Below are 68788 nucleotides of genomic sequence, written 5' to 3' on the forward strand. Positions count from 1 at the left end.
CGACGGATCCCCAACCGCACCGACAAGCGGATGATCTCGGGGAGGGCGTGGAGCTGGTCCACCCACATGGGCGCCTGCGGCTCCACCACACGGAAGACGGTGAGTGCGCCGTCCTCCAGTGCCTCGCGCTGGTCCTCCACCTCGCCGAGGCGGCGTTGCAGGTCTGTCACCTCGCGGCAGACGGTCTCTAACTCCTCCTCCAGCACTGCGGGCAAAAATTGAGAAATGCAGGAAAAACAGGGGATGGAAGGCGCGATCAAGAATAGAACTCACCAAAGGCACGGGCCTGGGCGTCCGCCGCAGCGTCCCTTGCCGCATGCACCCCCTCCTCGGCAGCGCCCCGGGCCACCTCGACCGCCCGCATGCTGTCCCGCAGGTGCTCGATTACGACCGAGGCGGCCGAGAAGCGACCACGCGCCAGGTCGCACTCCCGTTGCAGAGCAGGAATGTCCGCTTGGACCTCCACAGAGCCAGACTCCGAGGACGTGGCGGACGCCACAGTCGAACCCGGCGCGGGCAGGCCCGGCCAGACGACGGCAGCAACTAACGGTGCCACAACGACCGGCACCGGAGGCGCGACGGAGGACGACGCCGAACCACACGCAGCAGCAACAGATGTTCCAGCGCCGCCCTGTGCCGGACATCCGCCGGACAAAGAGGAACCGGAGGCAACAGGGCCGCCCGACGGCCCAACGCCGCCCTGCCCCACTATCCACGCTCCTGGACCCGACGACGGCACCCTACCACCGCGCAGGTATCATCACAAACACAGCAAAGTAGAATGCAGGGACAGATGAACGAGGACGGCGTCAAAAAATACCTTCCCCGAAAGAGCTCGCGGCATACCCACAGCAGAACACGCGGCGCGGCACTAGACTCCTCATCACGAGGGCGCTTGCCGTCGGCCATCGGGCGAAGATCGACAACGATGATGAAGGAGGTTAGCACTCTTCTCCCTCCTTTCCCCTGTGCCTTCACCTTTTCCTCTCTGTTTTTTCTTCTGAGAACTGGCAGGTAGCAATGTCGACGGAGACAAGGCGACGGGAGGCGGAGGGTTAAATAGGAGATTATCGTCATCACTCCGCAGCGGTTCCCGAGCGAAGCAACATCTCGAGGCGCGAACCGTCACAGATGCCCCCCCAGCAACCGGCACGACGCATCGGCTCCACGGGTGCGTACTTTACAGTTCCAATTAGATCCCCGCCGCCAATTCGTTTCCAATTGCAGGAAGACGACGAACCGTTTCCATGTCCCAAACGAATCGCAACCGCACGATTTGATTTCAAGGTTTGAAGGCCAGTCCACTGAGGGCTCCGCGCCGCCTTGACTCAAAGAGCCAGGGAAGAAAAACCGAGACGAGCACCAAGCAGCCCAAGCCCGACCTGCCCCGGCAGACCTCGGGTCATCTCAAATTTTATTGTCTGATCCGGCCTCTAGCGTTCCACGGAATCCCCTCTAGGGGGGAGGCCAACTAGGCCCCTCGAGCTGGCTGATGGCTCGGGTATCTGACTGGGATGCGGGCTGTAGAGCAGTGGAGTGCTCCCAATGGGGCTCCATCGACCTTGTCGTCCGCGGCAGGGTCGAACTTCACTCGAATTGTCCTTAAATGGACGTACCCGTTATCGAACTCACCGAACCCGCCATTCTGGGCCATCTAGGTCAAGTGGTAGGGTTCACCTCCTCCGATCACCACCGATCGCAGTGGAGTCATTCATCGTTGAGACATGAAAATGAAAAAACTGTGCGGAAAACTAACAAATAAAACGCCCCAGGGCTAACTTTATTTCATCAAATATCTCCTTAATCGGCTGAAAGCCATTACATCAAACAAGAACCAGCTGTCCTCGACACAGGGAAACAACAGATGCAATGGATCAAATCCATTTACTCCTGCTAGGGGAGCAACAAAAGGGGGCTAAGGCAACGGCTGCTACCTGGCAAGCTGGAGGACATGGCCAAAAAATGTCGCAAGACTTCTTGTAGCACCTCGCAAGCCTTCTCCTAGCATCAGCCGCGCCGAAAAACCCCTGGCGGAGGTGGAGGCAGACGATGCCGACGACGGGGAGTTTAATGGAGCTGAGGTTAGCCCAAAAACCCCCGCTGGCACCTGCATCCAGGTATCTTCCTCAGGCACTGGAAGACGGGCCATGATCTCCTTTCGTTGGCCACAGCGCCTTCCAGTCGCACGACTCTAACCGCCCGCCTCCGGAGGGAGGCGCGGAGACCCATCCTGACTGCAAGATCACCCTGCCTGATGAGCGAGGAGCCCATGACCGTCCCCCGCTACCATAAAGCACAGCATTGAGCTGTGTAGCCTTCCAACCGTAGCTGGAAGATGAGGCAGCGGATCCGCGGCTCCGTGTCGACGACGCGTGAGATGCTCCCCCGAGATCTCGGGGGAGTGGCAGCCGCAAGAAGGACACAGAAGGGCGACCCCCATGGCAGGGAAGGTCCACACCACCACCAAGTCTCCGAGCCGGTGCCGAGAGGAGTCCAAGGAGGCCACCAGAAGCTGGGAGCCCCCCTCGCCGACTGGCAAGGGAACAGGCAGACCAGTGGCCTGGCTTGCCTAGCTCTAGCAGCGAGCCCTCGAACAACTCGGCATCGGCAGCGGTTGGCGGGATGAACTCGTAGGCGAGTTCATGCATGAGGAAGATCCCCCGCCGTTCGCAAGCATTCTTCCAGCACCTGAGACATGAGCCATGTCCACTCCCATCTGGAGGACGGGTGTGGGGTGTGAGGAAGAGAACTATCAAAGGGATTTCCATAATCCCTCTACTTGTGTGGAACCATGTGTCCACAATGCCCCTATTTATAGGCAAACGTCGGCACGAGCGGCCCCAGTGTCCAGCGGGCCGGACGAAACGGGGCACACCAAAGGCCCTCACCTAACCGAACCACCTCTTGAATACCGACGGGACGACGCCAGTTCACTCAAAAACCGCCGCGCCACTCGGGGCACGATCGCCGCACGACCCGCCAATGGGAGGCAACCCCGAATAGGTGCAAAGAGGCGTCCGCAGTACAGTGATAAGACACGACGACCGGCCTCGAGATTCCACGGCCCTTCAGCCGGCCATCAAGACGGGCCAGAAGCCGTCACGCCATTACTAGCGCACGCCGAAAGCTGAAGGCGCGGGCAGTTGGATGGGACGCCCCGGTCAGGGGTCATCGAGACCAAATCCAGTGGCTCCACGATTATTAAAATCGCAGAGCCGCTCGGGGGCCTCTGACGGGGGAGTAAACCCGGGATCCCTGACAGGCCCGACTCGTGTGAAGGGAGGCATGGTAAACCTACTGGGACAAGAACGGGACGGCCCGCTAACCGTCGCGGGGAGCAGCCTTTGCTGCTAAGCCAACGAGTCCGAGAGACCGACCTCCCGGGCACGTGCCCCCCCCCCCCCCCCGACCTAGTGCCCCGGGTCAGGGCCATGCCGATGACCCGGGACGTGCGCTCCAAGAACGCCGCGCCTTCTGACAGACATGCCGGCCAAGATAGGCCTCGTGAAGGCTCCGGGACACCAGCCCCCCTTATCTTGCGGCAAGGGCTTAGGCAGCTGGACTCCTTGACAAGGGGACAGCGCTGCTCGCGCGGGCCCCGCGACACAATGGGAGGGGGCGTCCACAGACGCTGCCTCCCCCTCGCTGTAATGATGGTTGCCTCCGCGCACCGTCTCATTACGCCAGCGAGCGTGATCGGACGCCCCCGGCCAGACCTCGGTAAGACACCCCTCACCGGGTGCGCCGTCCGGTGACAGGAGCTATGTAAGTCGGCCCCTCGGGCTAGGGACGTAGGCTCCGGCGGACAAGACCGGAGGCGACCTCCGAACGACAACCCGAGTGATCGCGCCGCCCCGACTGGGCCAGGATGTGACAACACCGGGGGGACGCGTTGCCCAAGAAGATCGCCAAGATCATCTCTTGCCCAGAATATCGCCAAGATCAAGCCTGCCCACTCCCGACCGACTGAGTGGGCCCCGACGACTGACAAGGACGAATCGCACCCCGACGGTGCCAAAACATAGTGGTAGATATCTGTAATGGGGGCCCCACCTTGAACTATAAAAGGGAAAGCCCCCCCCCCAACGTAGGAAAGGGTTGGACTCCTAGAGATCCAGCACCGCTTGACCAGCTTGTAAGCTCCCCTCTAAACTTTGAGCACCCGGGCTCGAGACCAATAGAGTAAGAACACCACCCCCCATACAGGACGTTGGGCATTTCAGGCCCGAACCAGTGTAAATCCTCGAGTCTTTGCGTGCTAGACCATATCCGATCAAGCGCACAACAAACGAGCATTCGAGTAGTTTTGTAGTCGGCCATTTCCCGCAGCGACATATCCAGACTGACCAAAATAGACCAGCTGAAAATGCTCAGGTACAGAAAATGAATTTCACAAGGTGCTGCATCTGTATTATGCCCTGAACACAGAAAATGAAGTGTTTTCATTCTGTTGACCTTCCACTACACTGCATCTGTATTATGCACTGGACATTAGCTGCTGGCTGTGTGCGCCAGGTGCCATGATTCAGGCTGCTGCATATCATTGGCTGCATCTCTGTTTCTGAAAGTCCATTAGTTCAGTAGACATAAGAAAGTTCATTTTCTGCAGGCCTTTTCTATCTGCATGTGCAGATGCAGTGCTGCAACAGCTCTCGCTCAAAAGGTATTGGCTTCTATATTCCTGTTGAGTGTGCAAACTGTTAGTGGTTCACACAACTGAAAAGTTCAATTTGTTCAGTTTACTGTGGCCATTTAAATTACTATGTAGTCAGCATTAGTTAGTATTCTCTATCTTACCTGTATATGATAACAGAATCCTGGTATATAATAAGCTAAATTGTGATATTTATATCTAGTGATCTGTTTCCTATTTATAAGTTAATCATATATGTTCTCTGCTGTAAGTGTAAGTGTTAGTCATAATAAACTAAATGTTCTGTAAATTATTGGCAGGTTCACTATTTTCGGCATGTTACTTCTGATACTTACAATGCTTTACATCACTAACAGAACAATGTGGGCACCAACACTGTAACAATTCAGCAGATCAGCCAGCCATGCTCAGTTCAGTTAACAATCTGAACTAGCACTGTTTCTTGCCCAAGTGTTGCCATTCTGTTAATTGATTTAGTACAACAAACAATTCAGAATAATGACCATTATGTTAATTGATAGAAGATTAGAAGTACAACAACCAACCCTCTGAATGACCAACATCAGCATGCTACACAAGGAATATTGCTCTGAACAATGCAGAGGTTAAATTTACACAAAAGAAACATCACAGTAGAATTGTGCACAAATGCATTCCAGAAAAGCACACAACTGAATATTGCTTGAACCCATTTGAACATTCAATAGTGAATAACATTCAGTTCAGACTTCATAATAATACACTAGAGAATTTTTAAACAAAATTTAGTCTCAGATGTGCCTTGCTCCCAGTTCTCGTGCTGCGCCTTGCGCAGCTGAACCCTGAGCTTGTCGTTGCTCTGCGTGAGGAAGCCCTTCATGTCCTGCTTCTTCTTGCACTGGTCCAGCTCCGGCACGGCCTTGAAGCGGGCGGCGATGCGCTCCGCCTCGCCGGGGGCGTCCGGCCACACCTCCGGCCGCGCCTCGCCCTCGCCGTCGTAGACCACGACGAGGACGTCGACGTCGCACAACGTGGCCAGCTCGCTCGCCTTCTTCATCAGGCCCTTGTGGCGCCTCTTCAAGGTCGCGCGGCGGGTCGAGTCGTTGGCGATCCACTGCAGGGCCACCTTCTTGCGAGCCGGTCCTCACGGGGCACGAGAATCGTGCTCCGCGTGCGGAGCGGGGGCGGCCCCCGGGCGGCGGAGTTGGACGCGCCGGGCTGTCGGCCTGGGAGCGGGCGGCAACCTCGGAGCGCCGCTCGGAGCGGCCGACGAGACGGGCGCCCGCGCATCGCGTGGGTTTCCGGCCGCCGTGCGCGGGCTACCCCCGGCCCCATGTCCTGGCGCGCGCCGAGTGTCGTGCCCCTGCTGGGAGGCGAGGTGGAGGCGTGCTGGGCCGAGGGCGGCGGGGTGGCAGCCGGCGGGGCGGAGAGGCATCGGGCGAGAGGCAGGCATGCCAGGCCGATGGGAGGGCGGATCGGGCCCTCCTGATTGAGAGCCCATCTAAGATGAAAGTCAATTTAAAAATCCTGTTGGAATTAAAATTTCTTCAAAACTCCTAAAAAATAGAATAAGAGTTTAAATAAAAAGTGGGCTGGAAATGCTCTTACGTGCAGAGATGCTAGCTGCCCCGCCGCCGGCCGTGCGTGTTGGACGTGACCATCGAACCTGTCATCCCCTCACAGGCGCCCTGCACGCGCAGGACCTAATCGAGGCGAATCCAGATAGCTAGCTCGATGTAGCTAGCTGCCTCCGCTCCGCTCAAGCTGGTGGTGGTCTGAAATCCAAACTAAATCTGCTATAAACTATTTTTGTTAAACACGCTGATATAAACCATCCCATAGCAAGTGAAACCCAAATGATACCATCCTATTGAAAGTAGAGAGAAAGGTAGAAACCTGTAAATAGTGCAGGAGCATACTAGTGGTAGTACTTTTAATTGCTAGTACTATTGATGGCTAAGATGATGAGCATGACAAGTGGAGGACGTGCACAACAGCCGCTCAGCTTTATTAGTGCCCCCAAATCAAATCAATTCGTCTCAGTTGTGAAACCAAATCAAACCGTATTGATTGCTAGATCGTCAACTATTTTCAACCAAATTAAAGTAGAACCCGTGCAAAATCCAAATCATTGCAATCGATTTTCATCCAAACTATTAGCAGTTTGAACCTCCACCGCTCACCGGCGCCGGCGGCTACCACCAACATCGTTTAGGTCTGGCCGGAGCTTGGTCGGCGGTGGCGTGCGCCCTGACCTTGACCTAGCCACCGCCCACCGTGCAACAGCTGATCAATGGAGGTTATCATGGTCAAACTCCTTATTCCCAACGGAAGCGAGCGAACGGGCGGCGGCATGGGCGGATCACGCGCGTTCGTGCATGGTCTTAATTTGGCGCCGAGTACGTGCTCCCTCCTTTGGTGCACACGCGATCGGGCCTCCCCAGGGCTGCCATATGCATGCGCGAATTGGTCACGCTGAAGCGCGGGAGCTATACATCGCCTGAGCTACAAAATCTTGATCCATCGCCTGAAGAGCTCGTGCTTTTTTTATTTTTACATTTTTCAATTTTGTTTTTTACAAAAATATATTTTTGTTTTCGAAATTTACATATATATACCCCGGCCTCCCCGCTGCCGGCGGTCGGCACCTGGTCGCCCGGCTGCAGGGCGGCAGGGGGTTTTCTACAATTTTCAACGGTGAAAATTTACGCGCCGGCCCCTGGAGGACCGGGCGCCCGGCAGCGGGGCGGCCGGCCCCCCAGGCCGCCCGGCTGCCGGACGGTCGGCTCCCCCTCCCCTATTTGGCGACACTTTCTTCACCGGTAATGACAACCACGCAGTGTTGTGTGGTTCCTAGTTCCAAGACAGCTTTTATCAAGTCCCATTCTTCTGTACACCGCAGACCGTCGATAACAACTATACATCGATGATTACGTAGATATTCATGGCACCCTGAATCGGTTCTTGCATCACTGACATGCCGTCTTGGAGAGAACCACCATTCAAATCCAAAAGCAAGCTCCATGAGAGGTCCATTAAATCGAATGGACGGGATACATTCACCCAACCGTACTTGAATGGACGGGATACATTCACCCAACCGTACTTGATCCAATCTGGTGTCTCGAGTGCAGTCACCATGTTATAAGTGCTTGACAAGAAATGATTTGCCAACACCAGATATCCCCCACACGGACAACACACCATGACAACGAGCATGACAACGAGCACGTTCAAACGAAAATAGAGTAATAAATCCAACTCACGGCCAACAAGTGGATGTTGGTCTAGCCATTCCCATGCAATTTTGAGTTTGTCAACGGTTGTTTTGGGTGCATCCTGAAAAAGGAAAAGAGCAGCGTTGATTGCGGTTGATTTATTACTTTGTCCAAAAGCTATCTTGGAACTAAGAACCACACAACACTGCGTGATTGTCATTACCGGTGAAGAAAATGTCGCCAAATAGGGGAGGGGGAGCCGGCCGGCTGCCCCGCTGCCGGGCGACCGGTCCTCCAGGGGCCGGCGCGTAAATTTTCACCGTTGAAAATTGTAGAAAACCCCCTGCCGCCCTGCAGCCGGGCGACTAGGTGCCGGCCGCCCGGCAGCGGGGAGTCCGGGGTATATATATATATGTAAATTTCGAAAACGAAAATATATTTTTATAAAAAACGAAATTGAAAAATGTAAAAATTAAAAAATCGCTGAAGAGCTCACGTTGGTAATTTCGGCCCATTAAACAAAATCAGCCTATTAAACGTTGTCCCCTCTTCCTCGAGCGCACCCACCACGATGCCTCGTGCAAACTGCCGCTTGCTGGCTTTTTTTTTTTTTTTTTGATTACACCACACCTGCAGTACTAAACATCAGGTGCGTAGGAATTACAAACTCCTGCTGGGGGTGAGAGGAGCCACACCCGCCTTCCCGGAGGATCATAGATAGCACTTCTAGCTACAGAGTGTGCATCGCCATTAGAGGCACGACCTTCATGAACGACTTCAGCTGCTTGCAGTTCAGACATCGTCGCCTTGATCTCCCTAATTATGTGGCCAGCACGGCCCATACCAACATCTCCAATAGCTCTGACCACATTCAAACAGTCGCTTGCAATCCTGATCTTGCCCAAACAGAGATCCGCTGCAAGAGATAAGCCTTCTCGACATGCCATTGCCTCCAGAATCTCCGGGTCCTCAAAACCCTCCCATACCACAGCAGATGCACCCAGGAAATTTCCATTGTCATCTCTTGCTACTGCCGCTGTGGCTGCTATGTTCGAGCTCTTAGAGACAGCAGCATCAACATTAGTCTTCGCCACACCCACAGGCGGTGCAATCCATTGCGGCCTCCCCTCCTTTATCACTGTTGGTCGTGGTGATCTGTTCTGAGAGCCTTCAAGATCCCCTAGGAACCTATTTATGAAGCAGCTTGTGTGGAGAAAGGGCTCTGGAAACTGTTCTCATGAATTGCTTGTCTTCTCGCATACCAGATTGCCCAAAGGGTTACTGCCACCCTTGTCATTAGTCCTTCAGAGAGTTTTTGGATGACCTCTGACAGCCAACCCCGTGCATCATGCTCAGGTATTATAGAAAGAAGCTCTGCGATTTCCTCATCTTCAAGTGCCCAAACGCTCTTTGCCATGTGACAGTCCAGGAGGGAATGCTTCCATGAATCCTGGCCTCCGCACAATGCACACAGACTGTTTGGCGCCATGTTTCTATGGCAGCGAACATCGCCAGTCGATAGCGAATGCCGCGCCAATCTCCACAAGAAAACACGAATTTTGGGGGGAACTTTTACCTTCCAGAGAGTATTCCACTCCTTTTCCCTTGCACTCGTGTCAGACTTGCTGGTGGAGTTTGTGAAGTAAGTCGTTGCATTCTCTTTGTTCCTGACCAGCATGTTGTATGCCGAACGTACTGAGTAAACTCCTCTCCGTTCGTAATGCCAAGCCCAGAAGTCGTCCTGTCGTCGTGTGCTGATCGGAATATTGCTTATTACGCTTCTATCCAGCGGCACGAAATAATCCTCAAGCATCTGCTTGTTCCATGTAGCTGATAATGGACAGATCAGCTCACTCACCAATTGTGGCGGTTCCGCATTCATGCCGGGAAGAGGCCGAAACATGCCATCTCTCGGCAGCCAATTTGTAGTCCAAATGTTGGTTGAAGCACCCGTGCCAATTCTTTTTATCAGTCCTTTTTCTAGAACTTCCTTCCCTTCCATTATTGATCTCCACACCCGGGAAGGTGATGAACCCACCTCCGCATCCAGAAAATCTTGGTGTGGGAAGTACACAGATTTAAGCACCCGAGCACTTAAAGAAGCTGGCTCTTGTAGAATTCGCCAGGCTTGCTTTCAAGGAGGGCCAGATTGAACAATTCTATGTCCCTGAAGCCCAGGCCGCCCATGCACTTTGGTTTTGTCATATCTTCCCACGCAACCCAGCACGTTCTCCTTTTTCCCCTGCTTGCTGCCCCACCAGAAGTTCCGAAGATGGCTATCAATATGTTGACATAGGCCCCTCGGCAACTTAAAACAGGACATTGAGTATGTCGGGATTGCTTGGGCCACTGCTTTGATGAGAATCTCTTTCCCACCCACAGACAGGCTCTGTTCCATCCAGCCTTGAATCCTCTTCCAGACCCGGTCTTTCAAATATTTGAATGCTCTTGATGACGCAATTCCAACGTCAGATGGCATTCCTAAGTATTTCTCATTGATCGATTCATTGCGAACTTGCAGTATATCCTTGATCTGTTCTCGGGTACTATTCGAGCATCCCTTCGCAAATAAGATCGATGATTTATCCACATTCACCTGTTGCCCAGACACGTTACAATAAGCCTTTATGGCATCCTTCACCTCCTCCGCATTCTCCTCATTTGCTTTGAAAAACAGCAGGCTGTCATCCGCAAACAAAAGATGGTTCACCGTCGGAGCCGACGGCGCCACCTTAATGCCCTTAAGATTCGATGACTGATTTCTTGAATTTAAAAGGCACGAAAGACCCTCTGCTGCCAACAAAAACAAGTAAGGGGAGATTGGGTCTCCTTGACGGATGCCTCTGGACGGTTTGAAGCTCTGCAACCGTTCACCGTTAAACAGGACAGAGAAAGATACTGTCGTCACTAGCCTCATCACCATATCTGTCCACAAACTGTGAAAACCCAGCCGCAACATGATCGCCCTCAGGTACGCCCATTCTACGCAATCATAAGCTTTTTTTCATGTCCAACTTCAAAGCACAGCATCTGCTGTCTCGCGGGCGCTTCTTTTTCATGAAGTGCAAACATTCGTATGCTGTGATGATGTTGTCTGTGATGAGACGGCCTGGAACAAAGGCCGACTGCTCCTCTGATATGATGTACGGTAACACGCCCTTCAGTCTGTTTGCTGCCACCTTCGAAGTGATTTTATATATAATGTTGCACAGACTTATCGGACAGAATTGGCCCAGCTCCTCCGGGCTCGCCACTTTTGGGATCAAAACAATGCATGTCTCATTAATGCTGGCCGGATCATCCTCTCCCTGCAACACTCGCAACACTACTGTTGTAACCTCCGCTCCGCAGATATCCTAGTGTCGCTGAAAGAAGTGAGCAGGGTATCCATCCGGTCCCGGTGCCTTCGTTGGGAACATTTGGAACAGTGCCTTCTTGACTTCCTCCCCATGAAAAGGTGCCAAGAGTTTCTGGTTCATCTCTGCTGTAACCTTTACAGGTACCGTGTTCAAGACCACCTCCATGTCCTGAGTACCCTCCGATCTATAGAGGTCAATATAGAAAACCGTGGATAGCTTGCCCATCTCCTCATAATTTTCTGTTATCTGGCCATCAGGATTCTTTAACTTTATTATCATGTTCTTCTTGCGGCGTTGACTTGCTCGAAGATGGAAAAATTTCGTGTTCCTATCACCTGCAGCAAGCCACATTATTCGTGACCGTTGTCGCCACATAATCTCCTCCCTGTGATTCAGTTCCATAATACGTTCCCTGATCTTCACTTCTTCATATATTGGCCCCGTGCGCAGCGGGTCGGACTGCATGTGATCCAGCTCCTTGTGGAGCTGCTTTAACTCTCGCCCTATGTGGCCAAAGGACGTGGAACCCCAGCCATCAATTCCACTAGCCACCGCTGCCAACTTCCGTTTCAGATCAGTGAGTGTTGTTGCCTCTCCTGCATCCTGCCAATTATGCAGTAAAGTTTGCATAAAATCGGGATGAGTTTCCCACATGAGCTCGTACCTGAAACGTCTCCCTTTCCTCATTCGTCGTTGGCTCGGCTCCCACTGTAGAAGGATCGGTTTATGATCAGAAGCTGCCACCGTGAGATGACGCACTCTTGACAGTGGGAAGCGAAAACACCATGACGACGTTGCGAGAGCACGGTCCAGGCGCACTCGACAGAAATCGCCTCCCGCGATTCGCTTCTCAAACGTCCAACTGGGTCCCACGAAGCCCAGATCGGATAATCCACATCTCTCGGAAGCTCGCAATTTGTGCGTGACTCCTCTCTTGGAAACCATCATGTTCAGATTGATGTAAAACTTCATTGAAGTCACCAATACACATCCACGGGTGTGGACTTGATGATTTTATAAACTTGAGTACATCCCAAGTCTTGTAGCGCTCGTTCGTCCGAGCTTCCCCGTACACACATGTCAGTCTCCACTGATCACACAATCCATCATAAATAATAGTATCAATATGGTACCGTGAGTACGGTAAAATCTCCACATTTAAATTATTATTCTAGAAAATCCCTAGGCCGCCACTACGACCTGAACTACTAACCGCAAAAGCTTTGTCATACCCTAAAGTATGTCGAAGGCCTTCAACCTGTGCTTTATTAACTTGAGTCTCGAGCACACATAGCACGGTAGGGGCAAACTTCTTCGCAAGTTCACGAAGCTCCCTCACTATCACGCCGTTGCTTAGGCCGCGACAGTTCCAACTGAGACAACTCATTGCTGCTAGCGGAACTCTGTGTTGGAGCCCGCCTTTTGTTGCATCGAACTTCCCTCATCCTGCTTCTGCGTCGTCCTCTTCAGCCGCTTCCTTTCTCCTGGTGATTGGTACTGTGGTGGGGGAGGTGGGATAGGTTGGTCAGCTGCCTCATCACCCAAGTGAAGATGCTTCTGTGCGCTAGCCTGCCCAAGGCGCGGCTCCTGTGGGGGTGGAGGCGGCTTAAGAGGACTAGTCGCTGTATCATTCTCCTCATCCGCCTAAGCCGATAGCCCCGCATCAGTAGAAGACCTCTTCTTTGTGCCCGAGCTATCCTCTGACCGCGTCTCTTTTTCCTTCCACACGCCCCGTGCTCCACTCCTCGCACCATAACCTGCTGTGCGTCCGCCCCGGTAGGGAAACCGGCCTCCCCTGCCTTCTCCCATGGCGCGACCGCCTCGGGCCTCCCGAGTCGCCGGTGGTGCACGGACGCGGGGTGTTCCAGGGCGCCATGTCTCGAAATCAGCTACCATCCAGTCTCCATACTCCAACGTCTCCTCCTCATGCTCCCCCGAGCCACATTCGAGATGAACATGGCCCATCCTGCCACAGTGGGAGCAGAAACGTGGCAGCTTCTCATACTTTATCTGCATCACAATGCTGCGTCCCCCATCCGGCTTCTTGCATCTCTTGTTTTAATTTGGGCCTGCTGCGTCTGGATCGGTTGCTGCTTATATAAGGTGTAGGCATCTCATGTAGATTCTTTATAATTTACTTTCTTTATATACTAACTTGTTTAACGCGTGTACATATAGCGAGATAGATGCATTTGTTTTTCATATCAATCCTATAACTAATCTGTTCGTGATGCTAAATTATTTATTCGCTTCGTAAATTAAATTGTTCACCAATGTTGAATTATTTGTTCGCAATTTGTATTTTTATTATTCATTCTATACAATTAAATGTTCATGATGTTCAATATTTTGCTCGTTGTATATTATTATTTGTTCGATATGTTTAATTTTTTGTTTGTAAAAAAGTTATTTGTTTGTGTTGTTAATATATTTGTTTCCCGTATTCAGAATTAAATTAATTAGTATTTAAGAAATATTTTTAAAAATATCATGCAAATATAGGCAAATGTGATCTTGTTTTGAAGATCTTGTCATAAGAAAAATAACGGTGCAACTCAAATTTAATCTAGATGCTCGGTTTATTATTTATAATTTATTAGTTTGGAACCTGCATGCATGTGGGTGACGATATCTCACAGAGTGAACGACATTCATACAATTCCACCCTTCCTGCGCGGGTGCCAGACATCGCCAAAATGAGTAAGTCTAAGTCGCCGAAGAGAGTATTTTTGGTCTCTCTCGCAAGCTCTGATAGTGAGACAACAAAGGAAAGAATCTTCAGGCTATTCGCTTCCCTCTTTCAGTGTAGCCGGGTAGCAGTATCGGCAATCCCACGAGCAGACGAATCAGGCCTATTCTTTGTCTATGTTCTTTTTTTCTCTACCCAGGGCTTCTATGGTCAAACGTGGAAGCCTTTTTACGTGCAAAAGTCCAGAAAGAATTTTGACTCGTCCCTCTCTTGAGACTAGGGATGCAAGCGGGGCGGGTTTTGCCGCAAGCCCGCTGGCTGGACCCGCGCCGCATACCCGCATAGCGCCACAAATCAGCCCGCATAGCTGAAGCGGCTCCATGCGGGCCAACCAACGGGGCCCAGCGGCGCCGCAGAGCCCGCAAAGAATGGGATCGGGGAGAGGGGTTCCGCGGGTGAGAGGGGCGGCGGCGGCGGCCGTGCGCTGCTGTCCGTTGTTCGCTCCGAGAGCTGCCGTCCGTGAGCTGTTATCCGCTTGTGCGATGCAACGCCACTCGCCCGCAGATCCACTGTTGTCTCCCATCGACCACGCTCCTTTCGTCGCCTTCGATCTCATCGATGCTCCATCAGTTGCTCCCTCTCGCCGGCGGCCTCGCCGACGTTTGTCGGCACGCGCGATGTCGATCCGCTCATGGTTGCGGGCTCCTCTATTGCCGCTAGGCGTACTCGTTCCTACCTTCGTTGCTGCAACCACGCCCTCCCAGGTAATTTCTCCACTCTAGCCCAAGATTAGTTGACTAGTTTGTTGTTGTTTTCTTGATTGGTACAAACAGCATCGCAAAATCAACTTTGCCTTCTTTCCTTGGACAGTTGGACGGTTGGACCTACGGAACCTTTGTTGCGGCATCCATCCCCTCCTAGGTAATTTGTTCCACTCGGATCTGAGGGTGGATTGCAATCTTTTGACTTGAGGAATCCATCTTAAAATGTTTTAAAAATGAAGGCAGTGGATGGGGAGAGTGCCGCTCATGATTTTCGAGTATTGCAGATACGGTCCTCGGATTCTGATGCTCCCGCTAGCAAGGTTGCTCTTGCTTCTGTTGGTCAATCGTGCAACTGGTGGAAGGAGGACCACGATTCTCCATGCTGTGGTGTAGATTAGGCGGCAGGTACTAGGTTGTCTTCTACTTCCACTTTCGGTGCTCACTTTTCTGAAGTTGGTTCAAAATGCTTCAGTAGGATACTTTGACTTTTGTGGTGTTTCTTGTGCTTAATTAGACCCATATATACTGAACAGAAAACTGAAATTCAAATGAAACACCCCTCAATTTTGTACACTAACCCAATTAGATGTTTCATTAGACTGTTGATTATGTCAACTTTCCTTATGGATTATGATTTCAATTTGTTTTAGAACAATACTACAACATGTATCAGAGGATAACCAGTTTTGCTAACCACCACAAGAATTTCATAAGCTTACAATGCCAAAAAAAAGTCTTCAGACTTGTGAATCAGTCCAACCAATGCATTGGTGTTATATAAGTACAAAGCGGTTTATTTTACTTGAATCACTGGATGAGTGGTGTGGCACTCGTTAAGCTCTGCACACATTGACAGTTATACATGCAGGCTTGTGGACAACAAAAATAGATAATAGCAACAGTTACAACAGTTGATGCAGCTTATGATTACAAAGCTACTTCCTGAATTATTTTTGATTTCTCTGGAGACTGCAGCTAGGTGCTTGATGTCACTGAAGAGAAAGAAGTAGAGGAGCTTATGTTCGCTTTAATTTGGTGGTCAGTTGCTTATAATTTATTTGATACGGCGGCTTAGGATTATAGTCTTATGTAACCGTGAAAATTGTCTTTGGCAAGTTTACGAAGTAGTTCAGAGGACTCACTTTGTATTGTATTGTATTTTAATAATTTATTGTTGTTGTAATCAATTAATATAAATTTGCAATGATATACATTTTGGCTGATTGGATGTGACATGTCTGATAGTGGATCGCCGCTTCAACAGTCGAGCTGATTGGCCTGGTACCTGGTGCCTAGCGGAAGCCGCCCAGCTGACACCGTGCGGCGGACAGAGGCATATAGCTAATCGCGGCGTAAAGCGGGCTGCCGCAAAGCCCGCAAAAATGATGCGGCGGCAGGCGGGCAGCCGCATTGACCCGCGACGAACCATGTGGTCAGTGCGGCTGCGGGGCGGGCAGCCGCAACCCGCCCCGCTTGCATGCATACTTGAGACGAGCGAGGACTTAAGTTCATTTTATCTTCTTCTCAATCTCCGTTCTTCTTTAATTAACTATGATCTTGATAAAACCATGCGCTGTCCGGCGATGCGAAAGATGAGAAAGAAATTGGCTGATATCATGACGATAGTAGGTAGTATAGATATCATTATGGGGGAAGTTGATCGTTGAAATGATAATAGATAGGGTAAAGGTAGAAACTATCAATTCTTTTTCGAGCTCAGCCTCTGTAGTCCACTCTTTCAATATAGGAAGTAGAGAAAAGGATGCAAGCCCAAAGTCTAGGAAAAGCATCTCATTTCCTGGCAAAAAAGCAATCCACTGTGTCGAGGAAGGGAAGAAAGGCTCTGCTTTTGGTATTTATTTATCAAAGAAAGACACATTTAAGCGAGCGTGGCAAGGGACTAAGGTTTTGTTGTCGCGTGATAGTAAAAAGCATTGGCGCACACTGATTGATACGGGGGCGAGTCGATCCTTTGTCTCCCTTGTCGAGAGGCTGGTTGAGAGAGCATCTTGAGGGTGTCCACATCTTAGGGCATGCAGTCGTGAGGTTCGAGCATTTGTCGAGATAAGAAGGTGAGGGTGTCATTTTCTGTTTTATTCGGTACTCCCTAAACAAGAAGCTGCTTATTCTTTCTACTATGGCGGATAAAGCAAACCAAAATGTGCAACGGCTTTCGCGCTAGTTGCTCCATCCGTTGCTTGTTTGGTTTCGATGCATAAATCAACCTCTCGTTCAGGCGGTAATCCTGGTAGAGTCTCAATTGTATTTTTGTATGAATACACAATCTCTCTTCTACTCCCTCCGTCCCTAAATAACTGTCGTTTTTGCTTCCTGAAAAATAACTTTGATTAATTTTATAAAAAAATATTAATATTTATGATACATAATTAATATAATTAGATAGATCTTTTAATCTAATTTTTTAACAAATTTATTTGGAGATACAAATATTGCATGTTTTTTCTACAAATCGAGTCAAAATTGTGGCACGTACACCGACGACGACACTTAAAAAGGGGACAGAAGGAGTAGTTAGTTGTCAACATGCGAAACAAAACAGCCCCAAACTGGCCTAAACAGTGGCGGATCCAGGATTCATGGATAGGGGGGCTGACATCTTTCTTCCTCCTCCAGCCCCCCTCTCCTTCTTTCTTCTCTTCTTCTTCCCCTCATTCCTCCCCTATTTTTCTTTGATGTGCAAGCACTGGCGCACCCCCAGCCCCCACCCTAGATCTGTCCCGGGGCCCAAAATAATATCTCGTCCGCTTCACTGCTTCATGTTATGGGTTTGGTAGCCATCAACTTAACTGTTATATAACCGCGCCCCACGCTGAAGGGGTTGAAGAGGCGATTAATGTTTCGGGGTGTATTTGCGAGCCAGGGACCGACTGCTGTCACATGAAAATATGATGGGGATGAAAATATGCTGCTCTGGGACAAGCGCCTCATCGGAGCACTCGAGCGTTAGAGACCGGGGCAAATTGTTGCATTTTGGACATTTGCACCGCTTCCTACATGATGCGCCTTCGGCCCACCAGTGCTCCGCCTTCTTAGTTCAGCCGCAAAAATACGACAATTTGTGTTGGTCCCGGGCATTCTGGCTTTTGGCTCCAAACTAAAATGACTCGAATTCAAATTGAAAACTCACATGATGTTTAAAAGGAAAGTTCATACATGAAGAGAAAAATACACATGGAAAGGGAACTTGTTTCTACGCTTAGCTTGCCTAATAATAATTATTCCATCAGAATGAAATGTTTGTTCAAATTGAATAAAAAATATTGTGCACAAGACGTAACAGAAAAAAGATTATAGATTGGCCCCATTGACAATAATTATCCAGCTTAAATTTTTCTGCTATGGAACATAGAGTTTATCTGGCTAGAGGCAAATATTTGTACACATAGAAGAACAAAATTTTATATAATGAAAAGAAAATTATATGAGTTTGCTACAAGATTATATACACGAAGCAAAAATATTATGCATATGAGTTTGTATTGATCCCTTAATTGGAGGGCCACATGTACTGAACTCGTGGCATGCTGATGGACAACTTTCAATTGTAATAAACAGCAGTAAAGAAAGAGAGGGTATGTAAGCGGAGGGCGGATATATGCAATACTTCAGAGTGCAGTTGGATCACGACACGTGGTCTCGATCCCACACGTCAGCGACCACGCACTACTGCAGAGGAGTTTCGTCCAAAGCGGAAAGAGGCATGTGGTGCAGGCTGGATGGGCTAGAAATTTTTCATTGTTGGTCCATAGTTTCCACGAAGCTAAACTTGGTCATAGTATTCCAAATAATTCTTCATGACTCATGTGGCCATGTCTCCATACAAAATCTTTTGAAGGGTCTCCCAAATATCATGAAAGAGAAAGGGTTAATTGGAATGGTACTATTACAATTTCTCAAGGTTGGAGATATACCACTATAATTCTTCATATTAGATATATGCTACTAGAATACATTTTTTTCTATTTTGAACCCACACACAGCGTATACGAGTTTGGTATTTTTCACGTATAGACCTATTTGCCCCTCTCTCTCTTTCTCTCCTGTATGTCGCCCTGCTCCATTACGTCGCGGCGCGCCGCTCAGAACCCTATCCGTCGCCAGAGTTGATCTCGGAGTACCCACTGCCGCAGCGGAGATCGGAGCAGAGGAGGCGCTGCCTGCCACCGCGGGCGCAGGCGTGCTGTTTTATCTGTTTTCTTTTTCTTGGGAAGCTGTTAAGCTCTATATCTTCTACTCCGTACATCAATTGTCCAATCGACTTTCAGTTGCACGTTCTGTTCAAGATCTTCAAATCTATATCATATTTTCAATGAAACATTTTTATTTGTTTGAGAACATTTATTCCAAAAAAAATTTTCCAAAATATTTTATTTTGTTCTCAGAATAATGGCGACCGCATGGCCTAACTCTTGCAGTCTTGTTCGTCGAAAAAAAAACTCTTGCAGCCTTGCATGCGGGAGGCGCTGGGGCGGAGGCAGGGGCCCGCGCTGGCGGCAGGCAGGTTGGCAGCGCCTCCTCTGCTCCGATCCCCGGTGCGGCAGTGGGTACTTCGAGATCAACTCCGGCGGCGGCTAGGGTTCTGAGTGGCGCGCCGTGACGTACTGGAGCAGAGCTACATACGGGAGAGAAAGAGAGGCAAATAGGTCCATACATGAAAATATCAACCTCGTATACGCTGTGGTGTGGGTTCAGAATGGAGAAAGATGTATTCCAGTAGTATATTTCCAATACAAAGAATTGTAGTGGTATATCTCCAATTTTAATAAATTGTAATGGTACCATTCTAAATAATCCAAAAAAAACTACAAATGTCACTTAGTTTTAATTCTACCAATAAGTCATTTTGTGGCAAACGATAATCCTGCTACTTGGATCTACTGCAAAAACGGCCCATATACGTGTCCTTAACCAATTGTGGGCCCCTAGGCGTAAAAATGCCCGGGTTCCTGTTGTGCCTTATTGTACTTGTCCCATGATCAGTCCACAAGTACACATAACAGCACCGGTATCACAACTGCACTCAAAAACATGTTAGTAATATTATAATTTAATCAGAGCTAATAATCTGCAGCAGAAGCAACAGAAATATAGGACTTCCATCCTACAATAGTATGCCTCACCATTCTCACAGTCTACTGACTGGGAGTTAGTCCTAGAAAGAACCAACGTCGAAAACCCGCGTCCTTCGGCAAGGAACTGAACAGAGACGGCTCATCTTCGAACTCTGAATTTTAAAATTTTAGCAACAAGGGTGAGTACAATTTTGTACTCGCAAGACTTTGGGTGTATATCAAAAATTCCTATAATACATGCATGGTTAATCAAGGAAGGCTGATAGGTTCACTAGCACTAGGCTGCATTTTATTTGGGTATGTCTTTATACGCATAATTTTGAAAATATTTTATTTTATTTTATAAAATAGACCAACATCACCAACCATAACTCCCCATTTCCCATTTCGCAGTCCTTTGATCCTCTTAATCGGTCCATCATCCTTTTAAATCGGTGCAAGTGTGGTCAAACAATTCTCATACCAAGTTTTTCAAACCAAAACTTCTAAAACCGGCAACTAGTTCAAGCGCTCTTGACCGTGAGCACGGCTATTAAAATAGTTTTACACTCTGCAGAGGTTGTACATTTTACCCATACGTCATGTTTCGCTTTAATGCCAGCGCGTAGCTAGCGCGTATATACACAATTCCTTAGATGTGTCGACAAGCTAACATGACAGAACCGTTACATCAACCGGAACCAAAATATGCTACACGACAGTCTGCCGGAGTATCGCGGCTCCGTACATCTGACCGGGTTAGCTACCCCATCCCGACGAACACCTCATGCACTCGGGCGGTAGCATCATCTCGGGGCCAACTGACTTAATAAGCTAAGGCCAGTGCCCATTTAGCCGTATGGTTGCACTGTAATACTTGGCTAGAATAGTGCCAATTACCAGTCCTTAATTTGACACGGGTGATAAATCCCTAAAATACACCGGAAATGCATACAGAACCAAGCCATATCCATCATCCATTTTTCCATCCATTTTATCATCCATATTCTTTTCCTTCATCCTCGTACCAACATAAACACTAGACCATATATTCACCCACGTCTACCATAGAGTTTTTATCCTTTAAAAGTAACCATATATATCTCTTTTCAAATTATCACCCCAAGTGATACTATGTAAGTGATTGTGCATATATATATATATATATATATATATATATATATATATATATATATATATATATATATATATATATATATATATATATATATATATATATATATATATGTGTGTGACTCTGAACTATGCGAATAATCCATAACCTTAGGGTAACAAGGTATAAAAGGAGTACAAAATAACAAGGAAGGTAAATACATTAAAGTAGGACGTGTCTACCCGACATAAAATGACATTTGGACTCATAAAACCATCATCTCATGCATATATTTGTAGGCTTAGGAATTCATATAGGAGCAAGAATGATCAAGGAGGTGCTTGCCTTGTTGCTGATCGGTCTCACTCTCGTGCGCTGGTTCTACTTCTGGTTCGGACTCCGGCACAGTTACGGCGGACTCGTCGACTACTCGAATTGGACGACGATAAGCACATGCAAAAGAACCAAATAAACAGCAATGAACAACCAAAATAAACACAATGACATGATAGATCATGATTTTATAAGATTTTAGGAAAAAGAATCACTCAATTTTGAGTTAAAGTGAGGAAGTTATGCATGTTTGAAAATTAAACTCAGGATTAAAAGGTGAAAAGCTACTATGCTGATGAACCCTAGGTTTTTCCTGATTTTCTCCAATTATTTTCTTACTGGAAAATTGTTTGGGAAAAGTATCTGTTTCATTGACAAATGGGGTCCACAAGGCAGGGTATATTCTATGTATAAAACACGTATTTCTGGATTTGTTTTTTCTAAAAAAGGCAACGCTGACGTCATCACGACGTTAGCATGACGTCACCATACCCAATTCAAGCAGAGCCGCCGCGCGCGCCGGTCGATCCGCGCACTGGAGGCGCGCTCGCGCCGAACTAGCGCCGCGTGCGTGTGCACTAGCGCGCGCTGCAAGCTGAGCCGCGGCTCGGGACCCGAGGGTTACCGGAGCCTCGCCGGCGGCGAGCATGGTGGCTGCTCGGGGCGGAGCAGCACGACCGGCTCGGTGGAGAAGAAATCATAGGAAGGAGATGGGATTTAGAGGGGGCGCTGGTCTGCTCGAGCGAGGGTGGAGCTGAGGGCCTGGGATGGCTTGGCCACCATGGATTTGTGCTCCTGGTGCTTGGCATGTGAGAGAGATTAGAGAAGATGGTGAGGCTTGGCTCGCTAGCTTGTAGTGAAGGGAGAAAAACAGCTGCTGGTGGATTTAGCTTGCTAGATTGGGGAAGCAGAGCAGAGGAAGTGACGTTGGATTTTGGGGGATTTTGTGGGTGTTGAGCTCCTGTTGGAGAAGTCAGAGAAGGGAAGAACGAGATGGCTGGCAGCGGTAGAGAAGAACAAGGAGGTGGCGTGTGCAGCTTGAGCGCAAGTAGGGGAGGCCAGCCGGCGGCGGGGCGGGCGGCACTGCATCCAGCGCGGTGGGGCGGAGCCGGCGCGCACTGCCGCACGGCGCAAGGCCCCGCGCGTGCGGCCCGTAGCGGGCGAGCGGCGTCGGCAGGCCGGCCAACGGCGGCGCAGCCGCGTTCCCGGCGAGCTTGGCTACGAACGTGGGGAGATAGCGCGAGCAGAGCGGCGATTCGAGGCGAAGGACGAACGAAGTGGACGGTGAGCAGCGGCGCTTGGCGACGAGCGGCGGCGAGCATGGCAGCTCGGGGAAAATTTGTTTCCCGCACTAGCCGATGATGAAGCTCGTGAAGTAGTAGCTGAGGAGAGTTCCTGGGACTTTGTTGAGCCATGGGTGCAACGGATTTGAGAATCGTGGAGTGAGGAGGACGAATTTGGCCGACGGCCATGGCTCTGTTCAAATGAGCTGTGCCGGTCTAGAGGAAGAAGAAGAGAGGTGGCCGAGCTCGCGAGAGGGATGAGAGATGCTGGTGGCTCAGGATAGGGACAGAGACCGAGTCGTACACGAGGTTGGCTGCCGAACGAGGACTGCCAACGGGGAGGGACCATGGCGGGAGCGGCCGGCGCGTGGAGTCGTCGGCTTGACTGGAAACAGAGGGAAGGACGGGGAAAGGATTGGGTCGGCCGATGAGCTGGACAGGGAAGAGCAGTGCGTGGGCGGCGTGCAGCGCTAGAACACCTCTCGGCCTTGAATGCTTGTGTCCATCTCACGTCCTTGCTCCGGGCGGCGCGGTTGGACGACGCGGCGTTGGCCGAGTCCGCCGCGGCACAGGGAAGGGGAGGCGTCCGAGGCAGCGGAGCACTGGGCGATGGACGACAAGGGATGCACTATGCTGGTGGATGACGGGGCGCGGAGGAGCAATGGCGGCGTTGGCGCTTGCGGCCGTACGCGTGCGGCGCGGGGTGAAGCGACGGACGGCGCGGCGAGGAAGAAGATGGAGCCGGTGGCAGCGCCGCTGACGCGCGGGCCCAGGCGGTCAGTGAGGCGGAGGAGGAGGAAAGGGGAAGCTGGGCTGCTGCGGGCTTTCTTGGGCCGACCTAGGATAAAAAAAAAGGAAAGGGGCCTGGCGGGCTGAAAGAAGGAGAAAGGAACGTGGGCCGGAAGGACTCAGCCCGAGACGGGATTTTTGGAAAAAGAAAGGATTTATTCTTTTCTTTGTTTTTCATGGATTCAAACTAAAGTTCAAATTCAAATTTAAATTTGTTCCAAAAATCTTGAGAACCTCACAAATATTAACTTAGTGCTTAAAAAAATTATGTGCAAGCTCTAAGATTTATTATGTTATTTTTTAAATTAACATTTAAATATGCTCAAGGAGAGTTGTTAATGCATAAAATATGAGACAAAATCAAATAAAAGCCAAAGCAACTTCTATTTATTTATTTAACTTGATTTTGTTTCTATTTGAAATTTTTGCGTTGTTACACCAATCCACCTATTTCCTTTTTGTTTTTTTTAACGGTATTGGGGGAGATTCCCACCTACTATTCATTGAATTGCAAAGTTGTTTACAGAGGTAAACCTCGGCATTCCGAGGGAGAGAAAAAAGTACATGAGGGAGGTAGGAATTAGAAGAAGAGAGAAACTATGTAATACAGCTCGCCAACCACTCACGCCAGACGTGTACTGCAGAACGTAGCTTCCTATAGCGGCAGCTCCAAGCATCAAACATCGTGCAACACTTTCCTGAGAACATTAGTCGAGGAAAGGGCACGTTGATCGAAGATCCGTGCATTGCGCCCTTTCCAACGTGCCAAAGAATTAGGAGAAGCATATCAACATGCACTTGTTTCCATTTTGTTGGAACCACAAACGTGGGTATGTGTCATATAGATATTTCTTAAAGGATAATCTATCATCTCTTAATAAAATACGTGCTCAGACACATTCGTTAAAAAAAAGAGCACAACCCTAACGCATTTTGATTATTTCACTAAAAGAATTGATGAGGGGACCTTAAATAACACCAAGTTTTGCTATTTTCATAAGAGAGAAATATTTTGTGCCTCATCTTTGGTACATAGTCGATGGTTGAGTTCGTACAACTATTTGTATTGTAAGTTCACAAATTCAACTTGAAGAGATTGCCCTATTTTTTGTTTTCCTCCAAGTCAAACCCTGCACATTCTCCATAAGTGAAAGTGTTAGCAAAGTGGACGTTTTAGTTTACTGCTAAAAACTTATTGTGTACATTTTCAGAATTTGAACACTGTATTTACTTAATGATTAGTAGGATAAGACTTCTAATTTCACAAAATTTCATAAATCATATTTTTTTCATTAATGCATTTTTAGTGTTGAGCGTGCTTTTTTAATACTATCATATCGATATCAAAATCTGCAGTGTCTCTTTGCATAGCGTCGATTTTGTACCACTTGAAAGTGTGTTTCTATGAAAGCTTATTACAATACAGTGTGTTTAATGTTTCTTAGAAATCATTGCTTCAAAAGTGTAGTTTTGTTACATTTTTACTATTATAGCTGGCCTTTTGAAAAAAATGAAGTTATTTTGTGTCTAGCGAGACACGCATAAGATTATAAAACTTTATAAAATTATGAACTGGAGCTTCTCAAGAATCAGAACACAGATGCCAACTGCAAGTATGCAACAAATAAAAGAAAAAAAAAACTTGGGGGGGGGGGGGGGTAGAAAAAACCTGTTTGTTTAGATGGGTTAGGGTTTCTGCGTCGGCTAGTTTGGACGCAGGAGACCACAGGGGAGAGGCAAGGAGCAGCACGGGCGATGGGCGCGCCGAAGCAGAAGTGGACGTCGGAGGAGGAGGATGCGCTCCGCCGCGGCGTGCTCAAGCACGGAGCCGGCAAGTGGCGGACCATCCAGAAGGACCCCGAGTTCAGCCCAGTCCTCTCGTCCCGCTCCAACATCGACCTCAAGGTACCTTCCCCTGCAACTCTGCCGCCGCTCCTCCTGTACCCTACTGCCATGGAGCTACCCGCCCGCGTCCTCCAGATCTTAAACCCCCGAATACTTTGCTCCTGAGTCCTGACTCGTGCCTATGGCGCTCGTGATGTTTCGTGCGTCGTCTGGTTTCTGAGCGTTCGGTGCTTTTCCCCTGCATCTCGGCCGCTCTGTTAGCTGTATGGTGGTTCTAGGATGCTTGGTAGTTCCCCTGGTGCAGTTTCGTCGGTAGCAGATTTGGGGCATCGAAGACGAGATTTTTGGTTTTGGGAACTGATAAATGTAAGCGAAGGTTGAAATGGTGGCCCTCTGCTGCGTTTGCCTATTGGATGCTGTGATGTGATTTTGTACCCAATGACAATGATGTTGTGGGCGTGGCGGTAGTGGATGAGCGGTGTGGGATTGTATATGGCAGTGTGAATGTTTTATGATCTGGGCTGCATGGCACAAATTTGAGTTGTCCTCATATTCATGATTCATGAACAGTTGATAATCCTATAGTCGAATTCAGTAGTGTTGCTGGTCACAGGATGAACCAGATTTTCAGGAAGAAGCAAATCACAAGACAGATTACTTGTGATTGCCTCTTGCCCATCAATGCAGCCTTTATGCCATTGCTTATTAGGAATCTACTTTATCGTATGGGAACCATTTTCTTGCTTCTCAACATTGTTTGGATTTGTCTGTGTTCCTGATCATGTGTTAATTGACTTATTTTCTCAAGTGATTTCAAATATCTGATTCACTCTGTTTTATGGGAAATGCAAGCATACGAGTGCAGAGCCACTATAGCTCTTGGGAATAGGATTCTGAGTGATAAATTTGTTGGATATCCTGGTATCGGTACCACATTATCCCCCCCTCCCTTGTTGGGTGGACAGATATTGGCCTCAATAAGTGGCTTAAGGTTTCCAACCTTTGCAATTAAGGCCTTTGATATGTTAGTTGATACGTTCATTCTCTGCTACACGGTGTTATCCTCTAACCCTTCCATTGCTGCACGCACACTAAGAAATATAAGAAATCCACCAATCTAGCCTGACCAATCGCTCAGGTGTATCCAGCTTGAATATGTACTGATTGGTCATCGCACATCTCGTCACCTTGATCCTCCTGCAGTCGTCGTTGCGTTCCTCCTTGTGCGGATAGCCCAACAGTGCACAAGAGTACATCAATTTTAGCAATAACAACAAATGAATATTGCACCTTGCCTTCAAGATGTGAATTCTTATGCTCACATAGGCCATGAAACTGTTGCCAGATGACTGATACGAATTTCTTTGTCTCCTGGAACACATATTCCTTAGGTGAACACATATGTTTGAACCTCAGAATCACTGCACTCCATTCAATAGAAAAAAAACATTGAATGATATCGTTCTCCTTGGTATGTAATTCACACGTCTTGCTTCTGTTGACTCGTCTTCTCAATAACTCTAGTAAGAATAGCAATCCTGTTAACAACCTACATGAAGATGTTTTAGAAAAAAAGGCTGCGTGCAGGTGCAGGTGCAGGTGCAGAGCGGACGTGACACTTCCACTATGAAAAAGTTCAGGTTCCGACGCTACAGTCCAGGCCAGCCTCTGCTGCACGTTTTAATTTTACTGTTGAGATTCTGATAGGACCAATGAAAAGACCAGGAAATTATTAAATAATGTGTTGCAATAACAAATGCTAAGACAGGCAGATGTACACTACCGACTACTCCTTTTGCACATCACGGGCAGCATGGACATGGTCGATTGATGCTGTGCACCCTCCCAAGCATAGAAATTGATAGGAATCTTTTAAAAAAAAATTGATAGGATAACTAGCTAGTAATTTGTGAGTATCAGTTGAATGAAGGTGTAAACAGCCTTGATCGGTCGCTGCAGTGACTGTTAAGTTGTTGGTTTCACAGAGACCATGGTAGGTGCCGAATTAGACAAGAGAGGAGTACTAGATTAGAGTTATGCGTGGCATCTTATCGTAGACGAATGAATGGATGAATGAGCTCGGGATAGGATAGACGACGAAAAGACTAAAGGCTAGTAGTTTGTATGAGCTGCAGCTTTTGGAGCTTTTCTAAAAAGTCGTTGCTGTCATTTAGATGATGCTTCTAACTTTCTAGGCTCAAAACGCTAGAATAAAACTGTACGCTGTATTGGCATACAGTTTAGCATAAACGAAAAGACTAAACGAGGAGGAAGTTTCATCTCTATGAAATCTCAAGTGGCAGACTGACAGTTTAGAAAATTGAATTATTAGTGGTGCTGCAAATTCTTACACAAATCAAAACCAGCATTTATTTTCTTATAGCAACATCTTCTCACTAGAGTGGATTTGGAAATTCAATTTTGTACACCTCTTGTTTTTTTGTCCTTCCCTGAGTCCATAATGGGAACAAGGCACATCAGCATGTGTTGATCAAATGATTAAAACTGTTTCATGAGTCTGTAAAGATGCTTCTAAAGACTGCAATCACATGATATAGGTATTTTGGGACCTTTTTTTAGTCAATCAACCAGTTCAATTTTCATGTACATTTAAGCAAGTTACAGGAACACGGCGTATTTCTTGTGTTTTTGCCTATAAGAAATATGGATAAACATTGTAACTGTTTTCCATCTACAATCCGACAAAATGTATCTGCGAGAAGTAAGATAATTTGTTGTAGCAATGCTATCATTTGATGTACATTAGAAAAGTGTGTCAGTTCAGTTATACTGTGCAGCTTGCACTATGGTTGTAGGTCTTTGTTTTAGTTCTCTTTGTGATATTCTGTTTTGTATTTCAGGACAAATGGAGGAATCTAAGTTTCAGTGCAAGTGGAATGGGTTCAAGGGATAAAACGAAAAGGACAACTGGACCCTCATGTTCCCCATCGTCTACCTCACAGGCTTCGGCTGTCCCAGTGGCAAATAAAGTTGCTGAAGCTCCACCAGATGCTGAGAAAAAGCAACAGGAAGTGAAACCTCAACCAAAGTTAGTCTCTCATTATTTTCACACTGAAGTCTAGTTAATCTGCTATCGTATCTTTAAATGCCTAGTTATTCTGTACTGTAGATAGAAATTCTGATTAAAAATGCCTTGATTCAGGGGTGATTGCATGATCACATGTTGGTTATACTTCTGAGTGAAATCAAGGATGTCTCTAATCACCTCATGCCAGATAGTTGCCTATATTCTCTGTCTTTAGGAGGAATATAACTCTATATGTTTTTGAATGATATGTCACTTGAACTTCCATTAGATTGAAGAACATCTGGGTTAAACAAAGCACTTGTGCATTGGAAATGCAAACATAAGAGTGGACATGGTTTAACAGGAATATTTGTGGACAAATCAACCATTATGTAGAGAGAACTTAAATAAGACTGTCAAGATATAAGCCAACCCTATGGTGGAAGAGTTGAAGAATGCAGCAATGATTCCCATTCCATTTTATTTAAGTTATTATGGTTCTGATTAACTCCGGAATCTGATCACGGTGTCCAATTTGTCTGCTAGGTATGGTGCCATGATCCTGGAAGCTCTTTCGGAGTTGAATGAGCCAAATGGTACAGAACTTACTGAAATCTGCAGCTTCATAGAGGTTTGATATCTGCACTAATTGTTCTCATTTGATTTCATTGTTTTGCAGCAGTTATTTGTTGTCTGTTTGAGAGTTCAGTCAAGTTTTAGTTGCTCCTAACTATGTACTGCTTATGACTCTGATATACAACTGACTCAACACTCAATAATTTCTGTTGCATGATTTGTCTGTAGGGAAAAAATTGTTTAATTTTGAAGACTCTTTTTTTTAGAGGATTTTGTTGGTTATAATAGCTAACTTGGATGACACACACACACAAAAAACACGACCTGCGAGGGGCAAGCCCCCCCCCCCCCCCAGCATTAATGTAAGAAGACCTCTCACGTAGGCCGAGAAAACCTCCGAACCCCTGCCCTTGCATTACACAGTGGCGTCATAACCCATACCGTAACTCGTGTGAGAGCAGGCCGGGGTGAGCTGGGACCTATTTCCATGCGCTTTGGCGTGTAGGTAGACAAGGGGATTTTTTTTAACCTCAGCCTGAAATTTGCTCTCACTGGGAGTCGAACCCAGGACCTGAGGAGTGCTACTGAGGCCACCTAATCAATCCGGCTAGGCAACTGTTCGCAACTTGGATGTCACAAAACACTAACTTTTTTTATGCACATGGATCATGAATGTCTAAGAAAAAGTTAGCCGTCACCTAATCTTCAGTACTATCTCTAGGTTGGTAAAGGAAGTCATTTCAGACATTCTCTAAAAATAACTTTGACCACTATCTTTTTGCTATAAAAAATTATAAAATATAGTCAAAATGTATGTCGTGGTGTGCAAACTCACAGCCGGGTGGCGTAGTGCACCCGCCTAAACCTAGAGGATGAGTACTCGGGGGTTAGCTAGGATTAGCTCAATCTCCGTGGAAGAACACGATGAACACAATAGGTTTAGAGTGGTTCGGGCCGCCGAAGCGTAATACCCTACGTCCACTGTGTGTTGTATTGCTTGCGCTCTCAAGAGGCTGAGAACGGGATTGTTCGGAGTGAATCCGAGCTTGTGTTGTGTCTGCCTTTTTCCTGGCCTTCGAGTCTTAGAAAATCCCGAGTGTGCAGCGAGCGCCTCCCTTTTATATCTCAAGGGAGGCGCGTACATAGCCGTTGGGTCCCCGACAAGTGGGCCCAACGATGTAGTATAAAATAACATACTGTACAGACATTATAGCGTTGCAGGCGACGGAGATCTTGTTCCTGGATTTCCTTGCTCTGCCCATGGGAATCTTCCGTCCGGCATAGCCATGCCCTGTCTTGTCGAAACGGCGCCAGGGCGTAGCTTGCGGCGTAGCCTGCCGCGTAGCTGAACGGGCCGTGTAGCTTGCGGCGTAGGTGGTATGATGAAAATGTGCCGTGCCGTCGTATCCATTTAATGCGGCAGACGGGTCTGCGCGGATGCGGCGCATGCGGCTGCACTGTGTACCTCGGTAATATGCGGTCTACAGTGAGGCCTGACAAAAGCTGCCCCGCGTACCGCGGCGACAGAGCACGCCTCAACCACCTGCATTGAATGCGGTGGGTGGGCAAGTCTTCCAGCGGAAGACTCTCGTCCGCGCCTGCGCCTGCGGGACACGTGGCGCCCGGACAACGCCCCGGCGGTATATTGGTTCTACGCGCGTGGGAGGTCCAGACGGACGCGGGGAGGTCGAGCCCTCGGCTGTTGGCGCGGAGCTTCCCCTCCTCAGGGACACGTGGCGTCACCGGACCCGTCCCAGAGCGGGGAACGGGTCCGGGGCCGTTGGCCCGGTGAGGTAAGAGCCTGACCCCCTGGGGCCCGGCTGCTCCGCCTCTTAGGGCATAGTTATGGATGACTACGCGAGTCCTGCCTTGCTGTAGTAGAAGTGGGTATCCCTGCTACAGGGTACCGACAATGTACTTTTGTGAAACTACATTTCAAGATGAATCTACCTACATCACTTTCATATTCTCAAACTCAACCTTAAAGAATTTATTTATAGTCAAAGTTTAAAATGTTTGACTTAAGACAAACTCAAAACGACTTCCTTTTCGGATACGGAGGGAGTACGTGTAAAATGTGTGCTCAATTCTGATGACACATTCGATAGATGCCATGCACATGCCATTTTTTTTTATTTGAGCTCCATGGAAGCCTTTTGAAGTGCCGTGTTTCTACAGGAGCTGTTTTGCACTTTGGTACTCTTATTAGGAGCAATATGGTGGAAGTGCTTTATTCTGTACTATTATTAGGAGCAATATGGTGGAAGTGCTTTATTCTGTACTATTATTAGGAGCAATATGGCAATCACGCTCTGTTATTTCCTTTCCATACCTGATGTACATGTATATCTCGTTTTTATGCTTTATTTATATATCGCTTAGTATATTCCTAGAATGATGCTAAATTGCTTATGCTATCATTGGTACCATATGCAGCAAAAACATGGAGTGCCAACAACCTTTAGAAGAGCGATTGGTACAAAGTTACGGCGACTTGTAGATTCAAAAAAAATTGAAAAGGTGAATCTTCCTTCCTTATCCTAGACTATAGATTTCCCCCTTATCATTTCCTTATCATCTGAGTCTGGCTTACCTGTTCACCTTTGCAATCCCGTTGGATGGCCAAGGATGGCATGATTCCAACCATATGCATGTTATAGTTTATCCCATAGATTGGACTGAAATCCTACATGTTGTGAACCCATCCAAATGAACCCTTGGTGTCCCATTGGCTTTTTCACTTAGTTGACAAATGGGGCTGCATTTCATCTAGGGAGAATATTTGTGAGAATACGATGGGAGGATAGGGAAACCTCATTGATTAATATTCACAGCAGATATTTACTTTGGAATTTGGATTCAAAATGTATTTCTTTATACTGTATATGGAGCACATGCAATATTCTGGAATTAATTAAGTAACTATACTAAAGGGCCAAGATTTGGGGCCTCCTCATGAGTCGCGGCCACACGCGGGCCCGTGCACTGTTCATGCGGGTCCCACATACTATTCACGTGGGGCCCACGTGGGCCCACGTACTATTCAGGCGGGGCCCACGTGGGACCCATGTACTATTCAGGCGGGACCCACGTGGGACCCATGTACTATTCAGGCGGGACCTACGTGGGCCCACGATTCTATTAAGTTAGTCTCTTTATCTCAAAAAAAAATTCCTTCCATTATTTGACAATACAAAATATATTTAACTACTTCCTACATACAAAAATAATAACTAAACTTAGTATACTATATTTATATGTGGTAGTTGTACTACTTCTTGAGTTTTGATTTCCCTCCGTAAACCCACAAAATATAATTAAACTGTTCATTCATTTCTAATCTTACTTTTTTTTCCTACTAAAGTAATTAAACTATACCTACTGACACAAAAAAAATACTAAGGAAAAATTATCTGTACCTCTATACTACAATGCTTGAGATTGGCGCGCTCTCAGACACAAAACTACTATGCCCGCTTTACTGTAATTTTTAGATCTAACTCAATACATCGATCCGATGTTGTTTCGAACATAGTAACAGATAATATCTTTCTATTAATATTTTAGGTCCACGTTTTTGGTACAGGCGCGCGTAGCGCGCCAACCTGCCTAGTCCATAATATAATCTCCGGGGCATCTAAAACTGTATGCAACAAGTGCTAATCTAATTACATCCTCTTATCTAAATACAGGTTGATACTAAGTCCTATAGGCTCACCGATTCCTTTGCGACAAGAACTCCAGCTCCAATAAAAGCTTCAGCTCCAAAACAGAAGGATCCATCCAAGCCATCAAAGGTGTCAAAGAACCTAGGATTGTTTGCCACCTCCAGCCCTGCACTAGAGGCAGCCATTGCGGCAGCAGCCAAAGTAGCTGATGCAGAGGTGAAAGCACATGATGCACATGATCAGATGATGGAGGCAGAAAGGATCCTCAAGATGGCTGAGGAGACGGAGTCTCTCCTCACGATTGCAGCAGAGATCTATGATCGATGTACTTCATCTTCTTCGTTGTCCATCATATGTTGCCTTTCACTATGACTTCTCTCTTTTTTTTTTGTTTCTTCCGTCATCTGACTTCGTGCTGATGGTTCAGGTTCAAGGGGAGAGATAACCACATTAAATCCGGCGCAAAGGGAGGCCTGAAACCTACCGGAGACCTCTGTTCTCATGTACATGGATAGGTTGTCCTGGATTATCTGCCCATATTGCTCCTGTGTTGTATAATTTAAGTGTTTGTGCTGTACTTGGGATATCGGGTTAAACTAAATGACACCAGTGCACTGCCTGACATCAATCTTTTAATGATTTGTAGAGATGTAGTCGCATCTTGCCATGCCTGCGTCACTTCATACAGTGATCGTGAATCTTGATGGCACTTTGTTTTTTGTTTTTTTTTTGTTGACATGATCAGAGGACAGGGAACGAAGTAAATTATACTGAGAATCTTTATAGAAAAGGGTACCAATGAATTAGGGCAGGAAGGCAAGGTTTTCCTTGTTTATCATAAACTATACAAACTGTGCCGCGAATCACTTGTATCTTTCACTTCGACAATGTTGTGCGCTGTTTAACCCTTGTTCCACACGATTGTGGGAATTTTTCTTTCACTGATGCTTAACCTGAAATCTGTGACATGGTTGATGTCCTTTGCCAAAAGAAAGCTCCTATAAAGCAGATTCGCCAATTACTGCCTTGTGCCCTGCAATTTGCTTTTATACGTTAGTTTCGACTTTCGTGTTACTTAGGAATATGTGCTAGGACTGGCGTATAACTCGAATGTGTGTTTGTTTGGATGGGCTAAAGTTAAGTGATAAACTTTAGCTTCTATTATCACTTATCCTTTTGTTAAAGTTTTTGAATTTTGATGAAAGTTTAGTCTATCCCATTAGCACTTCCATTTGGGTAGAACAGTTGGATAGAACAGTTCTAAACCTTAACACTTTAGGACATTAGTACATGGATAAAAACTCCCTATAAATGGATCTGGATATTTCTTGCTATAAGGAAGTCCCGGTTCGCTATTAAAAATCTGGTGTCTGAACAGCGTAAATCAGTGTTTTTATGAGCGATCTTTCTCTCAAAAAAAAATCATCGACACATATGCAAAGTTACCGGTTAAAATGTTACGGTACGATATTTTAATTACGTACATCTTCATTGCCGTAGTTAACAAAGTGCTTTACAGCTTTGGTGACGCTGAAGGCTCTACTAGGAAAAGAAAATATATTAAAACGCCTCTTTTGGCTGGGCTTTGCTAATTCCTACGCTGACGAGGGACGGAGCCACGGAGGGAGGAGCCCACGAGGCGAGATCTGCCCACTGCCCCTCGCGTTCCCCTCTCCCCTGCGTCGTCGTCTCTTCTCCCCCCAAATCCCCCGAACCCTACCGCCGATCCGGGCCCAGATCGCCATGGCCGCCCCCAACAGCAACGATGCAGCCAACGCCAGCGCCAGCGCCAGCGGCACCGCCCCCGCCGGCGAGGAGGACACCTCCATCGAGGCGCTGGCGCGGCGCGTGCAGGAGCATATGACCCTCGCCTCCAACCCCACCGCCCGCCGCCACAAGTTCTGGGAGACTCAGCCCGTCGGCCAGTTCCGCGACGCCGCCGACACGTCGCTCCCGGATGGCCCCATCGAGCCGCCGACGCCGCTCTCCGAGGTGCGCGCCGACCCCTACCCGCTCCCCGCCGCCTTCGAGTGGCTCACCTGCGATCTCGACGACGACGCGCTCCTCGCCGACCTCTACTCGCTGCTCGCCCACAACTACGTTGAGGACGACGAGAACATGTTCCGCTTCAACTACTCCCCGGCCTTCCTCCGCTGGGCGCTCAAGCCGCCATCCTTCTTCCGCGCCTGGCACATCGGCGTCCGCGCCAAGGAGTCGAAGAAGCTCGTCGCCTTCATATCGGGCGTTCCCGCGCGCATCCGCGCCCGCGATGACGTCGTCCGCATGGCCGAGATCAACTTCCTCTGCGTCCACAAGAAGCTTCGATCCAAGCGCCTCGCACCCGTCCTCATCCGCGAGGTCACCCGCCGCGTCCACCAGGAGAACATCTGGCAGGCTGCATACACCGCAGGGGTCGTCCTCCCAACCCCCATCACCACCTGCCGCTACTGGCACCGATCCCTCAACCCTAAGAAGCTCATCGATGTTGGGTTTTCTCGCCTTGGTCCGCGCATGACCATGAGCCGCACTGTCCGGCTCTACAAGCTGCCTGATGCGCCGCTCACCCCTGGATTCCGCCGGATGGAGCTCCGGGATGTTGCTGCTGTCACAAGGCTGCTGAGGGCCTACCTTGCAAAGTTTGTGGTGGCGCCTGATTTCGATGAGGTGGATGTGGAGCACTGGCTGCTGCCGCAGGAGGATGTGGTGGACAGCTACCTTGTTGAGAGCCCTGAGACGCATGAGGTCACAGATTTCTGCAGCTTTTACACGCTGCCGTCATCTGTGCTGAACAATGCTAACTATGCGACGCTCAAGGCTGCATACTCGTATTACAATGTTTCCACCAAAACCCCATTGCAGCAGCTGATGAACGACGCGCTAATTGTTGCCAAGCAGAAGAACTATGATGTGTTCAATGCTCTTGATGTCATGGAGAATGAGCCATTCCTCAAGGAGCTCAAGTTTGGTCCTGGAGATGGGCAGCTCCACTATTACCTCTACAACTACCGGATTCGCAATGGCATCAAGCCTTCAGAGCTTGGCCTTGTACTGCTATAGGCAGTCCAATCAGGACAGTCCTCAGTTTACACCTGTACTTCACAGCAGGTACTCCTTGTGTTACTGGTTTAGTATGTGTGTTTTGTGATTGCAATACCCAGGTGATGATTTATGGTCCTCTGCATGCTGTAGGTTGTTCACTGTGCAATCTGGTGGTTTCTCATTTTGTTTATCGGGGTAGTGATTCTCCTTGATATGATTGCCATGGCCATTGATGGGAGTCCAAGATGATTTGCAAACGAGGAGTCTTGAATTAGAAATCCTTTTCTTCATTTAAGATTATTGTTTCCCATTAGTGACATTTTGTGTGCGTGGTCGAAATATGTATGATGGCACTGAGTTTACCAAGAAATTTTGATAGAACTTGTGATATCGATGTCATTCATATGCTGTGTTGTTATGGTTGCCCATGTATATGTCTTGATGCCCCTGTTCTTTCAACGCTGCCCCTAATTTTGATTATTTTCGTTTTGGTTTTTGATGTTTTGTGAGTAATATGCTTTGTCCACATTGTGCACTACCAGAAACGGACCAACTGTGGCCTGTGGAATGTCATAACTCATTTGCCCTCTAGGTTGCGACTTGTTTCCAACAGTAATACTCAATACCTCATTGGTTGCAGCACCGAGGCACTTTTCCAACTTAGTTTGCTGTATCCTCTTTCTACAAATTGGTGTTCTAGCTTTCTCAGTTTGGAGTGGTATCATCGTCTTGTGGTGGGCATGAATGCTTTGGGATAATATTAGCTGGTCATACTTGTACCCATGTCCAGCTAGATGGCCTACCTAACTATTCTACTTCTGAACTTTGCATGCAACAGTCGCTTGAAGTTGCAAAGCATTCTCTTGTGTGGAATTGTAGCTCCATTTCATTGTCACAAGCTCACAATAGTTCATAAAAAACCCAGAACTTTATTTGCTGCATACTTGTACAATTCTAGTTATGATTTGTGATTGGCCTTTGATGCACTGCATTGTCAAGCTGACTATATAATTATAAATGCAGTTAGATATATAATTTTTAAGTGACGATCTTCAAATCCGTGTGACGTTTTTTCTGCTTAATATGATGTCTTTGTACGGAAACTTATGTGCTTAGCGACCTGTTTTACCTGCGTTTTAAGACTTCATGGTGATTCAGGAAGCAAAGCCTGAAAAACAGTAGGCCCGTTCTGAATTCATCATGATCCAATTTGTGTGCTAGAACATCAGATAATACTGGACATATCCTGCAGCACACTTACAAAACGTCAGCATCAGTTCTGTAACCTGCTGGGAACAGCTCTTGCAAGGTGGTCGTGATTTTATATGGATTTGAGGATTGTCAACTTGGCCACTTGGGGTAGCTTCCAGGGATTCCTCGTTTGGTACGCGTAGCTATGGCTGTGTTACCCTTGTCAGCTAATTGTTCACGGAAATTCTCCCTTGACAGTTTGTGTCAAGTGATCTCCGTTACCCCGGCGTCAAAGATGATGTTGATTTTACTTGTTTTTCGTTTGTTCAATCCCAGTGGCTTGTTTGGTTAGCTCTTACTGATCCGCCATTGCGAAGTGTCTTGCTACTTCCTCTGCGCGTGTCGCATGACTCAACACAACACGTATTGAGTCACTGGATTCGTTGAAATCATTGACCAGATTCGCCAGAATTCGAGAAATACGAAATGTTGGGCTAAAATCTGCCAAGCGGCCCCTTCCAAATCCCGAAAGCCCAAAATTTAAGCCCAGGCAGTGGAAACTGTACTGTATCTGTATGCGATAGAACATGGGGGAGAATATACTCGAGCCGCGAACTTCGCCGTCCCGTCCCGCTCCCGCACACGCGACCCGCCACCAGCAGCAACGAGCCAACGAGCCACACCCCCAACAGCGGCGCGCGGCAGCAGCTGCAAGCACGGTGCACGGGCGCGCGGCCGAGAAAAGCGCAGCCCTGCCACGACAGGGTTCCCTTACCGGTGGGAACCGGTCCGGTTCAAACCGAACCGGTCCGGTTTCGGTTTGGGCCGGTACCAAACCGGTACAAATTCAAAATTCAAATTTGAATTCAAAAAAAATAAAAAATTCCTAAAAAATTCCTAAAAATATTTTAAGGTGCGACGAATCTAATGGTGTCAAATTTTCTCAAAAATTCATTCGTTTAACATACTTTTCAAGCATTTAAATTTAAAACAAAAAAGAAAAAGAAAAAATGAGACGGCCCATTAAGGCCCACTTGATAAACCGGTCTAACCAGCCGGTAAATCGGTCAAACCGGCCGGCAAACCGGTCTAACCGGCTGGTATACTGGTTGCACATGCGATTTTAAATTTGGATTTGAATTCAAACCGGCCGGTAAACCGGTCTAACCGACCGGTATACCGGTACGAACCGATTGAACTGAGTTTTTTAAATTCAAATTTAAATTTAACCGGTTTCTACCGTAACCGGTCAAACCGATCCGGTTTACTAGAATCGGAGTGCTCCGGTTTGGGGTTAGAAAAAAAACCCTGGCCACGACTCGGCCACCTCCCTCCCTCCCTCGTGGTCTTGCTCCTGCTTCTCCACACCTCCAAAAAGTCTAGTAAAATAGAAGGGAGGCGACCCCCAATCCCTCCCCCAGACGCACGGCGCACGGAGGCGTCGGATCGGATCGGATCGGCGCCGGCGGGGGCGAGATGTGGGAGTCGGTGGCGCTGACGCTGGCGGGCACCGCCGGCAACAACATCGGCAAGGTCCTCCAGAAGAAGGGCACCCTCATCCTCCCTCCCCTCTCCCTCAAGCTCAAGGTATTCGCCCCCGCCCCCTTCCTCCGCCAGACTGCTTTCGCTCCAGATCGCGCCGCCGGGCCCCTTACGAACCGTGGCGTTCCTTTCCCTGTCCGTGCGCGCAGGTGGTCAAGGCGTACGCGTTTAACCAGCTCTGGATCAGCGGGTTCCTCATGGACATGTGCGGCGCCGCGCTCATGCTCATCGCGCTCTCCCAGGCCCCGGTACGTCTGCCGCTGTTCCTGTGCGCCCTTATTATGAGGCCGCCCTCCGAGCGGTTCGATTGCTTGTGCTGCCTCGCTGACCGCATTGCATTGCAGGTCTCCGTCGTGCAGCCCATTGCCGGCTGCGGGCTCGCGATACTCTGCGTCTTCTCCCACTTTTACCTCAAGGAGGTCATGAATGGACTCGATTGGGTTGCCATCACGCTAGCTGGTCTCGGCACCGTAGGTGAGATATTCACAACTTGGAACCTTTGCAATTTGTGCTAGTACAAATGGAATTCAAGCAGACCTTTATAGGCTCCAATGCTCCATGATGGTTTCACTGGATGGTGTTTATGGGTTTGGTTGATTGTGTGTTCTCTTGCTTCAGGAGTTGGTGTTGGAGGTGAGGAACAGAAAGTTGATCAGATACCTCTTTTCAATATACCCTGGCTAGTGCTCTCCGTTGTCATCTTGTTTGTAGGTACCATACTCTGTGCTGCATGAGTTCTAGTATTACATGACATGCACTTAAATATGTTGATATGCAATTAACTAGGCTTGTTCTGCTTCAGTTTTTTTTTCGTACCAACAAGAGTTAACAGTTACATGTGCATGCCTAATTGTGTTATGCCAATGCTTCCTGTAACCTCCATAAACAACTGACCATAGTCAATTACCATCTCAGGTACTGCTCAACACTTGGCTTCATATGTATAAAAAGCAAAGGCGTGAGCAAGAGTTGGTGAGTATTTTAAAACTCTAATGCTTGTTTGCATATTGCAAGTAATAACGCATCACATCCCTTGCAGACTGGACCTGAAGTGATTGAGGAGATCATATATGGTTTGGAATCAGGCATCTTGTTTGGGTAATTTACTACTGCCGGTTTCCTTTTATCATTCTGTATTATAGCCTTTTGTCACTGAGATGTGACTAGTATGATGGTTCCCCTTCATCACTTGCAACTCCTGTGTACTAGTATGAAGAGATCATGTGACTAACAGCATTATTACATATATAGGATTTCTTCAGTGATCTCTAAGATGGGATTTGTGATGTCCGAGATGGGTTTTCCAAAGCTTGTTGTGCCTGCTGCCATTTCTTGTAGTGTTTGCTGTAGTGCCATCGGGTTTGTGTATCAGGTATGTGTAGCTTTCTGGAGATGTTTCTACCTGGTTTGTGTCATTCAATGTAACCTTCACAGAATGTATGCTTTGTGTCTGTAGTGTTTCTAGATGACATGCAGCCATTAATTTTTCTCTTGTACCAGTTTTTGAATTGTGGGCCCGCACCTTGAAAAGCATGGTTTTGTGAAGCAGGACCAAGGCCCAAGTGGGGTGTGATTGTGAAGTGGGCCTGCAATGTGGTTGGGCAGATGGGAATTGAAAAAATATATTAATTCTTAAAAGTATGACCGACATAAGCTTTCACTATATTAAGTTTGGGGGTTATAGTGGTGTAACAATTCACTAAAAAGTTGTATAATTAATTTTTCAGTGAGATCGAGTGACTTTATTTTTTCTCTGGCAAAAATATATACCGCTTTTATGTGTAAATTGAAATTCCATGGGCACTTCCCTGAAATCTAAATTTCAAGGACATGGATTATTTGCAAATTTGAGTTGCTTGCCTCACTGCAGAAATTACTCAATTGTTATGTCTATTATAAATTGCACTGGTTTATTGGACCTATTTTATTTTTTTTCTTGAATAATTGGACCTATTTTATGAAAATGTTGTATTTTTTAGGATCAGACGCAAGGACTAGTCCAATAGTTTTCTTATATTGTTCTGATTTCATTTGTATTCTCTGTTTTTTTTTTGTTTTTGCAGACGCGAGGCCTCAAGCATGGGAGGGCAATTGTTGTATCTACATGTACATCAGTGGCATCTATAGTGTCTGGTGTGGTAGCTGGCATGATTGCACTTGACGAACATCTACCTAAAGCTCCCACAGCTCGGTTTTTTCTCTTACTTGGATGGTAATAGTTTTATGCTGCATTATATTCTCCTTCTGTACTAATCTTGCACTGCTTGATTTGGTTCTGTTCTGTGTTCTCCCTGGCTTCAATGCTTTGTTACTGCATTTCATGATTGTGTTATGGATAGCAATTTCATGTAATGCTGATTCAAAGGGCAGCACTAGCTATGCCTGCTTTGGGATGGTGTAAGGTTTCCCTGCTCTTGCTAGAATAGTAGAATTGGATAATTTCATGCGTTACAGATGTTCATGCATTATAGATAAAGTCCACAAAATTGCCAGTTGAGACTTGCGAGGTGGGCTATCTTGGATTTGATGAGGATTGTTTTTTACCACTGTCCCTGTCACATATATTTTTACTTTAATTATATATGATCATATTGCTAGTCCATTAATATTACCGATAGCCAAAGTGTCTCATGATGACCATTGCAAAATATACAACTATGTCAGCATAGGACTGAAGGCATACCTTGTCGGGGTATTCTCGACTTCTCGTTGAACAATCTTGTTCCCTCTTTCTGCTTTCTGTTTCAATTTGGATGATGCAGTTTACGAGGATGGCCTACTGCTGGAGAATCTAACAAATTAGCTGTATCCTGCAGGTTCTTTATTATCACAGGAGTGATACTACTTGTTAGTTCAACCAGATTGATTGCACGTCTACCTAGGCCTGTGCAGAAGTTTTTGAAGAGCAACATGGAGCGCACTCACAGCATTAGGAGGCCTGGTTCAGCACGAGGGAAGGACCCCATCCCAAGCACAACAATCCATACATCGTCACTACATCTACTTACCTCTCCAACAAAGGAGAAGGCCTAGCAAAATATTGCTGCTGTGGAAAATCTGTTGCAGCACCTCACATGCGTCATGTCATGATTTGATTGAGTGGTTACGTGAATTTATAAGTCTAGAGTAGCATTGAAAGTTTGGGTGGGTCACTCGTGATACTGCCCTTTATAGGTCTAACAGAAGTTTGGAAAGAAAATTACTGCAGATTTTTATCACGTCTCATCTTGTCGTTTGTCTGGTTGCCCAGTGCTAAATTCATGGCTGGTTCTGTTCAGTACTACCTATTCTCCTAAAAGATTGCCGATTGGAAGCATCATCTCTTCGTCAAATCAGCTTCGTACGTGTTGGATTTGGCAAATTTGGCAGAAAATTGAAAAAAAAATGAAGCAGTAACCCTTCATTTTTCAACAGCTCCTGGGTCCTTTACGGCTGCCCACTTTTGCTTCAAAATTTGAATTTAGAATTTTGCTCTTTTAATTTGGGCTGCAAATTAGAAGTATTGTCATAAGGGAGATCATCTTACGAGAGGCTTTTGAGGATGAAGTGGCCGAGTAACTACTACGGTACTACCCCACTCGGCCACTCCACGTTCCACCAGCAGACCAGCTTTGCCAAAAACCAGCGGCAAACCAGCCGGGTTCCTGAATGGTGCCTTCTGCCTTGAACCAGAGGCAACCAGGCTGTCGTGCATGTTTGCATAAAAGCAAAATCTGTACGGGGCATTTGATGCTCTGTCTAACCATTTCAGCGTAAAACTTTCACGGTTCATGTGAGCGTCGGCCGGTTTCGACGGGTCCTCATTACAAAGGTTCTATTCCACTCTCTTCATTCATCCTCATTTGAGTTTTCAGGCTTGAATGGACGGAGGACAAATAAAACAAAACAAAGCATAAGATGTTTGTGTGCCTCAAATGACCACTGTGTTGTAGTGTAACAAAAAACTTTTAATAATCTATAGAAAAGATATTTTCCTGGCCCTAAATCATCAATTAAAAAAAGAACAAGTGGACAGAGTAGTAAAAGTTGAATGGTTGCTCTCATAGTGTCCCCATTTTCCATGGTGCCAAACAAAGTGGCCAATGGCGAGTTGGTCCAAACCCGAATGTATTACAAGTGTGTTAGGAATTTCGGATCAACCTGAAGAAGATGCTTTATATAAAAAAAAAGGGGCATTAGGCGATTAGCTTGCAGATGCTTCCTTCCCCTTGTGACATAAGCTACAAGCGTTATCCTGAAACTGCCCAGGCCTGTCACAATTGAATATGGGCATTGCTGGTGTTGGGTTAGGTATATGCTAGATAATAGACATGGTTTTGTTTGTCCTGGCATATTTGTTTATCTAATTCAGTTGGATCAACAAGTGAACGCCTGTTACGTGGTGATGGACTGGTGTCAGTGCACGTCATGCGTACCCATCGCGTTGCTGGCCAGCGTCTATAGAAGTCTAGAGCGTTACGACGTTTCGGCCGTCCAGGGCTAGAAGGATTTTTAAAAGGTTCTGGACTTGGACTCTGCCTCGTGCAACTTATATTACTCGTCTTCAGCCTGGTAGCTAGGGCGCCAAACCTTATTTGCACACAAGTGTAGTGATGTGACTGTACCATACAATCTCACTTGACCAAGATTCATATATGATTAATGTGGCGTGTTTCCTAACGTGATGTTTCCAGCTAGCATTGCTTTGCCACTTTTATGATGTCTTGGTTGCTTGCACAGTCATGGTACCGGCTCTTAGGTGTGCGGTGGCAACACTACAAGTTCATTTTTTTTTCCTGGTGGACAAAGCACCATTGTGTTGACTAACATTTTCATTGACTCTGTGGACAAAGTCTCCTGGTGTCGCCGCTCCCACAAGCAGTACTGCAGTGTAGCCTCTGTGGGGTGCAGGCACGTTCACATCGCCGCTTCATATTACTTCAAGTGAATACTCTTGAGTAGAAACAACTTTATTATAGGCTTGTTACATTTCCTTCCTCTAGCATTTGAAGAAATCATGGACCGGGCCCTGAAAGATCATACATAATGTCCCTGACCGGTTTGCTTTTGTTTATGAAAAGTAGTAACAAAAAGCTCAAATGCCCCCATCATGATGTTTTGACCAAGCCAGTGTAGTGGGAATAGCGCTCCATCTTGAAAGAAACTCGTGATTTCATTTCCTCAAAATCTTATTCAAATATATGACAATATGTTTGTCACGTTTGATTGTACTGCCGAAAGCAAATAGCAATCTAAGTTCGACTAATCGTATTTGATGATAATTATAAGTTTTTTAATTACACAGTATAACTCAAATACTCACAATGCACACACACTCACTCTTATAAATATACGCACACAACCCTACCTCTTTGAGCATCTTCGAAAACTGAACCATCAAATCCTCGAGATTGACGAAGTCGCCATAGGCACCTCGTTATCGACAGGAACGTCGCCTACTACTGAAAGTACAACGCCATTAAATACTAAAATATTCGCTCAATTAAGCAAGAAAATTAGGGACATATCAGGTGCAAACTTCAATCTGGGTCATCGGATCAACATCCAAGGGGGTGTGCAGGAGGAGTGGGAGGGATTTGCAAAAGTGTGAAGAGGCGGACGGTTAGTTGTAAAATTACCCAATCCCCTCATGTCTCTTGCACAAAGAAATTAGTTTGCACCTAATATGTTTCTTGAAAATTATCCTACACAAGAAAGCAAAGAATTGATGAAATCGAGGGACTAAGAACCAAAGAAGCAAATCCAAAAGATGGCCTAGGCAGGCTGTAATACTGTGTTAAGAAGGAAAATTGAAAGCTGCTTGCATGCTTTATGGTGAAAGCGATAAGGTTGCCGAACCAAATCTCTCTTTTCTCAGACTTCATGGTTAAGCCAAACTTGTCATGTGTTTCTTCCTTATTAGTGAACACTAATAAATGTTGAATTTGTCTGACCAAACTCGTATTGTTATTAGCTACTAGGGCTGTAGGGCGCCCGCCAAACCTTCTATCTGCATACAAGTATAGTGATGTGACGACTACACACAAGTATTTTTCACTCCATGTGCAAGATTCAGCTTATTCAATATTCATGGAATTGTAGGTTTCCAGTCAAGCAAGTTATCTTTAATTTCCAGCTAGCATTGTGGACACATCTTCATGTTATCTGGGCGACAGTGGCGGACCTAGGGATTGAAAGGAGCCTGGGCCAATCTTAAGACAATTCTATTGCCATCTCTAGTAGAAGAAGATTGCGATCACAACTGAATGCTGATCATGTTTGAACCACTAGTTATTCGAACTGATTCTAGTTATTGGCCTTCCTTTTTTAATTTTCTAGTCTCTAGTGTTGATTTGAATACACACGTGCTGACTACTACTTGCTTTGCTTCTCTTTAGTAGTGACCAATGCACAAAAGAACTTCAAATATACTAGCATTAGCGTGTTGCACGTACAAAGGGAGCCCGGGCGAGTGCCCAGGTCGCCGGGCCCTGGGTCCGCCGGTTTCTGGGTTGTCGATCTACACACGTCCTGCTACCTCCGAAGAGTGAGGGGGCAACACTGCAAAGTCATATTTTTTTTTTCCTTGCGAACAAATAAATCACCTGGTGTTGACTAGAATCCTCGTAGACATGCTCTTGCAATGCCGATTGATATGTTTGAAGTTAGCATTCTAGAATAACCAAATTTGTTATAAGCTTGATGATTTACTTACTTAAAATATGAAAAATATCTAGTGGGCGCTGAAGGATCGTACTTAAAATATGAAAAAAAATATGATGCCCCTAATTTATTACTTTGCTTATGAGAAGTACAAAAAAAAAAGGTACATCACCATTAGATGTTTTTTTTTACAACCAGGCACCTATATAGTAGGGTTATCGCTACCTTTGGTCCAGCACATTAGTCCCGGCAACCATTGGACTCGGGACTAATTTAAGGCTTTAGTCTCGAGTCCAACGGGCTGCATAGAGTTTTAATCCCGGTTGAAGCTACCAACCGAGATTAAAAATCCAAACATTTAGTCCCGAGTGGTAATACCAACAGTGACGAAAGGATGACTGTCGCGGGATTTCTAGGGTACCCACAGCCGGGTGGCGGAACGCACCCGCCTATTCCCAGAGAGGGAGTGCTCGGGAAGGTACTAGGCGATTGGCTAATCTAGCTCCGAGGCAAGCGCACAAGAACACACGATCTAGAGTGGTTCGGGCCGCCGGAGCGTAATACCCTACATCCACTGGGAGAAATTTTGATCTCTGTTGTGTAGGAATCTATCCTCAGCCGGGCCTTGGCTCTTACCCAGCCTGAGTTTCTCTCTTAGCGGGCGCCCCCCTTTTATAGACCAAGGGGTGCGGATACATAGGACGTTGGGGCCCCGACAAGTGGGCCCAACGTGACTGCGCAGCATACTGCGCTGAGTATTTAAATGGCTACAGTGGTTACGAATCCTTCCTCGCTAGTCCTCTGACAAAGGGGGGTCTTCTCTTGTCATGTCAGCTAGGCGCCCGTTGGGGGAACGTAGCTTGCGGCGTGGCCTGTGGAGGCTATTATGTAGGCGTCATAATGGGTGAAGCCGAGCCGTCCGTATCCATCTGTTATGGCAGACTGGCAGGCGCGGCGTGGGCGGCGCCAGCAGCTCCACTATCTTGGTAATACGCGATCAATAGTGTCCCCTGGTCAAAGAATCACCTCGACTTCTGCTACATCAATGCGGACGTCCTCCTGTCGCAATGAATGCAGTGGTAGGTGAGCCTTAATAAGGAGACCAAGCGGCCTTATATACGTGTCTGAGCCTGTTGACACGTGGTGGCCCCGGACCACCCCGAGGTGGGGTGACGATTCCTTCCCTTGGAAAGGGGTCCGGTTACTATACAGGAGGTTCCGGACCCCATGGGAGGTCCCGGACCCCATGGGAGGTCCGGGATTCCCTGGGGATCCGGACCTCTTTGGGAGGTCCGGAGCTTCCGGTCGCTCGGGCTGACCGCCAGCTTTACCCGGAACACGCGGTGCTCCCGGTCCTTTCCCAACCAAGGGACGGGTCCGGGACCGCTGTTGGGTGAGCAGGGCTCCGGACCGCAGGGGTCCGGCTGCTGGACGTAGTTAAGGATAACTACGAGCTCTTGCCTAGACGCAGCAAGAGGGGGTACCCCAGCCCTGGGGTACCGACAATGACCCTTTGGTCCCGGTTGGTGGCTCCAACCCGGACTAAAAAGATTTGCTTCTTTTGGATTTGCTTCTTTGTTCTTAGTCCGGGTTGGAGTCACCAATCGAGATCAAAGAGTCCTTCACAGATTAATTTAAAATAAATGCATCATATCTAAAGTCATATGTGTTATGTAGATGGAGTGATAAAGAAACTATGTGTGAGGTGAGATAGGTCGGAACCTTTTATCATGGATTCATGGTCCGGGACAGAAGGCCCGTTGTGTACTAGTGTCCTATCGGAAAAAAGCTTGTAATTCCAACTTTTTAACAATGACAACAGGTCCGTCGAAAATCAAAAGAAGTCTCGCACACTAATGATGTGTAGCTGTAGTGATGAATTGATAGAGGCATATGATACTTTTTTCCAAAATATATAGCACTAGCTCGTGTATGTAAGAAATACGAAAAATTATGAAAGCACCAGAACGAAATGAAACGACTAAATACAAATGGTAGCATCCGGCTTTACTGGTTATAAAAAGGAAAAAATATACAAGCTTTATGGTGAGGAGATAAGGTTTTCAAGCAAAATTTTTCTTGCTGGCTAAACTGACACGTGTTTTCTTTGCTAGCGAACACCTTGTAGAACACTGTATTTGTGTGACCAACCTTTGATGGCAACTCTTGTTATACAACATATATATAGACTCGCAATTTCTTTTTGTAAACACAACTAAGACTAAGAGCAAATCTAAAACTCTTTCGTTTAAATGAGTCAAATATAAAAACCTGCCGACTAAAGGTGCCAGGAATATTCACGAACCGAGCTAGCAATCCACAGCACGTTTCTTCGAAATAAATCCAGAGGAGAAAAAAAAATCTCACACCTAAGTAGCAACAAGAATGGTGCCGCAAAAGGACCTATAGCCTGCTAACTTCGACTTCTCGTGGAAATGAATATTTCAAGAATTAACGGCTTTGTGCTTCCCATAGTAATTTGGTATGCAACGTATCCATTGACAGTAAGGTATCTGTGATGACTTCATCAATTTCGAAAATTTGCTGATTCAGTCTTCGAAGATGCTCATACAAATAGGATTATATATATATAAAAGTACCTGAGTTGTACCGTATCATCAGAAAAAAAAATTTGATGCCACCTCACAAGCCGGTCAGGATAATACAAGAGTACGGTCCTCGTGGAAAAAAATAGTACGGCACCGATTGCGTGCACCGAGCAATAACCCTCGAGGAACAGTACACCATGGTCGATTGGGACAGCGAAAGCGACGAAATGGAGGGACCAAAACGCAAAACGGCCAAACACCCCGCAGATAGCCGACGTGGAGTGTAATCGCGAAAGGCCAAACTGCCACAGTATCTGCCTTTTTTTTTTTCCTTTCGCCCTCAGCTCCTCTCGGTCTCGCTTCGCTTCGCCTGGTTGCTTTGCTTCGTCTACTTCCCAACTCCCCCCACTGAAAAATCGAGGAGGATTGGACTCGCTCCACCCCCGAAAGCGTGTGTACGCACGCGCGCCTGCCCGCCCCCGCACGGCCATGGCAGCCGCCGCCGCCGCCTCTTCCCCGCCCCTATCCACAAACCCTAGGTAGCACGAGAGCCTCCCGCCGCCAGATCCCCGAGTCCCGCGCCGATCTGAGCTCCCTAGCTAGATTTCCGCGGCGAAAAGAGCGCGTTTTTTCAGCAGTTTTTTTCTTCTTTTCCTTCGGTCGGTTTTGGGAAGGAAAGGGCTGGAGTAATGGAGCCCAGGGTCGGGAACAAGTTCCGGCTCGGCCGCAAGATCGGGAGCGGCTCCTTCGGAGAGATCTACCTCGGTGAGCAGCCGCGGCTCGTGCTCGGAGGAGATTTTTATTTGGGGGGCTGTGCTTTCTTCTCGTTAATGAGTGATGATGAGATTGTTTTGTATCTGCCGCTTGTGGATGCAGGCACCAATATCCAGACGAACGAGGAGGTCGCGATTAAGCTGGTCCGTGCTCTTTCCCTGCTGGATTGACTGCTCGGATCTTTGTTACACTCCAGTTCCGCTGCGATGCTTCCTGCTGTGTAGTGTAGCTGTTTGTAGTGCATCTTATCCTGTGACCACTGTTGGGTACAACAGCATGTTTAGTTCTAGTTGCTAGGTGAGGTTTTGGGTTCGGAACCTTGTGTGTGTCAACAAGTAGTCATATCATGTTATTGTAGCTGTCTAGGACCAATTTCAAGCTCTCTGATTTGGCTTTGGATTTGGGGTCTGCTCACATTAGCTGCTCTGCTTCTCAATGGATCAATCTTCTGGGGTAGTACTTTGATGGTTATTGTGGCTTTGAGTGGAAGTGGCTCACTTGGTAGGACTTGAAAAATGTTTGCATCTTTGAGCACTCTGCAAATCATGGGGAGTGCTAATTGAGATGAGATGCACCTGCTGGGGTGTTGCCTGATGGGTCTAAATTAACTGGAATAAACGAGAATTGAGAGGTGGTCCCTTCTATTTTGTACTTTGGAGTATAAGTCCAGTCCTGAGATATACAATGGAGAATTACTTGCAGTAATCAGTGCTTTTATGAATTATTTACTGCATAAATGATATGCTATTAGGCTTGATTTCTAGCATCAGCCTATGAACTCGACTTTTGATTGCTTTTGTTTATATTTGCAGGAAAATGTGAAGACAAAGCATCCTCAGTTGCTCTATGAATCAAAGATTTATAGGATTCTGCAAGGAGGAAGTAGGGAAGCTTTTGACTTGTGATGTAAGAATGCATTTTAGGGCATGTGTGAATTGACACTCTTTGTTCTGACAGCTGGAATCCCAAACGTCAGATGGTTTGGTGTAGAAGGAGACTACAATGTCTTGGTTATGGATTTGCTTGGGCCAAGCCTTGAAGATCTATTTAATTTCTGCAGCAGGAAATTATCTCTGAAGACTGTACTTATGCTCGCTGATCAGATGGTACGCACAGTGCCATCATTGAATGCTTTCTTCTCAAAGTATTAGAAACATTTGTTTTTCCATATATATGTGTCTGCGATTCACCATTTTGATGGCCTGTGACCCCATACTATGTGCTATCCAATGGCATGGTGGCCCCTTGCACTTGCACACAGGCACACAAATCCTCACTAATCATTTATATAATGTCTCTATGTGATTCCGACATTAAACCCTCTCCGTCCTGAGTGCTGAGCAGCTCTGTTTTTCTTGTTTGTATTTATTCTTTTTTCCCACCTATAACAGATGTGTAATCTGCCCTCCCCACTTGTAGATAAACCGAGTGGAATTTGTCCACTCGAAGTCTTTCCTACATCGAGACATCAAGCCAGATAATTTCCTCATGGGTCTTGGCAGGCGAGCTAATCAGGTGGGTGGCACTGCCATCTTTAGTGTGTGCTTCCAATTTCTTTCAAATTTTTTGTTGGGTTATTAAACAGGAAACTTCCTGTTTTCTTCTGTATTTTCATCCAGGTCTACATTATAGACTTTGGCCTTGCTAAAAAATACAGGGATACCTCAACTCATCAGCACATTCCATACAGGTATATAATAATCTAAGCATTCCTGAGATGTATATGCTTTCTGTTCTTTCCTGGAATAAGCATGTTTAGTGTTCTTCTAATCAGCTCAAGTCACTTCCCAAGCATGTTTAGTGTTCTTCTAATCAGTTCAAACTTCCCATTTTTGTCTTCTATCATTTGTTGAGCTAGGGCCTGGAATTTTAATCCTGACTTTAACTCTTTGGTAGCATAAGTTCTACCTGGCTAGTACTATAATGCTTAATGAATGCAATTACAATAGCGAATAGTCACATCCCAGTCCTCACATGAGTTTGAATGGAAGAAAAATAGATTAATGAACATATGCCAGCCACACCAATCTGATAGTTCTATCATGCAGACATCTTGAGCTACTTACATGCAATCTTAACTAGCTAGTAAATGCGGCAGGGAGAACAAGAACTTGACAGGAACTGCAAGATATGCTAGTGTGAACACCCATCTTGGCATTGGTGAGAATTATAGTGTGTCAGTTCAAGTTTTTTTTACTTGTTATACCTTATTGTCGGGCTAAATTTTGCTCTTGTTTGAATGGCCAGAACAAAGCCGAAGAGATGATCTGGAATCTCTTGGATATGTACTTATGTACTTCCTGAGGGGCAGGTGAGTTGATTGGTCATCAGCTCCTTCTATGTGCCCTCGCTTCAGTTAACATTTATTTCTTTGCAGCCTTCCTTGGCAAGGTCTTAAAGCAGGAACAAAGAAGCAAAAGTATGAGAAAATCAGCGAGAAGAAAGTTGCAACGTCGATTGAGGTATGTTTGGTACATCTTTAGCTGGAATTGGAACTTCTCCCTGTGGAATGTCATTATATTTTTGATCTATTTCAGGCTCTATGCCGTGGTTATCCCACTGAGTTTGCATCATATTTCCATTATTGCCGCTCACTGCGGTTCGATGACAAGCCTGACTATTCATACCTTAAACGACTGTTCCGTGACCTTTTTATTCGTGAAGGTCTGTTTGTTTGCCTTGCTTTCAATTTTAAGGAAATGTTAATACCCTTTCTGAGGCAAAAAAAGTTGTATTGTGTGCATGTTCATTATTAAACTCTGTTTTGCAGGTTTTCAGTTTGACTATGTGTTTGACTGGACAATATTGAAGTACCAACAATCTCAAATTGCCACTGCTCCACCCCGTGCGGTGGTGAGCCTCTCCAACTCTCCCTTGATGAACTACCCACCAAACATGCACATGTTATGTATCCATCTGTAGGGGAAATTCTGATGCCTTGCCTTTGGTACAGGGTCATGGTGCGGGACCTTCTGGATTAGCACCTGCATTACAGAATGATAGGCAATCAGGTAATTTGGTGCACTCTCTTAATTTGCTGTGTTTGTATTTTAACATTTGACCAATGTTTACAAATCGCCTAGTCGAACCTAGTCACCATGGGACCGACTAGGTGACTAATCGCGATTAGTCGAGACTAGTCGATCCTAGTCGTCCATATAATCGTCCTGCATATCAGGACCTATACGACTATATATATACACCTATATATACTATATTGTCTGTACAATAAATCAAGCATATGACTACATTAGTGTTTAGCTGCTGACTTACTTGTGAGAGATGGGGGAGGAGGGAAGGTGGGAAAGGCACACACCGTCGAAGGAGGAGCTCATCACGAAGACCGGCCGGCAGCCGGCGCAGAGACGCCGACAGGAGGAGGATGTGCGATGGCGAGAGAGGGGCGAGGAGGATGCACGAGAAACAGGGGATGCGCGCAGTGTAGGGCAGAAAAGAGCGCGCGCGCAGGGTGTAGGGCAAAGGCAGAAAAGCGCGCGCGCGAGAGAGAGGGGCGGGAAGGAGAGCGCGCGCGAGAGAGAAGGGCGGGAAGGAGAGCGGCGCGCGCGGGAAGGAAGACGTCGCAGCGGCGCAGCGTCGCGGACGAAAAGGAATTGCGGCGCAGCGGCGGCGGTGGGAAGCAAAGACGTCGCCTGGCTGCCTGCCTACTGTCCCAACCCTAAAAGCCCATACTACCAGCCCATGTCCCAGGAAATCAGCCCACAAATCAGCCAGCCCTGGAACCTAGTCGTCTATGTCCAAGTCAGACGATTAATCGCGATTAGTCTTCGACTAATCGGACGACCAGAGTTTTGATCAAACAAATCGCGTCAGTTGCCCTTATCGGACGCCAGGGACCGATAAGGTCGACTAATCGCGACTAATCGCGATTAATTGGACGACTTGTAAACATTGCATTTGACCAAGTAAATCTCATCATTTATCTTTCAGGCCATGAGGAAGCAAGGACTAGTGGTTGGTCATCAATGGATCGACGTCGTACCCCACCTCCCATCACAAGCATGGGGACACTATCTAAGCAGAAAGCGCCTGTGGGGAATGATGTTACTTCTTCTAATGGTGCTGTGGTAAGTTTTCATGATATTGTACGTTGTTTGTAATGGGACTTAAAAAAGTGTGCAAGATAAGACACCTTTTCATCCTCTAGACCTAGTGTAATATAATTCTAACATTGCACAATGTACATAAACTGTTCTTTTGGGGTGTGAATAATCAAACTTTTTAGTTTGTTTAACCTTTTCTTTGTGAATTCGATAATGAACATATGAAATTATATGGGATATTTATCGTGGACAGTGGTTCCATGATATTATATAAGGTTTTATAGACATTATAATAGAAACTCGTGGTCAAACTGCATGATGGTGCTCTTGTGTGACTTGAGGGCATTGTCAAAAATGGCTTGAAAATTGTTGTCAGTGCAGAAGCCACTACAAAAGCTTAATTTGGTGGTAGTTGAGGTCTATGGGATGGGGAATTTGGTAGCAGCATTCATATACACATGGCCTAGTTACCATTACAAGATCCTGGTCAATTCTCTGAAAGTTATCTGAAATTTTGGATAAGTTATCTTGAACAAAAATGTGAAGACTAGGAGAACTCTGTGTTACCTGTTTTCTGAAATTTGGCGGCCACGAGGGAATTATAACCTGCAATTTCCAATTTTATTCAGCCCTGTATATTCAGTGTGTGCTGCTCATTGTTGTTGTTTTGACTTGGTAAAAGTAGTATTACCACATTGATTTTGCATTTGCTTCTTCACGTTGTATTTCTTAGATTCATAGCATTAAGCATAATTTACAGTCTTCATTCTGAAAAATTAAACAGCAGAAAAGATGCTCCTCAATTTTGGACTTACTTTGGTCTCTGCTTCTTTTTAGATATCGGCATTGGGAATAAACTTTTTGGGAAGGTCAAGTGGATCTTCAAGGAGACCTGTTGTTTCGAGTAGCCGTGATGTGGTGGCCACTGATAGTTCTGAGCCCTCTCGAGCACGTACAACTGATGCAAGCCCTGGGGCGCTCCGCAGAGCATCAGGTCCTCAGAGAAGCTCACCAGTCCATTCTGCAGAACAAAAGCGCTCATCATCAGGCTGGCATCCATCTAATGTGAAGAACTATGATTCTACCCTCAAAGGCATTGAAGGTCTTAACTTTGATGGTGATGAGAGGGTTCAGTACTAGATCTGCAAGAAATTCTACATCCACTCTGTAAAAATCATAATAAGGTGGTTAGCATTGTGTTTCCTGTTGAGTTTTGGATCAACCGGAAATAAAGTGCTGGGAGGAGGGTGTGATCACTAAGTGTGGTTTATCAGGTGGTCTTCTGGGCAAGGTAAATAAATGATCTGTCTGAGGCGCGTGAAACCTAGCTCATAATGTTATGTAAATGTCTTCTAGTTGGTCTGTCAGGCGTCCCTGTGAGTTCATCAGTCTGTTTTATTGTTTTATTCCTTTGGATGTACCATTTCGACTTGCTGAGTCTTGGGACAAGGAAAACAACACTGGTAGAACTTGTATTTGGAAAACTGAAATTCGAGCATGTGAACTCTAACCAGTCAATTGAGCAAATTTGTCTGAACATGTTCCTGACTAGTAAATTGATCTGTGAAGACAAATGTTATTTGCATCTGTGTGTTCTACTATGCTGGCGCCTGACAATTCATCCATTTCTTCGCAGCCTGTTTGAGAAATTATTGTAGCACCTGCCCGGATCAATGCAGGAGCATCCATGCTCAGTGATGGGGCATAAGTTTGCAGCTATACATTGATTTACTATATTTTTAAGTAGTAGGGACTTTGACCCAAATACGTATGGTTTGGTCCAAAATCTAAATAAACACTAAAATTCCTGGATTCAATGGAATATTGGAAGTATTCCAAGCTGGCAATGTCAGCCTCATAGGAGCAGGTGCTGCTGGCTGCTGCTCGTGCTCGAAATGATCGTACCCCGTGCCCTCTTTGCTCGTTTGGTTGTGAATTCTGATCGTCGCTTGTGGATCAGCAGTAGGTTGATCTATTAGGGTGGTGAATGGTGATCAGCAGTTCAGTGTTGTGGTGTTCGAAATAACTTGTGCAAAATTTCTTCACCCTCTGCTTTGCAAATTTAAGCACTTACTCGCATCAAAGCAGGACCGTGTTTTGATGAAGTCTTTGTGCTCTGACCATGTTGCTGCTTGGGGGAAGGGAAGCCCTGTAAAAGTGTACATTCGTTTCACCAATCACTTGGGATGTGTGTGGATGCAAGTGCAAGTGTGCAACCTGTACACATAAAGCAAAGTATAGCTGCAAACAGGTTGCATTCCAACACAGCGAAAATTTTGAAAAAGGAAAACACGTCGTCCTGTTTCTTCATCAGTTCAAACTTGCGCGATATAAAATAAAAGAATTCATCTTGTTCATTGAATGGCGGAAATGTTTCGTTTCGGATTCTTGAACAAAACTTAACCCACGCACTGACCACAATAGCAACAGTAATATAATACTTTTCATTGTACAACGTGTATTATTCTAACCACCGAAAACAAAGTACTGTTGTAGCCATGTATCCATTTGCCAACACTGTTACTGTTGAAGAACATATAAATTCTTATACACTTCTTCCCAGATGAAATAAAATTTTGAGCGCACAAGTAGCATGAATGGCTACTAAAACGACATGTCAAAAGATGATGCTTGAAAGACAGGCCCGGTAACACTAAACGCTAGAAGAAGAACATCCAAGAACGATGTCATCTTGGGCAAGCGTATGCTACGACTCCGGTGCTTTTCCATAGCCCAGCTCTGACATCTCCCAGCTTGTCCGTGGGGCGACCTCCTGGTGTGATCGAGTGTATTGCTGAGCACAAACAGGAGAATTATCGAAACACTGGTGTAAGTCAATGAGGCAGACTACAAGAATAAAGAGCGAGTGTTCAAACTGTATAATAAGCAGATGAAGTCACTTCACCTCCATTTTCTTCAGCAATTCATGGGCGGTCGGCGCTGAGACAATTATATCTCTGCAATCTTGCTTAATAAAACCTTCCGTCGCCCCTTTATCAAATAGCATGAGCAACGGGTCATAGTAACCATCAACATTTAGCAAACCAACCTGCAGTATCTCAAGATAAGTTGTCCAGTGCCCTAAGTTATTTGTTCACAGCCATATAGTAATACTCACTGGTTTGTCATGAATTCCAAGTTGTGACCATGTTATCATCTCTAACAACTCTTCCATTGTTCCATACCCTCCTGATGTCCAGAAAGTCGTCATTTTCATGTGAGCATATCAAATTAAATTGAAGCCCCTGTCACTCTGTCAGTATGTGCTAGAGAAAAAGATGAAAATTGTGTACCAGGAAGAGCAATGAAGGCATCAGCTTGTCGTGCCATCTCAGCTTTCCTTTCGTGCATGTCGGAGACAACCTTTACTTCTCCAACGCTAGCACCGGATATCTAGTTTGAGGGGGGAAATTTGTTGTTCCAGATGGTTATATAGAGTATTGAAAAGTAGGCCATAGTTTCAGATCTCTTCTATCTCCATTCGTCAGATATATCTAGCACTTCCACAGCAAGACATGTTTAAAAATGTTGTCCAGGACTCCAGGTTCACGTTGGAACAAGTACCTAGAAATAGCGTGCTCATTTGCCTAATTGCCTCTGCCAAGTTCCTAACTCCAGTGTTCAGTTCTGAGTTACAAATAGCCATATAGACAATCATTCAAAACCTATAACGCCTAAAAGAAATTTTATGCCTCTCACTTTTCCCCCTCTCGACTTGAGATGTCCTATTGGCAAGTTACACATTCTAAAATTACACCTACCCAGTGGCAGACATTAAAATTCCAAGTTGCACCACCCTAAAGTCTAAACTGATCGGCTGCAACTCCAACTCGCCTCCCATAAATCCTAGTTCCAACGCCTCAGTGATCACCTATTCACCAATCGCTAACCCCCGAAGCAAAGGTGAATCAATCTGGGTCAAGAAGCCTCAGGAATCAAATGGTGACTTGAAGAGCACTATTGACATGGCACTACTAGCAGACTGACGAAAATTTCGTAAAACTGGCATCCACGGTCAAATTCATAGATATTTTTTCGGATAATTAAAAAAAATCGAATAATCAAATACATAGATGTGATTCAAATGAACCATCTGTCATCTAGTCAACACGAAACAAACTCTGTTTCTTAACTGAGAATTGTTTTGCAGATAGTTAAAGATCATTGTCTCTTATATGATGAACGACTTGGCCGCTAGAGCAGAATTAGACTGGAATTGTTATTTCTAGGCGTGCACAAAGAACAGCCAAAAGGGACGGTTAATATTTGATACACACCTCAAGCGGCATGAGTGCTTTTGGAATCACCCTGCAAAACGGATCAAACAAAACAGCACGTGAGACAGATAACAACAGATTCGAACATGAAGTATGCCACTGTTAGAGAACTGAACAGAGGCAGAATTTCCCAGGTGCAGCAGGTAATTATGTACCCGAGGACACTGCAGCCGCCATCAAGAACCGTCTGCGCGATCAGGCCCATGAGCCCGATGCTGCCGCCGCCGTAGACCAAATCGATCCCCCTCGCCACCTGCCAAGGGAAAGAACCCGCGGAATCCCGCCACGGCGAGCGTGAGCGAGCAAGGGAGCAAGCGAAGCAATCGAGCCAAGGATTACCAGCTCATTACCAGCTCTTTCCCGAGGTCGAGCGCGGCGTCCCCGAAGACCGCGCGGTTGCCGGGGTTGCTGCCGCAGAAGACGCAGATCCTGCCGAACCTTCTCGCCGCCGGCGCGTCCGCCGCGCTGGTGTCGCCCATGGCGTAGTAGCGCGGGGCGGGCGGGCGGGCGGCAGCGGCGGCGCGGGGAAGGGGTGTTCGGCTTCGCCTCTGCGTGCGCGTGCTTGAGGTGGGGAGCTTCAAATGAAGGCGGCACGGCAATCCATCGAGGCTTCTCTTGTCAGTCGTCACGCGACGCGATCGCGTAATTAATTTGCCGGGTCAACTCGAACTGGGCCCCATATTGCGCCACGGGGAGCCCACATGTCAGGGTGCAGATCTTGCAGTTTGGTCCCTGCCGTCTGCCCCGTCTCAGAGCAGGGCTGATAGTTGCGTCCGCTGCTAGCGAAATAGAATCCAGCATGGATAGCATTTAATGTGGAACGACAGCAGCAGAGCATAGCACAGCAGTGGGATAGCGACTTGCGGCCAATGGAATCACAGCACAATGCTATTCGCTCGCTTTAGGCCGGCCTGTAGTGAGTCGCTCGCTTCACTCTCTCTCCTGCTTTCTCTCTCCTCCACGTAACATCTCGCCTTGAGCCAGTCATAATACTTGCTTTCAGAGCCGAGTTCTTGGGCTTCACAAATCACAAGTTGTTTCCCTTTCTTTTAGGAAATTCGGGCTTTGGCAAGTTCTTTTTCATCCATGAATGCGTCAATGTGCTGTGCTCCAAATCCAAGCCTACAGTCTAGAGCATGGTACGCGTGAAAGCATTCAGAGGGAATCTTGAATGCTTTCCCCCTGGATAGAACCGGCGCAAGTCGTTTCAAAAAAAAAAAAACCGGCACAAGCCTTTTTTTTCTAGGATAAGAGCCAAGTGCTAGAGCTAGACTATGATAGAGGAGGCATCCGAAACTACATGCGGTCTCTTTCTTTCCTGGAAGCATATATCCCGGAAGGAAAGATTGACTGATGCACTCCAGATCAGATCCTGAAAGAGTGTTCACCCGAGATATTTGCAAGGGGGGTGAGACTGGTCATTATCCCGTGGTAATCTTGCCACTGTAATAAATTCTCGACTCCCTTATTACCTGTATCTGATTCTGATCTAGGGAGAGCTCATTATTTAGGAAGAAAGGAAGTCTTTTTTTTTTGCGACTAGGAAGAAAGGAAGTCGCAACCTTTTCCATCAGTCACATCAGTTTGTTGCTGACCTTGACCATGGCAACAGCGAGCTTACATGTTATCAAGTGTGATATCAAGGCTTGAGCAGCAGCGATCACCAGTCGGAACGCGAAGACTGGGACAGCAGGCTGTTTCACCAGCCCGGTCGAGTTGTTGATCAAACCTGCCGCATCTGCCTCCCTCGAACCTTGGCTGACAACGATTGATCCCGGGGCAAGGATCTCCGCGTGCTTCTTCCCAGCCTCACCCCGTCCCCCCGACACCGCCGCTTAAACAACCGCGGGGCCCTGTAGCAGCCTGCTGCACACAATCTACTCAACATTCCTGCCGTTCCTGCTTCCTGCCGTGCTGCAGTTCCGAGCACGGCACGGCGGCGGCGCCGGTGAAGCTTCGGCGAACCTGCCGTGATGCCGGTGCCGGAGACGACACGTCCTGACGCGGATCGCAGCTTGTTCGGGGACGAGACGTCGACGTCTCGTCGCCTTGCGTCGTCCGTCCTCGCGGCACGGGACCGACCGGCCTGGTTTTCTTTTCTTTTAAAGTAGGAGAGTGTCCGACGACGCCGCGGCGCGCTCCTTCTTCCAGTCTTCCTGGTGCGTACAGGGAGGGGCCGGGCGCCCGGCACAAGACAGACAAGAGGCGGCACGCGTCAGTCAGATTAGCATACTCCTACTGACGAATGACCTGGGGTTGCGAGGGATTAGGGAGGCCATCAGTGAATTGTTTAGTCGCTAAGGAGCTCATCATGGCTGCAGATGTTGCGACTTGCGACTTGCGAGCACATGGAGCACACACATCTTCCGAACCGAATACTCTCTACTCTCAGTAGGATCTATCAAGTCCAGATGGTAGATGCCCTCTGTCTCCAAGCACCACGTACCCACTACAGTATTGGCCATGGGAGATTCTCAAGGATTCTGCGGTGGATCTATTGACATGTGTCGCCATCTGCCGACACCAGATATCTTCTGCAGAAGATAGACTGATCGCAGGGTATTTTTGGCAAACCGATGGTAACTGCTGCTACTCGATCAAAGGAAAATGTCCATGGTGCCGTGCGCGTAGAGCACTGGAGCGCAGATCCTGGATCATGGATGATACGAGTAGCAAACTGGGGGTGGTGGGTCAAAGAACATTTCAGATTGACAGTGCTCTGCGTTCCTCATGTTCTGCTTCTGTTCCTGCAGCTTGATTGCAGCCACTCCACAAAATCTTCTGCGGAGATATTTTACCGTATTCTATGATACTCAGCAGATTGGATCCTCTCTAGTAATGCTTCACAAAAGCATCAACTCTGACATGCATCATGCGCTCCCAAGGTTTGTGGATATATAATTCAAAAAAATCTGTTATCAAGTGATTGCAGTTAAACAAGTCAATGATTCACCAGAACAGCCGTAATATATCTGTTAAAGTAGTCACTAACAAATTCTGTATCTTTCATCAGAAATTTTATTGTCTAGCTAGGTATCTATCAAGTGATTGCAGTTAAACAAGTCAATGATTCACCAGAACACCAGTAATATATACTGTATCTTTCATCAGAAAATTTATTGTCTAGCTAGGTATTATGGATAAAGGGAATTGACGAAGAAGAAATTTGACAAGTGTCAAATATATATAATTTCCAAAAGAAATATCTGAATTCTGCAAGCAAGAGAGCATATGCTTTTTTAAAGCAAACAAGAAAGAAGTTTGCATCACTTATGACTTATCCCATCTGAAATTGTCAATTCATTGATGCTGATCCAGCACAAAAGTACATTAACTAGTTATCACCATCCTGCATGACTCCAAAACAGTGGTTTAGAACCCAGAAGTAGCAGGTAGAAGCAGTTCAGCCTTTGTACATCAGAAATGCAGATGGTGCCAAAACAAGCAACGAGGCATTGAAATCCGAGCATACATACAAGTCAACATCAATATGCCTATAATATAGCATTATGGAAAATAAAAGTACTAAGTTCTAAAACAAGGCAACAGGCTGGCCATCATTCTCCTTGTCCAAACTTCGAGTGCCTCGACCTTTCAAAGTCAAACTGTTCAACCTCTTCGAAGTAACTGAAAGTTCTGAGCCAGCTGTGCTTTGAACATCTACAGAAGATAACGCTGTCCTGCTGTTACAATGCGTATCAGAAGACCGTTGCCTTTGAAGCGGTGGCTTATGGGTACCAGAACCATTCAACTTTGCTTTCGCCGATTTAGTCCAGTTCATGTAGTTGGGTCCACCTCCATGTCCACAATCAGATCTTCTCTCCGATGTTATGAAATTAGCGCCAGACACTGGGGTGACTGAGGAAGTCGAAGGAGAACTTGCATCACAAACAAAATCTGATGAAGATGCAGATATTGTGGAAGGAGGTCTAGCTGCCACCCTGGTCGTCATATTGTTTCTTCTGATCTTGACTGAGCTTACATCTGAAAGTTTTGAACTGACTGCATTCATCTCCTCAATGCTCTCTGAACACCGATAATTGGTAGAGTGTTCAGTATGGGTTTGCTCCATAAGGCGGCTCTCCCACGGTTTGGTTGCTACCCACCCTTCAAAATGGCTCCAATTTTGATTGGTCCTGTTACTTCCATGATTTCTGATAGATACAGCTGGAGAGCTAGGCCTATCACTGTGGCTTGAACTCCGCTGCACAAACAAATATTAGAACATACATGAAGAAAATCAACATTTTTTTTCAAATTCAGATTATCGCTGCAAGAAATTATACCTGGTGAGAGAGAGCATAAGCAATTGCCCTTTCTCTCTTCACCGCACCCTCATGCCTCATGTGTAGCTTTGATTTTAAATCATCCACGGTGCCTCGACTATTACACCATCCAGCCTGCAATGTGAAGCATGTCATCCAAACGTCCAGACACCATCATCATATACTATCTTATCTTTTGCAGGACTGTACTATGATTTAAATGTTTGAAACTAAACAAGTGTGCAGGCCAATTGTCCTAGTTAATACTCTGCAATGAACTAAAAGTTTGTTGGCCATCAAGCATGGCATAAACAAAGTTGTAGGGATGACACTACCAAGATTAATTCAAAGATATCTTGTCAATAGCAAACAATATATCAAATCATCGTTACTAAATGAGAGCTCAATATCAAAAATCATTCCTACATCATGATAGTGATTTTACTGTTGCAAGACTGCAGAAAACGCAACCGACTGCACCAAGCGACAAATTGCAATTTTGCTGATGCATGAAGAGTGCATATTTACATTCGTACAACTGCATAAGAATATGACGCATAAATCATAATGCAGGTGTAGGGTAAATCCACTCCATAGTCAATACTTAGTTCACTAAGCACAAGGGCACAAGGCAACCAGGCCGCAGTCGCAAAATTTATGTACGAAACAAACGTGCAGGTCCCCTAAGGTCAGCCTAAAGCAAGTTCTGAAGGTGTTGCAGTTTATAGTCAATACTAAGAACTAAGCAAAATGCGCAAGGCAACCCTGCTGCACTCCCAAAACTGGCGCATGAAAGAAACGTGCAAGATCTCTTAAGCCCGCACAAAGCAAGTTCTGAAGGACCAGTTTATACCTCGGCTTCCTTGACGGGATCGGCGCGGCTGGTCCGGTCGTCGAGGATGTCCTGCGAGTCACGGCCGTCTGCCGAGATCCTGGCGCGGCGGTCCCGTGCGCGCTCCTGCACCCTGACGAGCGCGTTCATGCACTTGAGCGTGACGGCGAGCTGCTTGCGCACGCGGCGGCCGCGCACCAGCGCCTGCAGCCGCACGATCCCCCGCAGCGCCCTCAACGCCCTCCGCGCCTGCGCCGCGCGAGCACCGACGACAAGAAACAGTGAGGGGGAAAAAGGCAGCATTTTCCCTTTTAGCACCAAGAACCACGCCACGCGCGCGGCGGCGGCGGCGGCGGGTTAGCCTACGTACCAGGAAGGCGCGGAAGGCGGACTGGATGCGGACGGCGGCCCACTCCTGCCTGATGAGGCGGAAGTCTCTGGGCGGCGCGCGCACGACAGCCGCGACGACGGAGCTGGTGAGCGCGTCGGCGGCGGAGGACGCCTCGGACGGCGCCTCCGACGGCGGCGCGCTGCTCCCCCGCTGCGACGACGAGCTCCGCCAGAGCCGGCTCCATTTCCGCCCCTTCCCGGCGCCGCCGCCGGGCGGCTCCCTCTCTGCCGCCGGGCGGAGCCCCACCAGCGTCCGGATCCACTTGCCCGACGCCCCCATCGACGCCGAAACCCCAAACTTTTCCCCTCTCTCTGACTCTCTCGCTACTCCCACGACGAGGCCGGGGGGGGGGGGGGGGGGGGGGGACGGCCAAATGGGCGAGGACTCGAGGAGACGTGGGGAACGTGAGGCCGAGCGGCGTGCCTTGGCCGTTGTGCGCTTCGGTTACGAGTCCCGGGGCGGGGAGCAGAGCCGTTCGGGGCACGCGCGGTTCAAATTTTGAAACCGGGACGAGGCACGAGCAGGGTTTTTTTTTCTCAACCCGACGCCCCAAACCGGAGCACTCCGGTTCCGGTAAACCGAACCGGTTTGACCGGTTACCGATAGAACCGGTCAAATTCAAATTTGAATTAAAAAAACTCAGTTCAACCGGTTCGTACCGGTATACCGACCGGTTAGACCGGTTTACCGGTCGGTTTGACCGGTTTTATCGGCCGGTTTGAATTCAAATCCAAATTTAAAATCGCATGTGTAACCGGTTTGGACCGGTATACCGGCCGGTTAGACCGATTTACCGGCCGGTTTGACCGGTTTATCAAGTGGGCCTTAATGGGCCGTCTCATTTTTTTCATTTTCTTTTTTATTTTAACTTTAAATGCCCGAAAAGTATGTTAAACGAACAAATTTTTGAGAAAATTTGACACCATTAGATTCGTCGCACCTTGAAGTATTTTTAGGATTTTTTTTTGGGAATTTTTCATTTTTTGAATTCAAATTCAAATTTTGAATTTGGGCCGGTTTGGTACCGGCCCAAACCGGAACCGGACCGGACCGGTTTGACTGGTAACTGATCAAACCGGACCGGTTCCCATCGGTAAGGGGAACCCTGGGCACGAGCACACGTAGCCGGAGGGAGGGAGAGAGGTGGCCGAGGGGACGTGGGGCCCACCCGGCCAGGCTTTCTTCCCCGTCTAGGATGCTGGCGTGTGGCCCCGACGAGCGGTGGGTTGTGTCATGTCACGGGCAGTTCCCTTCTTCGGCCGAGTCAGCAGCCAGCGAGCAGCGGGAGCCTCCATCTTGTGGAAGATAGTTAAGCAAGTTACTTATACAATTTAATAAAATCTATTTATTAAAAAATATTGAACTAATATTTATTGAACTAATATTTCGAAAATATTGAACCAACATTTTGAAAATGTTGAACCAGTATTTCAAAAATCGAATGGATATTTTAAAAATGTTGAACACAACATCTTCCTTCGTCTTCTCCGGCTCCGGCGACCGGCGGCGGCGCGGCACACTCGGGCAGCAGCATAGCAACAGCGGGGCGGCTGCAGCGAGGAGCAGCAGCGCACAGCAGCAGCAAGCAGCGGCGGCACGCGAGTAGCAGCAGCAGCAAGCAGCGGCGGCGGCGAGTAGCAGCAGCAAGCAGTAGCAGCAAACGGCGGCGGCGGCGGCGAGTAGCAGCAGCGCGCAGCAAAAGCAAGCAGAAGCGGCGGCGAGCAGCAACGCGCGCTACGCGGCAGGTAGGGCGCACGTGCGTCCGCTCGCGACGGCGCGGGCTCAGGGGCGGCAGCGGCGCGCATGGTGAGGAAGGGGTGGGAGGAAGAAGAAAATTAGGGTTGAGAAAATCTGAGGAATGAGATAGTTTGCATGAATCTCAAACACTTGAAGGTGGAGAAGAAAACATCTTCCGAAAGATATATAGGATTGCTGGGGCAGCGGCCAGCAAAAGGTAGAGCCAACAACGGCGCAGGCGCGCAGTCGGAAGGTGAAATTTGCGGCCCACGCGCTGACCTTTTTTCCCTGGGTCGTTTCGGGCTTCGAGAAAGACGGGTCGAGGGGCCGACCGGGTTTGAGTGGGCGCGGCGCCGGAGGATGTGTGCTTGATTAAAACTAGCGTAGAGCCTGCGCATTTGCGCGGCTAGTACTGAAAATTCAAAAATTCGCATGTCGTTATATTCTTACTTAAAGATTATACTATTTGTTTATCATACATCATCCTGTTTATTATCATAAATTATATCTTATTGTTGGTTAAAATAATTCAAATATGATCTACCTATAATAACAATTTGATTTGTTGAGTTTTAATAATATTATGCATATAATTATTCTTATTTTCGTTTTATTTTGATTGATTGTTGTTACCTTTAGTTTTTATTAATAGTATATGTTTGTAACTGATACATAGCTAAATGTTATTTTATATTTAATTTTTCATAATGGTATTTATGGGTGATTTTTAATTAGGTACAGGGATATTTTAGACAATTTTTTTCGTAATGGCAGTGGTGGGTAATTTTTATTTTTATTTTTTTCTCCGATTAATGCAGGAATTTCTAGATCTTGAGAGCGAATGTGAAGACTTCATTTGTTGACCAAATAATAAAATAATAGATTTCTGCTCTTTTTTTTGAACGAAAAACTTTCTGCTTCTGTCCGAGCGCATTCTCGTCCATCGCCAGTGGTCACTCATCCAGACTCCGGTGGAGGACTGGAGAGAGCACGGGGGCAGCGCGTCGGGCCGGCGGTGGATGACTCTGATCATATGCGAGAACAGTGGACACCCCAGCGAGCATAGCGTGATTCAGTGACCGTGCATATCACAGTTCACATTGCAGCGGGTGGGTAGAGACGAAGAGGGTTCGGCTGCTTGGGCACCTTGCAAAACCGGCGGGGGCGGGAGCCCACAGCTATGCCCAGTTGCCCAGCAGGCCAGCACGATTGGCATAGCGGCAGCCCAAAATGGCCGGAGACAGATGCGGGCCTATAAGCTGGAACGTTTTTGCCATGCCCACGCACTAAATATACTCCCTCCGTTTTTAAATATATGACATCATTGACTTTTTTTCTGCATGTAACTATTCATCTTTTCTACAAATATTTATACAAATAACTAAATCTTCAAGTTAGATTCAAAAGACTCTTGATAGTAGACGTAAAAGTACTCATTTTATTTCATTTAACTAACTGATTAATTAAATAATGTTGGTCAAAGTTGAAAGAAGTCAATGATATCATATAAAAAAGAACGAAGAGAGTAGTATTTTTACATAGCACACAAGCACATGGATACTCCGTTTGAAAAAAAACAGATGGATACAAGTATTGACCCAATTGGATTCCTCCTTGTCGTGGGATATCTAGGGTACCCACAGCCGGGTGGCGGAACGCACCCGCCTATTCCCAGAGAGGGAGTGCTCGGGAAGGTACTAGGCGATTGGGCTGATCTAGCTCTGAGATAAGCACAAAGAACACACGATCTAGAGTGGTTCGGGCCGCCCGAGCGTAATACCCTACGTCCACTGGGAGAAGTTTTGATCTCTGTTGTGTATGAGTCTATCCTCTGCCGGGCCTTGGCTCTCACCCAGCCTGAGTTTTCCTTCTAGCGGGCGCCCCCTTTTATAGACCAAGGGGGCGGATACATAGGACGTTGGGGCCCCGACAAGTGGGGCCAACGTGACTGCGCAGCATACTACGCAGAGTATTTAGATGGGTACAGTGGTTACGAATCTTTCCTCCGATACGCTCCCACGCCCTGCTAGCGCTACAGTGGTCTTCTCTTGTCCCGTCACCAAGGTGTCCGTTGGGGGAGCGTAGCTTGCGGCGTGGCCTGTGGAGGCTATTATGTAGGCGTCATAATGGGTGAAGCCGAGCCGTCATATCCATCTGTTATGGCAGACTGGCAGGCGCGGTGTGGGCGGCGCCAGCAGCTCCACTATCTTGGTAATACGCGATCAATAGTGTCCCCTGGTCAAAGTATCGCCTCGGCTTCTGCTACATTAATGCGGACGTCCTCCTGTCATAATGAATGCCGCGGTAGGTGAGCCTTAATAAGGAGACCAAGCGGCCTTATATACGTGTCTGGGCCTGTTGACACGTGGTGGCCTCGGACCACCCCGAGGCGGGGTGACGATTCCTTTCCTTGGAGAGGGGTCCGGTTACTATACAGGGGGTCCGGGATTCCCTGGGGATCCGGTCCTCTTCGGGAGGTCCAGAGCTTCCAGCCGTTCGGGCTGACCGCCAGCTTTTCCCGGGACACGTGGTGCTCCCGGACCTTTCCCAACCAGGGGACGGGTTCGGGACCGCTGTTGGGTGAGCAGGGCTCCGGACCGCAGGGGTCCGGCTGCTGGACGTAGTTAAGGATAACTACAAGGCTCTTGCCTAGACGCAGCAAGAGGGGGTACCCTAGTCCTGGGGTACCGACAGTGGCCCCGGGCCCACCTCGGGAGAGGCACGAACCCGCGGGTGGGGCCACTAACGAGATGTGTTTCCACGCAAACTTGATTGCGTCGGTATGCTCATTCAAAGAGCGGGTGCTCCGGACCCATGAGGCCGGTACACCGGTTGCCAGGTTCAGGCTCTAGAGTGCTCTCCACAGGGCAACGAAGGTGTAGGCTTAGTGTGCGGAACCAAGCTAAGCGGCTACATAGACATCGGATCGCTCAGGGAGCATGCACCACCTCCCGGACCTGGCTCTAGGCGACCGTGGCGAGCGGTCTCCGCCGGAGCAGGCCACCGGAGTGGGCTTGAGTCGACCGTGGCGAGCGGTCTCCGCCGGAGCAGGCCACCGGAGGGGACTTGAGTCGACCGTGGCGAGCGGTCTCCGCCGGAGCGGGCCACCGGAGTGGACTTGAGTCGACCGCGGCGAGCGGTCTCCGCCGGAGCGGGCCACCGGAGTGGACTTGAGTCGACCGCGGCGAGCGGTCTCCGCCGGAGCGGGCCACCGGATTGGACTTGAGTCGTTGCTGATGATCCGATGAAATATATCACCGGATCTGAGAGTAAGGTGCGAGAAACCAAGCCTTATACTAGAAGGGAGCTCGGGACCTCTAAAGACAGCAGTTCTCGGATACTAGAGTACTTATAACAGGGTAGTGAAGTACATAAACTTAGGGTACATTACCAGGCTAAGCTACGCGGAGCTTCTCTACCCCAGGATACGGGCACTACTTCTCCGGACCAGGTCCTTAGGGGTCCGAACTGCCTTCCAGCTTGAAGGGGTGTCCCCACCTGGCCACAAGCCAGCAACTTATCTTGGATTGTTAGCAATAATAGGAAGATTCCGTTTTAGAGGAAAGAAAAGCTAAACCAAGGCGAATAAATGTAATCAAGGTGGAGCCTAGATAAAACTGAGAAAGATCTCCCTTATTATTGTGGTTGTCACGGTATACATCAGAGGTCGGGATTACGAGGTCGGACCTCTACCGCTCCGGACCGTAGCTTGCCTGTTTGTGCGATAGGGCCAGAGGTCGGGTTTACAAGGTCGGACCTTGACCGCTCTGGACTCACACGTAGGCGCCACGTTATTACAAAGGAGGAATTTTCCCAGCCCTATTTTAGGAGTAACCTTTGGCTGCATTCTATACAGCATGTTCTTCTTTTGATTGGGAGTGGTATCACTACTCCGGGGTTCTTCATGGTCGTCGGAGGTGAATGCGCCCTGGATGTGCCTGAACTGCATCATCCAGCACCACCTCGGGAGCTCGGGGGGCCGCTCCTTGCCTAAGAGCTGTCATATGCTTAGGTAGCATGAGACAAATTCTTTGGCTTTGAGTGGGAGAGGCCCCCTGCCGCCGTCGTCGTCTGCCGATGGAAACCAGACGCCCTTGCGCAGCAGAAGGACCGGTGCGAAGCGCGGAGAGGTGCGGTCGTTCGCCGGCTTGTCCTTGGTGCTAGCGCCAGGGGCCCCCGTGCCTGGCGGCGGGGTCCTGTCTGCAGCAGCACCAAGCTACGCTGAGGCGGCTCTCTGGTGCTGGCGACGGCAGGACGACACGGCCAACTTCCTCCGGGATGGCTGTCGGCTCCGGGCTCCATGTTGAGAGAAAGCCTTGAACCGACGTCATGCCGCCGGAGAGGAAGCATGGCTGTTGCTTGAGAGAAAACCTTGAGCCGACACTGGGATGGCGCGGGGCGGCACACAACAGGCGTCGCCCCCGCGCACCACCGTGCCGGCTCTGAGGCGTCGCAGTGGCGACGCACAGTAGGCGCCGCTGCCGTGCACCATCGCACCGAGGGCGCTGGTGCCACAGCGTAGTAACATGCGGCGTAGGTGCCACCATGCCTCTCTTCATCTTCTCGTTCGTCGTTGCAGAGGATGAACACGGCCCCAGAAGCCTGAAGATCCAGCCAGCGCCTGATCCTCCCCACGGACGGCGCCAAATGTCGTGGGATTTCTAGGGTACCCACAGCCGGGTGGCGGAACGCACCCGCCTATTCCCAGAGAGGGAGTGCTCGGGAAGGTACTAGGCGATTGGGCTGATTTAGCTCTGAGATAAGCACAAAGAACACACGATCTAGAGTGGTTCGGGCCGCCCGAGCGTAATACCCTACGTCCACTGGGAGAAGTTTTGATCTCTGTTGTGTATGAGTCTATCCTCTGCCGGGCCTTGGCTCTCACCCAGCCTGAGTTTTCCTTCTAGCGGGCGCCCCCTTTTATAGACCAAGGGGGCGGATACATAGGACGTTGGGGCCCCGACAAGTGGGCCCAACGTGACTGCGCAGCATACTACGCAGAGTATTTAGATGGGTACAGTGGTTACGAATCTTTCCTCCAATACGCTCCCACGCCCTGCTAGCGCTACAGTGGTCTTCTCTTGTCCCGTCACCAAGGTGTCCGTTGGGGGAGCGTA

The 68788-nt window shown here is 47.5% G+C and overlaps 7 protein-coding genes and 1 long non-coding RNA gene across 10 annotated transcripts; 5 read left to right on the forward strand and 3 right to left on the reverse strand.

Annotated features, from left to right (window-relative positions):
* Positions 1-5347: 5347 nt before the first annotated feature.
* LOC120675428 (agamous-like MADS-box protein AGL80) lies at positions 5348-6081 on the reverse strand. Its single transcript, XM_039956650.1, has one exon. It carries the CDS (start codon positions 5688-5690, stop codon positions 5397-5399), a length of 294 nt encoding a protein of 97 aa, XP_039812584.1. The 5' UTR covers positions 5691-6081; the 3' UTR covers positions 5348-5396.
* Positions 6082-14279: 8198 nt separating this feature from the next.
* Positions 14280-19120, forward strand: LOC120675444. 2 transcript variants are annotated; one of them, XR_005675352.1, is made up of 4 exons: positions 14280-14663; positions 14770-14820; positions 14948-15068; positions 15639-19120. It is a non-coding gene; the product is annotated as an uncharacterized LOC120675444 (long non-coding RNA). The 2 variants fall into 2 exon arrangements; XR_005675351.1 differs by having other exon boundaries at positions 14281-14663; positions 14948-19120.
* Positions 19121-24908: 5788 nt separating this feature from the next.
* Positions 24909-33058, forward strand: LOC120675389 (single myb histone 4-like). Its single transcript, XM_039956600.1, has 6 exons — positions 24909-25159; positions 27961-28148; positions 28674-28758; positions 31140-31223; positions 32396-32696; positions 32799-33058. Exons 1-6 carry the CDS (start codon positions 25010-25012, stop codon positions 32846-32848), a joined length of 858 nt encoding a protein of 285 aa, XP_039812534.1. The 5' UTR covers positions 24909-25009; the 3' UTR covers positions 32849-33058.
* A 914-nt stretch (positions 33059-33972) lies between these two features.
* LOC120675339 (glycylpeptide N-tetradecanoyltransferase 1) lies at positions 33973-35852 on the forward strand. Its single transcript, XM_039956528.1, has 2 exons — positions 33973-35476; positions 35561-35852. Exon 1 carries the CDS (start codon positions 34115-34117, stop codon positions 35426-35428), a length of 1314 nt encoding a protein of 437 aa, XP_039812462.1. The 5' UTR covers positions 33973-34114; the 3' UTR covers positions 35429-35476; positions 35561-35852.
* Positions 35853-37936: 2084 nt separating this feature from the next.
* LOC120675367 (probable magnesium transporter NIPA9) lies at positions 37937-41420 on the forward strand. The gene is made up of 9 exons (XM_039956571.1): positions 37937-38188; positions 38293-38391; positions 38488-38617; positions 38762-38850; positions 39059-39115; positions 39183-39241; positions 39395-39515; positions 40207-40355; positions 40960-41420. Exons 1-9 carry the CDS (start codon positions 38078-38080, stop codon positions 41174-41176), a joined length of 1032 nt encoding a protein of 343 aa, XP_039812505.1. The 5' UTR covers positions 37937-38077; the 3' UTR covers positions 41177-41420.
* Positions 41421-47630: 6210 nt separating this feature from the next.
* On the forward strand, positions 47631-53725 carry LOC120675335 (casein kinase 1-like protein 2). Its single transcript, XM_039956519.1, has 14 exons — positions 47631-48099; positions 48211-48251; positions 48921-48990; positions 49066-49214; positions 49528-49623; positions 49728-49798; positions 50207-50268; positions 50356-50419; positions 50486-50570; positions 50646-50772; positions 50879-50961; positions 51062-51119; positions 52057-52193; positions 53007-53725. Exons 1-14 carry the CDS (start codon positions 48024-48026, stop codon positions 53307-53309), a joined length of 1422 nt encoding a protein of 473 aa, XP_039812453.1. The 5' UTR covers positions 47631-48023; the 3' UTR covers positions 53310-53725.
* An 865-nt stretch (positions 53726-54590) lies between these two features.
* LOC120675402 (probable cytokinin riboside 5'-monophosphate phosphoribohydrolase LOGL1) lies at positions 54591-57058 on the reverse strand. Of its 2 annotated transcripts, none has more exons than XM_039956619.1 (7): positions 56797-57058; positions 56602-56699; positions 56447-56477; positions 55463-55562; positions 55288-55358; positions 55075-55218; positions 54591-54963 (listed from the first exon to the last, which is right to left on the reverse strand). In XM_039956619.1, the coding sequence occupies exons 1-7, from the start codon at positions 56923-56925 to the stop codon at positions 54877-54879; spliced, it is 660 nt and encodes a 219-aa protein (XP_039812553.1). In that variant the 5' UTR covers positions 56926-57058; the 3' UTR covers positions 54591-54876. The 2 variants fall into 2 exon arrangements, with proteins under 2 accessions (XP_039812553.1, XP_039812555.1); XM_039956621.1 differs by having other exon boundaries at positions 55075-55160; positions 56797-57039.
* Positions 57059-59723: 2665 nt separating this feature from the next.
* LOC120675340 (protein IQ-DOMAIN 1-like) lies at positions 59724-62286 on the reverse strand. Its single transcript, XM_039956529.1, has 4 exons — positions 61914-62286; positions 61565-61792; positions 60733-60846; positions 59724-60650 (listed from the first exon to the last, which is right to left on the reverse strand). The coding sequence occupies exons 1-4, from the start codon at positions 62211-62213 to the stop codon at positions 59979-59981; spliced, it is 1314 nt and encodes a 437-aa protein (XP_039812463.1). The 5' UTR covers positions 62214-62286; the 3' UTR covers positions 59724-59978.
* Positions 62287-68788: the final 6502 nt, after the last annotated feature.

This window comes from Panicum virgatum, chromosome 5N (genome assembly GCF_016808335.1).
Source record: "Panicum virgatum strain AP13 chromosome 5N, P.virgatum_v5, whole genome shotgun sequence".
NCBI classification, from domain to species: domain Eukaryota; kingdom Viridiplantae; phylum Streptophyta; class Magnoliopsida; order Poales; family Poaceae; genus Panicum; species Panicum virgatum.

Coding starts and splice junctions, on each gene's coding strand:
- LOC120675339 (XM_039956528.1), top strand. CDS start 34,115: ATGGCCGCCCCCAACAGCAACGATGCAGCCAACGCCAGCGCCAGCGCC.
- LOC120675402 (XM_039956619.1), bottom strand. CDS start 56,925: ATGGGCGACACCAGCGCGGCGGACGCGCCGGCGGCGAGAAGGTTCGGC. Junction 56,478..56,601: donor GGCGGCTGCAGTGTCCTCGG/GTACATAATTAC, acceptor TCCGTTTTGCAG/GGTGATTCCAAAAGCACTCA. Junction 55,563..56,446: donor AAGCACTCATGCCGCTTGAG/GTGTGTATCAAA, acceptor CCCTCAAACTAG/ATATCCGGTGCTAGCGTTGG.
- LOC120675389 (XM_039956600.1), top strand. CDS start 25,010: ATGGGCGCGCCGAAGCAGAAGTGGACGTCGGAGGAGGAGGATGCGCTC. Junction 25,160..27,960: donor GCTCCAACATCGACCTCAAG/GTACCTTCCCCT, acceptor TTTGTATTTCAG/GACAAATGGAGGAATCTAAG. Junction 31,224..32,395: donor ATTCAAAAAAAATTGAAAAG/GTGAATCTTCCT, acceptor ATCTAAATACAG/GTTGATACTAAGTCCTATAG.
- LOC120675335 (XM_039956519.1), top strand. CDS start 48,024: ATGGAGCCCAGGGTCGGGAACAAGTTCCGGCTCGGCCGCAAGATCGGG. Junction 48,100..48,210: donor CTTCGGAGAGATCTACCTCG/GTGAGCAGCCGC, acceptor TTGTGGATGCAG/GCACCAATATCCAGACGAAC. Junction 48,252..48,920: donor AGGAGGTCGCGATTAAGCTG/GTCCGTGCTCTT, acceptor TTATATTTGCAG/GAAAATGTGAAGACAAAGCA.
- LOC120675340 (XM_039956529.1), bottom strand. CDS start 62,213: ATGGGGGCGTCGGGCAAGTGGATCCGGACGCTGGTGGGGCTCCGCCCG. Junction 60,847..61,564: donor ATCCCGTCAAGGAAGCCGAG/GTATAAACTGGT, acceptor TTCACATTGCAG/GCTGGATGGTGTAATAGTCG. Junction 60,651..60,732: donor CTTATGCTCTCTCTCACCAG/GTATAATTTCTT, acceptor TTGTTTGTGCAG/CGGAGTTCAAGCCACAGTGA.
- LOC120675428 (XM_039956650.1), bottom strand. CDS start 5,690: ATGAAGAAGGCGAGCGAGCTGGCCACGTTGTGCGACGTCGACGTCCTC.
- LOC120675367 (XM_039956571.1), top strand. CDS start 38,078: ATGTGGGAGTCGGTGGCGCTGACGCTGGCGGGCACCGCCGGCAACAAC. Junction 38,189..38,292: donor CCCTCTCCCTCAAGCTCAAG/GTATTCGCCCCC, acceptor CCGTGCGCGCAG/GTGGTCAAGGCGTACGCGTT. Junction 40,356..40,959: donor TTTTTTCTCTTACTTGGATG/GTAATAGTTTTA, acceptor TGTATCCTGCAG/GTTCTTTATTATCACAGGAG.